Source organism: Prunus avium, chromosome 6, assembly GCF_965620075.1.
Source record: "Prunus avium chromosome 6, drPruAviu1.hap1.1, whole genome shotgun sequence".
NCBI lineage: Eukaryota > Viridiplantae > Streptophyta > Magnoliopsida > Rosales > Rosaceae > Prunus > Prunus avium.
In genome coordinates, this window is record NC_142289.1 from 10,311,724 (window position 1) to 10,372,671 (window position 60,948).

Sequence of the window (60,948 nt, forward strand, 5' to 3'; positions counted from 1 at the left end):
GGCCTCAAAATTAAATTGATGGTTGTTCAAATGAAAGAAAGGAGTGTGAATCAAAATAAGTGGAGGTATAAGGCTTTGTGGTCTATTTGGTCACATAAAAAAAAATGAAAATCTTAAGCATGAGGATTCAAAGTCTTGTAATCAACTGTCTTATGCTCTTACATTGTGAGTTCCTTGAACTTTGTTGTATCCATATCCTTCATTTCTCACTCACCTTACACCCTTAGCCCCATTACAACCTATAGTAAAGACCTAAATTGATCCTAAATGTCATATGGTTGAATTGCACACATCTTTCAAATTTTAAGTGTTTGGCACCCTTCTTGAGATCATAGTCATGCATGTTTTTCATCCTTCTATTGTGAGTTAAGTCCCTTATGGTTTAACTCTATTCTCATATTTATTATTGAGTGATGCATTGTAAACCTCTTCCGAGTGATTCATTTGTGAGAGGACAACTTTGGTGAGATTTGAAGTTACATTTGTGCTTAGTATGATTTTCGAAGTTGTGTGAAAACTGAAATTGGAGAATGAGTTGAATTTGGCCATCACACTACTACACTTTGAGCATGTTGTGTTTTGAACTTTGCTAACTTGCGAATGATGTCTAAACTGAGCTTTTTTTGTGAAAACTTTTAAGTCATTTGCATGAGTCGCTCTCTCTTTGGAAAGTGTTCGGAAAGATTGTTTCAAGTCTTGTTTTAGTTTTTGTTTTGCTCGAGGACTAGCAAAAGATAAGTTTGGGAAGTTTGTTGGGTTCATTTTTACACATGATTTATCATGTTATTCACCCATTATTTTGAGTTAGTTCTTGACATTTTCTAGCTTTTTACTTCTTTTTTTTGTGTTTTAATAGATTTTACATTGATTAGAATGAAAATGAACTAAAAGTGCATTATTGGTTATAGATTCTGTTTTTGTTCATTTTCGTAGGTCAACTTCTTGGTCTTGGATCAGCATGCTCCGGTACTCGGATGAGGTGAAGATCTTCATGAAACTTGTTCCAATGGATGTTGACTACAACATATCCAAATTTGAGCTCCATTAGACAAGTATAACCTATCCAACTGATCCAGCATGTTACCACAGCTCTGAAAATCTGCTTTGGGCCAGTTTTACCTCCACTCATCTTATTTCTACTTGTTACCATGTCATTTGGTAACAATAAATTACTTTAGTTAAGTGGGATTTTATGAGACAAAGAGCATATGGGTGAAGACAAAACCACATCATGGCAAGGGGACAAGGAAGAGACAAAGGTTAAAGTGCCATGATTCGGAAGAGAGAGAGGGATGAAGAATGATGGGAGGCATCTTGCATCAGCCTTGGAACGGGGGAATGGAATTGGCAGAGCACTTGCAAAGTAAGAGAACAGGTTTTTGGAGCTAGAAGAGGAAGAAGGGAGGAGATTTTCACCATTGAAGACTTCAAGCTTTCATCACTTCCAAAATCTGTAAACTCTTTCTAGTTTTGTTTTGAATTTGTAGTTGAATTAAGTATGAGCAACTAAACTTCATAGCTAGGGCTTAGGTTGAAGCCCTAAACATGATTACTCTATTGTTTTGATGCTTGAGTGTATGAATCTCTAGATTTTGTTGATGAATTCCATTTCACTTTTATAATCTATCATTGATGTATGTTTTTCTTTGATTGATCACCTTTGAAAGCATGCTTCTTGAGGTTGTTGGGATTGTGTGAATTCTTCATATTTTCCTAAGTAACAAATGGATGAAGTAAGAACCATCCATGTGAATTGGTTTCTTGAATGCCTAATGTAAACATCATGCTATTAGGATTCTTGTGATGTTCATATTCTCTTTGAACTTAATGGGTTTTCCTTGTAATTGAATCGAAGTACTAAGCACACCTAGGTTCGGTTATGGGGAGGGCACGAGTATTGTAGCACTAACCCTGCACTCAATTATTTTAGAGAGAATCATGCATCTTGAGCCACTAAACCCGGTCTTGATTGTGAACATCTTCATCAACACGTTTAGAGTTCATCACTTGAGTATTCACGAACTTGAGTAGGATTGTTTAGGGTGGATTCCGAAACCCTAGTGTTTGTTACTTTGTACTTTCATGCTTTGATAACTCATCTCTGCATTCTCATTTAAATTTAAAGTTCATTTACTTTCAAGCATTAGAATTAGGTCACTCAATTCAACTCAAACCCCCCGCCCCCCAATGTGTGTGTGTGTGTTTGAAACATTGTGTTTCTTCTTCACTGAATTTTGTTTGTTTCCGTAATTGTTTTTGACTTTTGGTCAGCGTTGTATTCTTCCATTTTCTGTGCTGAATCCAACTGTATAAAGAACGTGAAATTTGGACAAACGGTTGGAAAGTTATAGGTAAAAAACGGGACAGAGGTAGGAGCTGAAAAACAGAGAAACGAATCTGTCCAAATGGTGATAAACAGGTGATACAATGGTGATAACAGGGTGATAGAAAGTGCTGTTTGTGTTTTTTTCTTTGGTTTCTTGTCTTGTTTTTTTTTTTTTTTTTTTTACCTTTCTTTACTCATTCTTAGCTTCCAATTTGTATTGTGCATCTGTGTTGTGTTAAATAAGTGTTCTTTACATACTCAAATTAGAACTTGTAGGAAGCCGACAGTTCTTCGTGGGATCGACCCCATACTTACATAATCTATACTTCAATAGATTCGTGCACTTGCGGGTATTTTTAATTGGTTGTTTGCACATTAATTTGTGTCAGTTATTAATACAACAGGTACCCAAGCCACTTCAGGGGCTTTTATTGTCTCTTTCTAGACAAACATCTCTTATAAGATGAATTATGTGAGAATTTGGATCATAACTTCCAATGGAGAGTTATTGCACAGTAGAGCGTGGATAATCTCCATTCAGGGAGTTGGAACATTTAGAACCCATATATTTGTCACACTACAAGCATGCCACAGATTAATAAACACATTGTTGCGTCGATTCAGCTGCACCAAAATGGATTCAGCTGCATCCTCAACTTGTGATACTCGCAAGTGCACAAGCCGTTCGGTAGTATAGCATATGTAAGTGCGAGGTCGATTCCACAGGGATTGGTGATTGAATAATCCAATTCAGTTTTCCTACACAAAATAGAAAAACAAGAAAGAAAATAAATAAAACAAGAAAGAAAGAAAAGAAAATAACTCAAGCAGATAAGTTCCCAAGTTCAATTTAGATTAATGGATTGATTCTAGCTAAAGTATGATTAAGTCATGGTGTTTGGTTCTAACCTTATATTCCTAATTCCCTAATTTGATCATCTGTTGTCTAACCTAAACTAAGCATTAGGAATCCATTAAGCATAGAAGAACATTTTAAACAACCAAGTATGTATCTAATCCATGTTGTCGAATGTCCATACATACTCTTCCTATTCATAGTTCAATTCAAATTAAAACATGGTGTCTACTCTTAATTCAAACCAAGATAGCTAACATGCAAGCCTAAATGGTGATCAATCATTCAAACTAGCATATTAACTTATAAGCATAATGAATAAGAACAAAAACCATAATTGAAACTTGGAAACTAATCAAACTTGAAATTAAAGAAAAGAATTTACATAACAATGAAAAGTAAAGTGGACTAAGAAAAACTTAAGGAGAATTTCATGTTGCTTCGATTCAGCTGCACCAAAATGGTTTCAACTGCATCCTCAACTTGTGATACTCGCAAGTGCACGAGCCGTTTGGTAGTATAGCATATGTAAGTGCGAGGTCGATCCCACGAGGATTGGTGATTGAATGATCCAATTTGTTTCCCCTACACAAAATAGAAATGAAAAAAAGAAAATAAATAAAACAAGAAAGAATGAAATAACTCAAGCAAATAAGCTCCCAAGTTCAATTAGATTAACGGATTGATTCTAGCTAAAGTATGATTAAGCCATGGTGTTTGGTCATAACCTTGTGTTCCTAATTCCCTAATTTGATCATTTGTTGTCTAACCTAAAACTAAGCATTAGGAACCCATTAAGCATAGAAGAACAATTTAAACAACCAAGCATGTATCTAATCCCTGTTGTCGAATGTCCATACATACTCTTCCTATCCATAGTTCAATTCGAATTAAAGCATGGTGTCTACTCTTAATTCAAACCAAGATAGCTAACATGCAAGCCTAAATGGTGATCAATCATTCAAACTAGCATATTAACTTATAAGCATAATGAATAAGAACAAAAACCATAATTGAAACTTGGAAACTAATTAAACTTGAATACTTAAGAAAGAATGTACATTACAAATAAAAGTAAAGTAGAACTAAGAAAACTTGAAGGAAAATTTAGTAAACTCATTTTGTTACAACAATTGACAACTTGAAAGGAAACTAAGAGAATTTGAGGGAGAGAAGGGAAGGGAGCTCTAGAGAAGTGCTTGAGAGCTCCCCCCCTTGGGGTGTGTTTTGAAGCTTGAAGGCTTCTCTATTTATAGGGCTAAGAGGGAGGAACATCATGATGAACTCCCACACCATCCTTCATCTTTTGCTGCACCTCAAGCATCTTCACATGGGTTCAAAGGTGATCAGTTGTGGCTGCCTTTGCTGCCAACCCATGTGGTTGCCTTTTGGTTGCCAACCCATGTGGTTGCTTTTTGGTTGCTGAAAAACGAGTTTTCTGAACCAGTCTTGGTGTAGGAAGGCCAGAGGTTTCAAAACGTATCCAATGGTGCTCAAATTTGGATATGTTATACTAGACACCCATTGGAACAACTTCTATGAAGAAAGTATTCCCATCGGAGGAGTAGAAGTGTGCGTTTTGGGCCTTGCAAGTTGGCAGCCGAACAGAGACTGGAATTGACTTCATTTCATTTCTTTGCTTTACATGCATGCACATGCTTTCTCTATAATAACTCCAGCATGTACCAACTTGATCCTTTAGAATTTCATAGCTGGAATGCCTCCCCACTTCACTCATTATGTTGGATCCAAAGTCAGTTGCAGCATGGGTGAGGCACATGGCTTAAAGGAGGAGACAAGGCTCAAAGCTGGCAGCTGCAAATCCTCCTCAGCATGGTTCAGTGTTGGACGGCCTAAGGACTCCACATATGTTCAATTGGGCTGAATTTTGGATATGTTATACTAGACACCCAATTGAACAACTTCTATGAAGAATGTCTCCTCATCCGAGTTGTGCAGATTGCTGAAATGAGACCTGCAAGGTGACTTACGAAACTGGACAGACAAGAAGTGTGGCCCAACTTTGGTTTTGTCTTTAAGCTCTTGCTCTTTGCCAATCAGCCCTTAACATGCATGGATTGCATCAAATGTGATCTCTTGCTATCTTAACCTACAAAACACACAAATAGAGGTAAGTGACTCAAAATAAAGAGAAACTAAGCAAAATCACTAAGTAAAGAAGGCAAGCAAGTGTACGAAATTATGGACTTATCAAAACAGAAAACGGATTAAAAGCACAAGTTTAACTCAATAACATAACCAAATCATAAGCTAGAATGGTACAAAATGATATACAATTATGAACCGATCATTTCAACACAAAGATTCCATTACAACAATTGAAAACTAGAAAGAGAAACTAAGAGAATTTGAAGGAGAGAAGGGAGGGGAGCTCTAGAGAAGTGTTTGAGAGCTCCCCCCCTTGGGGGTGTGTTTTTGAAGCTTGAAGACTTCTCTATTTATAGGGCTAAGAGGGAGGAACATCATGATGAATTCCAACACCACCATTCCTCTTTTAATACAACTCATAACTCTCACTTCATCTTGTCTATGTTAGTGTGGTTGGAATCAATTTCATCCCATACTTCTTTTGCTGCTCTTGAAGCTTTCTTCACATGGGTTTTCAAAGGTGTTCAATTGTGGCTGCTTTTTGCTGCCAACCCATGTGGTTTTCTTTTGGTTGCTGAAAAGAAATGATTCTTCTGAACCAGGCTTGGTGTAGGAAGGCATGAGGTTTCAATATGTATCCAATGGTGCTCAAATTTGGATATGTCATAAAAGACACCCATTGGAACAACTTTTATGAAGAATGTATTCCCATATGAGCAGTACAAGTGTACATTTTGGGCCTTGCAAGTTGAATGCCGAAAATAGACTGGAATTGACTTCATTGCAGTCAGCTTGTGGGCTTATTTTGGGCTTGATCTTCCCTCCTACAAAATCTGGAAAAATCTGGATCTTCAAACCCTTTGAAATATCTTTCCAAGCATATGCAGCCCAACTCAAGAAAAAATCGAAAAGACCTTCAAATGTCATTTTTGGCCCAGTAACGCAGATACTGCCGAATTTGACCTTAAGCTGCCAAAACTTGCATAACTTTCTCTAGAAGACTCAGAATCATGAACTGTAAAATTCTCTAGAAACTAGACTTCCGCATATTTCCAATGATATATGGCTCATCATCTGGTTCTTCTTGAGCAAGTACAGTCCAATTCGTGAAGTTGACTGATCTGCAGACACCGATGAGCTAACTTGTCTCCAAAATGCATTTAATGAGTCTCAAGCTTATTACACTGAAACAAACACAAAACTTATTAAAAGTACAAGTTTAACTCAAAAACATAACTAAATCATAAGTTAGAAGGATACAAAATGATATGTAATTATGCACCGATCACACATGTCAATTAATTATCCTTTTGGGACTTTAAATCATATAATTTGATACGCATTAGGCGTGCACTGTATTAATATTGACATGTTAATGGATTGTCCTTCCAGGACTTCAATTCATATCATTTGCTACGCAACAGGCGTGCATCATATTGATCATTGCTATACTCATGTTATGTTTTTATGGGACTTTAATCTACACAGTGTATTATTAATGTATCAAACTTACAATATGTGAAATTTGCATTAATAATTCATGAATACATATCAGAATCATACAAGCTATTCTTTTGGAATGGTCATAATACAAGTCGTTCTTCTAGAACGATCTATAATGCAAGTCATTCTTTTGGAATGATCCTTTGCATGGCACTCTTCTGGAACGGCCTTATCTCCCCATTTGGTTACCATTCAAGATGGCGTAGCGTACAAAATATCAAAATAAGAGTACAAGCATGAAATAACACAAGTATTTCTTACATCTTTTGGTGGGAAAAACTTTGCTCAAATATCGTTCAAGCTCGCATCTGCTCAGCAAATATAATGTAATGCTTGATGATCTAGTTATATCCTGCAAGAGCAAAAATCACAATTCTTTTGTCTCTGTCAAAAAAATAACCCTCAGTGTTAGGTTCACTACATGGATTTGTTCTTCAGATGATTGTTTTAAAGAAACAAAATCCCTTATGAACAAAGAGTTATAAAAAGAAAGAAAAGATACAAAGAATTGTGTTATTGATTGCAAAGTAGGTAAGCAATCAGGGAAGGAAACTAGTGAGGTAACATACAACAAACTCTCATTTCTCCTAGCTTAGGAGAACTTCAGGAGATTAGAGCATGTGGTTGTCCTTACACTCCCCTGATCTAGCCGAAATGTGATCAGGGATAGTCTCGCTTCCTGAATGGATGATGAGAGATAGTCTCGCTTCTCAAGCATATCGAGCACTCACTGATAGGAAAAACAAGTGGACATTGCATCACTAGATATGGAGAAACTGGAGAAAGCTAGATGTATTTTGCAAAGAAAATTTTGTTAGTAACATATTTATACACAAATTAGAGGAATAGTTTAATCCGGTGAATCTCAAATTAACTACAGAAATTTGTGAGGTTCTCAAGATACTTTTGAAAAGTGACTCCGGGAAATCCGTAAAAGCAAGATCGAGTTTGACAAAAATAGTCATTGAAACCCTTAAAGTGCCGACAGACATTAATGGAGGCCGCGTGAAGTTTTGAAATCTGGAAAAGAAAAGGAGAATGGGGATCCGAGAAAATATTGGGATTCTGGAAATGTTGCCACATTTCCGTCTATAGATATTACCTTTGTAAGGCCTGATTGGAGTAACTGCGTTTCAACCCAACTTCCTTCCATTTTCTGAAAATTCTGCTTTTCTAAGACTTTCCTCGAAACCTTTTAAAAATGGCTTCCTCTTCTTCTTGCCCAAAACATTTCGATTTAAATGTTGCTCCCAAAACAACTCATGACGCCAAAGTCTGGCGTCCATCTTTGTATCCCAAAATCGTCATCTCACTGTTAATGACTCTGTGATGACGAATGATACGACTGCTAGCATAGTAGATAAAAATTTCCTTACTCTTACAGATGAAATACTATTAACAGGAAGGTTTGACGAAGAGGCTATTAACGACTCAATGGCTTTTAGCATTTAGAGTGCTGCTTCTGTTTCTAACATGGCTGATCGTTTGCGTGCCAGAGCAAACGAGATTCAAGAGCTGAACACTAAAAATTCGTCTCTTCGAAGAATGCTTCATAAGTCTCAGCAAGAGGTTGAAAACCTTAAAAGGGAAAATAAAGCCTTGTTGAAACTGGTGAGTTCATACTCCAGTAATACGCAGATAAGGCTTGACATGCTGCAGATTTCCAATGAAAAGATTCTGGAAGACCAAGAGAGGCTCATGGCTAAGCTCAAGAGGCGCCGTTCTCTTTCTCTAGAGGCTTCCAGATCATAATGGAATTTTGTAGATTTTACAGAGCATGCTCCTTCCTTGCAGGTGAAAAGAATCTATCTATTGTATGCTCCTTTCCTGTTAGAATAATTGGGCAAATTCTTAAACTTGAACATGTGGTTTTCACGTTTGTTCAAAATGACGGTTTGGAACCTTGTGCCTTATAAGTTTAAATAACCACATCAAATCTCTCAAATTATATATTTCAATGCATGTGTGCCCGGAACTTCTGGCCTAGGTTAAACGCAACCTTATAATTTAATTGCCATTTTCAACTGGGCATGAAATATAAATTGAGTAAAAGCCATGATAATATTGCAATATATAGTAGTGAAGAGCATTAACTACATACCTAAAACTTCAAGTTCGGGATTTCTCGTATATTGGGATCCATAGGCTTCCAGCTCAGATCATATAATTTAATAAAATATGTGGGGAGCCTCAATTCATCTTTTGAGGTTTTATCTTGATATTATAAATTTCGTGGTGTATCCTTAACAACCGGAATTCGCAAAATATATTTCTTCCTTGAGGTGTCGATTGTATCATAATCGAGCTTTATTAAATTCTTCATTTTTTTATGCCAAAGAAATATGTGGTGTACCACAATCTGCAATAATACCTCAAGGGTTGTCCATTTAATTGTTGGGACTTCAGGTTCTCAATACTGTTAGATTTTGAACTTCAGGCCAAAATTACATATTTTCATGGTATGGACATTCAATACTCTTAGATTTTGAACTTCATGCCAAAATCACATATTCTCATGGTGTGGACATTTTTATGCGTACATGCATTTGCCAGTACAATTACTATTCATGTGTAATATATTATTAACTGATACGATACTGTTGAGAAATCACGCTCTTCTTGCGCAAAGCGGGGTTCGAACCCCTCCCTTTCCCAGCCACCTATTGAGCCTTATCCAACCCACTGCAGATGAGTTTGTGAATATAGCTACGACGTATAATATTTATAAGGTCTTTTGTCTGCAAGCTAATATTATCTAGGATAAATTTCCATATTAAAAAAATTCCCTAAAAATAAATTTAGGCATATGTTTAATGTTATTTATTATTTTATTATGGAGTTGTACTATTATTCACTATTGAGTTTTAATATTATTCATTATATGTGATATTAAGTTTGAACTTTAATATGAATTCTTTATATGCAGTACTAAGTTATTCATACATTTTATTTTTGTTTTTTTTGTCAAGCTCATATATCTTGTCATATATATCAAGTGTAATATATTGTAGTAAATTATTATAACTAAAAAATTATGGTGTGTTTAATTTTCTTTCACTAATTACTATATATTTTCTAAAGTCACAGTGTTTGTCAGGTCCCTACATAATCAATTTAAATCACTCAAACCCACCATGCCATGCACTTCCTTCTAATTTTTTGTGATAAAATAATAGATAATTGACTAAGTAAACATTCTCTAAAGTTTCAATAAAAATTTCCAAGTTTTTCTCACAATTTTCTTGATTTTTATTCAATTTTTATCGATATCAATATTTCCTCGATATTTCCATCGATATATCCATATTTTTTTACCACCGATATTTCCAAAACTCTCGATTTTTAGATCTTAATTATGAATCATGATCAACACCAAGATGCAATAAAATAATATAATATTATTATACTAATATATATAATTAGAAAAGTAGAGAAAATCCTTAGTGCTAGTCTACTAAAGGATATCACGTCTGTCCCCCACACAAAATTGCTTTTCACCTGAAACCAATACATGCTTTCCACCACACCTTTGAATGGTTAGTAATATAAATAATAGTGCAGCATATAAAATTATACTTGAGAGCTTTTCGTGCTGATAACATGTTGTAAAATGAACGGTATATGTGAGAATATTGAGTTGCACGTAAAGTAAATGAGACACAATATTTAACGAAGTTCGACTATGCCTACGTCCTCAAAGAGTAGCAGTAGTAACTTTTCCACTATGTAAAATAATAGGGCTACAACTTTAGTGTTTACAATCTCACCGACTCACTGATTTTTCTCTCTACTCTCTCCTATCACTCTTCCTCTTTCTCCCTTCCCTGTCGGGGCTTTCTTTTTTTCTCACTTCCTTCTCTATTGATGGAGGTGTCTATTTCTAGGCCAAAATATTGGCTATTCACTCACAAGGCTTTGGCTTCACTCGAATGTTTGGCAGACAAGCATCATCATTTTTCTTCAATCAATTAGGTAGTGGGCTCTACCATTTTGGGCTCCGTTCTTGACTTTACAACAATGAATAGAATTTTCCAAGTGTAATTTTTCAAACAATTTGTGTTTCTCGTGCTAAATTATTTCGGTCATTAAGTGCGAATTTTTTTGTTATCATCTTAACAAAAATTATTTTTCTTGAGAAAAACAAAAGAAATAATAATAAATAAATAAACCGCTACCAAATATGGACATTTTATTTAATGTTCGGCTAAATTATTTATGGGAGCATTTTTGCTCACCACTTTAACCCAAGGTGCCTCACCACTTTTCTAAACATTTGACACGTGTCTATTGACATAACCATAGTTTCATAAATACAAAATAAAGAGTTACACTATGTTTATGTCAATAAACACGTGTCAAGGATTGAGAAGGGTGGTGAGGATACACCTTAGGTTAAAGTGATGAGCAAAAATATCTCAGTAATCATTGTATGGTACTTGAATATGGTCACCCTTCCTAAACAAGAAAATGATCAGGCCTTAACAGATACGCTGCACTTTTTCCCTCTACAAAACAAGATGAGTTCTTACAAGTCTGAAAAAAAAATGAAAGCAATTAAAACACAAAGCAAAGTGGTTACAAGCTTGATAATCAGCACGGCATGATCATTTCATAAACATATGTACACAGCACTAGAACTACATTCCGTCAGTCCAAGTTCAGAACATACGTATTTAACAAAATGCTTTCATATCCCTTCTTCCTCCTCCCACCCTCTCCAAAACCCCCCATCTTTTTCGCATACAGTCAGTAACCCAAAAAGAAATCAACTGCCATGTTTTCACCTACAGATTCCCTAGGTGTAACTACATAGAGGGAAAGAAGGGAGGGGAAAAAAAAATTACACACGGGAAGCGAAGGACTGGGAATTAAAAATTTACAACAAGGCTATAGAAGGTTGGAGGGGTGGCCTTTGGGGTCAGGGTTATGGAAACCGAAAGAAAATTGGCCTTGTAGAAGTATATCGAGAAACCGTGTACTTTCAACTGAGCACATCAGGGCCTTGTTTTAATCGGCCATATCCAAACCTTGAGCTATACCGCTGTGGCCTATAAATCTACTTGGCTGCTACTCATACCATCAGGAGGACCGCTGTACAGATGTTGCCTCAAAAGGACTACTACTCCATTCATCCTGTGTGAAAGGCTAATGCAACTCAGAAAAATAGGAAATATGGCAATGCAGTTGAAAAGAGAGATACTATATAAGTTTTGCAGCACCTAGGAAAGCTGATAGAGTAGGATTTGATCGATACGAGATGGGTAACCATCACATCTATAAGTTCTTTCGGAGGTCTAAACCCATACTTTTTTTTTAATAAGAAACACAACAGGCCCCAGAACTATAGAAGAAAGAATATAATTGCTGCCAGTATGAGATGTGCAAATACCTTCTCTGCTTGTCAAAATCCACACTGAAAGATGAAGCTGGTATACAGATTTGACTATCTGGTGAAGCTTGAGTTCCCCCTCACTGGATATGATTTTTGCAAATCTTGAGAATGCTTATCAAGAGTGCCAAACCGTGAACTTGACCTGCCACCAAACCAGTGCTCACTACTTGTCCTCATACTCATACAGGCTGAAGGGGAATGGTCATGAGACAATAAGTAATAGGAGCTATGGTGCTCCTCCCTGGAAAAGGAATGAGCCAAATCCAAATGCCCCTGGGGCAATGACATCGAACCAAAGTCTTGAGACTGCTGAAAGGTGCAAGACGATCTAGAATACGACTGACCCATGCAACGACAATGGCCAAAAGAAGAATATTTGCTGGAGGCCAAATCAGGTGACTGCTCCCTTGAAGAAAGGCCAAGATGGGGTGTTGTCGTCCAGTCTTCTATAGTTATTCCCTTCTTAGATGCAAGGTCCATGATCTGTCTCTCATCAAGTCCTAACCCCATAAGCAAGTCCCACATGTTTCTCAGTGCTTCTCGTTGGTTGTTAATCACTTGATCCCTCATTGCCATTTCAAACTGAAGCTCAGTATTGGCCATTCCCTACAGTAATTAAAGTAAAACTGTTACGCCCAACAAGTTCTTAAAGCCATATATGTAACTCTGAGAAATTGAAAATTTTGATTTGGCAATACCAATGCCAGTCATAGGAGTTACCAGTTATCCTAAGGAAATTCTGTCATCAGTATTTGATAAACATTTATCTCAAGAGAACGTAACATGTACAAATATGCTCTTGCTTGAGTTTCAAAACTTTCCATATTCAACTAAAAAGAATCACTTCCTAATTTACATTTTTAAGTCCAGTATAAGTGTATCCAATCGGGCTTTACAATCAACTCACCAAGAGCCTGTATTGACTAAGAATACGCAAGTACGTCTTATTGCCATTGTTACTAATGGCCTCCTCAATCATATTTTGGAGTTGACATCGATGCTTCTCATTTGCTTCAATTTCCTACAAAATGTTAAGTTGGTAATAAGATCAAAAGCTGACAAAGTTGTATTGTTTGTAATTTAACTACAAATGAGATATTACCATATGGTAATTGACACCAGCTTCATCATTCTCACGGATGTTATCCAAAATTACTTGCCGCCTTGTTCTCATAACCTCTAAAACTTCCCCATCTTTTCCAATAGCCTGTGACACAGAAAAGTACTCAAGCATTAGTTTATATTATCCAAAAAAATTATCTGAACATTCTCAATAATCATATTCAGTTCCCCAATAAAGTAAATAAATGTAAGAATAGAAGACATAATTTCATTTCCAGATCTGTTTGAAGCTACCAGACCTCTTAACAAAGCAAGAAGAGATTAGGGAGGGAAAAGAAAATTTAGTCCTGTAACAAAGTTTCTCTCAGGAAGGCCAGGAAGGCCATGGATTTTCTTTGGGGAAGTTTGGAAAAGTCTGAACAACTAAGTGAAATGGATTGTAGGTCCTACAAGACACAATGTGCAACACACAATATTTATTCATAAAGCAACATCAAAAGTGGGATGCTCTAACCTGTTCTTTTGCTATAGCATCATCAAGATGTTGGAGTTCAAGGCGGTTACGAAGGTTGGTTTCCTCAAGCTCAAATGATGCCTTCTGTAGGTTTATCCTTTCCTGAACATTTTCACTGGTTTCATGGCTCAAAATATTCAACCATGAAAGTTCATCATCTGCAGCTTTTTCAACAGGTTTGACACTTAGCTGTGATTCCTTTTCAGCCAGTTCTTTTTTCAATCGGCAAACCTCAATCTGCAATCTAAAATTTGTTATCTTTCAAAAAGAAAATTGAAGTTATAAATAAAATCCTAAAGGTAAACTATTAACCACTCACCTGAAGACTGTCAATCATTTGTTGGTAGTCTGATACATGTGTATCAATAGTGCCGATGTTTTTCTGAGATCGAAACATAACTATTCTCAAAAATTTATTGCATATATAACAGTACAAGCCTTGCCAGTGGTAGGCATGACAACAAAAGAACATTTCTGCACAAACTAATGCTGAGGAAACCAATAAATTAATGCACAGAAACCCATAGAAAATACAAAATTGGCAATTAATGAAAAACAAAACATGTAGCATAGACAAATCAATCAACAAACAACCATATGCTCCTATGCAACAAAAGTGGAAAGCCGACACGCAATGTCACTTTCAAAAATTCTTTAACAGCTGACTACCAAATGAGATCATGAGTCCATCACAGAATGAGAACTGAATTTCAATCGTCTGCAATGCCCAGATGGACTATTTCTTAAAGGCAAAAAGCACACAAAACCACGCACAAGTTCCAAAATCATGTTTTGATGAATGTGTGTAGATGATTACTTGAGACTCTCACCTGGATGTGTGTCTTTATTTCCTTTGCCCGATCAGCATATTTCAAGGTATTCACAGTGTGATGATACTGACTGTCCACAGGGGATACAGTAGCAACCATAACCGTTTGAGAATTACCACTCAAACCGTCTTTGAGTATTCGTGTCAATTTGCTGCAAAACTAATTAAATTAAGTACAGTAGCAGGGAGGCTAACTACAGTAGCAGGGAGGACTTCAGGATAACAATTACAATCAGATACCTATTGCGGTAAGGAACATAAGCAAGACCCTTCTTTTGCTGTTTCCCTAGTGCATTTATGCAGTTTGCCAAGGCGAGAAGTGAACGGTTAATATTTGCTCCATCCCTTAATTTTTGGCCTCCACTGTTTGTTTCTGAAGCTCGTTCACTGCCAGCTAGATCCACAAGTGCAAGTTTTCCTCGCATTACTTGATTCCGGTACTTATTTTTCTGTTTTCTTTTTACTTTTATTTCCAGCACTGCATGTGACCTGGTTAATGGGGAAACAACTTTGTATGAGTAATAACATTACACCTTAGTATTTAAATTTAGTCTGGGGTTGATGAGTTCAGTAGAACTACTAAAAAAGATCGCAACTATCCAAAGCATACTTAGAAACTCCAAATAACAACAATGATAATGGTATGATTATAGCACACAAATAAATTTGACCTACCGAGAAGATGTTGCATTAGCCTCTGTGCTTTCAGTTTTCCGTCGGCTATTCCCCAAGTTTAAGAGTTCAAGAATCTTATCAGCTGATTGTACCTGAATTTGTAAGAAAAATCATATAGGATGAGTAAAAACCCATCCCATACTACATACTTGTTCATCCAATGCAAGAATGCTTCTCAAATTAGTGCTATAAAGTGATTCAAAAGAACTACCAAATTTTTTTTTAACAAAATTGCATTAAAAAAAAAAATTAAAAAAAAAGAAAAAAAGAAGAAAAAAAAACAGCTTGACAATTATCCACAGATAGTCAGACCAGATACAACTACATGGCCAAGTGTGAACCTTGATACACCTCAGCCCAGCAACAATTACTCCTTGCTCGGGGTCCTCTCTGAGTTCCAAATGGCCTGATGACTTTTCAAGCAAATCGTAGATGACCTAAATTTTGTGAAAATAAAATATTAAATAATTTTATAAGAGAACAAACGGGCATTGCTAATAATTAAGTATCTTAATAAACTGCATGTTCCACCTCATTGTAGACTTCAAGATAGGAACAGGTAACTTCAAATTCATCAGAGCTCTTGTCCCTTTTGATTAGATCAAAGATTGTATGCAAACTGAGTACCATGAGTCCTGGATCATCTTGTGTCCCGACCATTGTATATGTTTTACCACTGAAAAAGTATAGAGAAAATTGTAAGACATTATTGAGGATATTAAGTAATGGACAATCCAAATCACAAAAACTGGTGAGATCATGAGCTGAATATAATGCAAGCTGAATTTGACTTATTATGGTTCTTTTGAGCTTGCACTTCTAGACATTGACCGCAGAAATCAGATACATACTCCCAATTAATAATTTTGTCAAGGTGGAGGACTGAGTTGCATAAATGCATTGCCTCAGCTGGTACAGATACAAGTCAATCAAAACCTTATGAGAGGTGAAAAATAAAAAAAAACAAGAATATATCATTTTATTACCTTCCGGTAGAACCATAAGCAAACACGGTAGCATTGAGACCATTAACGACACCAGAGATGACAGACAATATGCATTTTGTGTAGACATCCTGGATATATGAAACAGTTAAGACAACCAGAAAACATCAACTATACCAAATCAAGAGTTTCCTTTACAGCCTGTACTACTTTCAAGCAGATAAGTAAACTGGAATAAATCTTGAGAAATAAAAGAGCATAATTACAGACACCAATAAGTTTAAAGATTCAATGTACCAAATTAGTACAGCCAGGATCAAATGCATGATCAAAACAATATTTCTTTTCCTTTGTTCGATTCTGTATGCGCTCGAGGTAGTCCTTTGACAGATCAGGATCCAACACAAGCACCTCCTGCAATTAAAAACTCAAACATCAAATCACTACACCGTTAATACTCCACAAATGCTAAAAAACTTGTAAGTCAAAAAGAGTTCTGAACCACCACCACAAACCTTATTGTCAATTACTCGAACAATGTCGCGGCCACGTTCTCTCTCCCTAAACGGCCTGCATTTCACAGCAACCTGTAGAAAAATGCAAGCATCAAGTTTCCAAAACAAGACTGTAAAGCTGTGAACTTTAAACACCCAAAAAGAAGAAAAAAAAACTACGAACCGTGAGTGTTGTAGTTTGCTTTGTAGCCGGAGCTCTAATGCTCGGCATGTTTGTAACAACATCGATTTCTAAACCAGCACAGCTTTTGCTACCCTAACCCTAAAAACAGAAGCCCTCGAAATCAAAGAGAAGGAGAAACCAGTTGAAACAGATCAAAGGCGCTGCATTTCAGAGTCTTCGTCTTCCAAAAATACAACACACGAAATTTCTCGAAGCTTCAAAATCGCATTGCTAGTTCACTACAGATTTCGTAAAAAAATGCCTCTACATTTCAAGAAACGACATTTTCTTCGGAAACCGAAGAACGAATCAAGAAACGAGAAAACGCGGAACGATTCAACGACGCGTTTCGGCGTTCGAGAGGCCGAGAGAGAAAAAGACAAGATCTTTGTGAACCGACTGGAGAAAGGGAAAAGAATCGGTGCTCTCCGGCGTATCGTACCCAGGCAGCAGATATGTAACGTAGTGTAATAATGAGCCAACTGGTTACTGGGCAAGCCAATTAAGGCGGGTAATGAGGAGAGAGATGGGACTGGAGGAGAGAGTGGAGCTAGACGAAAGAAAGATGGAAATGGGTGGAACAGTGAGATGGAGGGTCGTGGACTGATCGTGACCGTTGGTTTGTTTAGAGAGGGATAGGATGGGGATTGTGGGATTTGTGTGGGGATGTTTTGGGGAGAAGGGAGCATTTGGGTGGTGATGTTGTTGAGAGTGTTTGGTTGGTCTTCAACTTTTTTGGGGACAATGATTTTTTATGATTGGAAAAAGTGGGTTTTTTAAACAACCTTTTTTGGGGTTTGGACAAAACGCAAAAGTGGAAAGGGAAGGCATGTGAAGGGGATGGTAATCTTGGCTTGAGTTGCATGCACGTGTGTGGGAAATGTTTGTGTTGTGAATGGAACTTCTTAGATTGACTGTGGTTTTGCCCTCTTTCTTTTTTGGTGTCTTTTACAAATAGGGAGGATAATTTCGAATGATTAGAATCTTTTAAACGGAAAAGTATAATCACTTTGCGTAATGGAGAGTTTTCAACTTTGAAATGTCTTTTCAAGGTCTAAAAGAGGTTTTTATGTAGTGAGATTAATACAACAAAGCAATCACCACAAACACACTTTAAGCGAGTAATGGAGGTAATTTGCTCCCATTTATGACCACTTTTAATTACAAACTCAATACTACAAGAAATAAGGTAATGGGTTTAAATAGCATACGTGGGTTAGATCAGTTGGTCAGCTTGCCCCCTTGCACCAAATTCGAATCCCTCTCTATAGATTAGATTAATTTAGAGTGAAAAAAAAAATATTAGTTTCAATAAAAATATCACTTTTATAGGAAAATACTTGGCTTCTTACATACGAAGACTAATCATAGTTTGACATATGTGCATACATATGTCATTTTATAATTTTAGTGAGAGGGGAAAGTTTCAATAAAATATGAAGGGGGTGAAATATTGATTTTTGAAAGACAATATTGACCAAATATTTTAAGTTGCAAATAAAATGTTTTGAATATAAATAATAGTTTAAACTACAAGGGGTAGGGGGCTTTCTCACACACACACACACTACCAAGGTATCATAGGACTTCGAACCTAAGACCACTTGTCTTTACATCAAGCTCTTTTTCACTAAACTTAGGCCCAGTTTGGGATTGCTCTCACTTTTAAAAAAAGTTGCTTATGCTGTGCTTTGAAAATAATTAGTTGTAAAGTAAAGCAGCTCCATGTTTGGTAAACAATATTTTTAAAGTGCTGTTAGTACAAAAAGCAGTGTGAAAAATGTTTGGTAAATTTTAATATAAAATTGTTGTAACTGTGAATAATGACTAAAATAGACATGATGTTAAAAGTGTTATATACTAATCAAGTGGTGGTAGTGGTAGTGATGGAGTGGAGGTGGTGATGGTGGTGGCAGTGGTAGCATGGTGGTGGTGGTGGTGGATTTGGAGGTTTTGGAGGAGGTGGTGGAGGTGGTGAAGGAGGTGGTGGTTGTGGTGGTGGTGGCGGAGGATGAGGAGGAGGAGGATGTGGTGGTGGCGGCAGTGGCGGTGGTTGTGGAGGTTGTGAATGTGGTGGTGTAAGTGGTGGAGTTGGATGTGGAAGTGGAGGTGGTGTCATTTTTTTAAAATGAATGATGGTATTTTGGGAATTAAAAAAATTCATTAAATGTTCATCTCTTCTTCTTTTGAAAGCGGCTTTGAAAAGCAACTTAGAGCTTGCTTTTAAAAGCTGCTGTCAAAAGGCCATTGCTTTTAAAATAATCGGGATATTTTCTTTTTACCAAACACCTTAAACTGCTTAACTTTTAAGTGAAGCAGGTTTGTAGCGAAAAAAAGCAATCCCAAACAGGGCCTTAGACCTCGTTGGCACAAAAAAATTGTTTACATAAAATGCACAAGAAAATTTATGTAAAAGAAAATTAGCATATTTAATATTATCACAATTTAATAAAAGAAGTATCAGGAAAAAAAAATCAAACACATTATCAACATTTATAGTAGGCAAATCATACCAAATAGTCGCTCAACTTCGACCATTACCTCATTTTGGGCTTTGAATTTTATAGCAATAATTTTAGCCCTTATATTTTGAGGCATGTGTTTTGTTGTAAGGAAAAATCCTATTCTTCGTTAGAGCACTTCTACCCATTTTTTATGGCAACAGGTAAGGACAAGTAAGGGTGGTTACTGTTCACATAAATAGTGTCTACCTAGCTTTTTTTTTTTTTTTTTTTTGGGTCCCCGTTTTTTCCTATCCCACCTATTGCCATGGCAACCCAATAACAATCACTATTCACATAAGATTAATTTTATTTATACGTATGAGATTAATGAAATTTTTTTCAATTTTTTTTCAATTTTTTTCTTCGTTGACGTTGGTGCCTTTATGCAACAGCTCAGGCTACTCTTGCCTTTGGGCTTGCCCAATCTTAATGGAGCCCACCACCTGCCCCGGGTAATTGCTTGGTGGGATGGGTTTTTGCAACTGAGGAATGACATAGATGGAAATGCTCTTAGAAATCTCACGCCTTACATGTGACCACTAAACAAGGTCATTTTCATCACTCCAAATCATTCACAAAACAATTTACCTTCACAACTCTAATTTTGGGAGAAAGAGAGGGGGAAGGGTTAAGGGTTAATTGGCATGTGTAATGACCTAGAGAAACCGAATGTCATTGGTTTAGTAGATGTGCAAGGTATGCGATCACTTCTGTAACAAAGGTTAGAACTTATAATTTATAATTTTTTTTCTTTATTAATAGACGAGGTGACATCGAAACTTAAGAACTCTTCTAATATTAAAATTTATCATTAGACATCTAACGAGTTCTAGCCCAATGAAAAATAGTCTTTACTTGCATATCAATAATTTTATATTTGAGATCTCATGATATCTTAGTAGTGTGTGTAAGAAACCCTTAACTAGTCGGTAGAATTTTATCCTTACTCTAAAAAGTCCAGACAAAAAACAAACATGACTCACTAAGCTTTGTTTTTGTTTGTTGAACTCGAGTGGGTTTCCGAGAAGCCAAACTTCATTAAAGTAATAGGGTTTGTTTTTTAGGTACTGGGTTTGGCATCAGACATAAATAAATGAGTGATAAGATTGGGTGGGTTTACTTGTCAAATGATCCAAACTCCAAACGTTCCACGTCCAAGCAAATTTCATTTTTTATTTTTGGGCTTCTAGACTGCGATTTTTTATTATAAATATTTTATTTTTCTTTATTCTTTCTTCTTCTTCACGCTGTGAATGCATGAAGAATGTGTAATTTAAGCATTTTTAATTTTAATTTTGCTTCAAGTGTAGATTAAGTATTTGATTATTATAGGTACAACTGTACAAAAGGCGTTGGGTAATACAAGAATGTCGAAGAGTTTAAATATTGATCAGTATTTCATTAGGTGTGCGAGGATCCAATTAAACTAAAAATTGATGTCCTAATGTGTCCAGAACAAGCCCAGCTGGATCTGCTGTGCCGTGCCTGAGAGGTGCAGCAGCAGGACATAATAAGAAGCTCCATATTCTTCTTTTTCGTTTCTTTTAGCCCTATACTTTTTCTTTAGGAACTAAATTTATATCTCAAGGAAAGTAAGGGGCTTGTAATTCGAGTAGTTCAGAACAATTATTCATGCACCTGAAGTACTGAGTTCGAATCCCCTCCCTAAATAGCGCTTGTATCAAAAAAATTATATATCAACGAAACAAAATATGCAAAAATAGTTTATTAAATTCTTTTAGATAACACTATTTTGTTATTGCTGACCAATAATACTATGACATATGCGATAACACTTTCATGTGGCATAACATTATTAATCGAGGATAGCAAAACAGTGTTGTCTCTATTGCAACTAAGTTTTTCTCGTACTATTTTAATTGTTTTAATGACATATTTACCATTATTGTTTCGTAATAAATGGAAACGTTGAGCAAATACAGGTAATAACAGCAGCTGGACAAATATTTTGGTATTGATGACATATTTACCATTATTGTTTCGTAATAAATGGAAACGTTGAGCAAATACAGGTAATAACAGCAGCTGGACAAATATTTTGGTATTGATGGCAGATTATGATGGTGATTTGTTTGGGCCTAAATTATGCGCGCTAGCCCATTTAGTATTGGGCTTTCTACTAGACAGTGTATGGGCCTTATTTGTCAAAAATGGAGAATAGCCCATACTATTCAAAGTAATTTCTTCAAATTGGAACTTAATTACCACCAATGGTAATTAAATTCACAAGTTGAAAATTGATTGGTTTAAATATTTACCCGGTTTATAGTTAAGGCTAGAAAGGCAAAAGCAAATTGACAACCTTAGGCTAGAAAGGCAAAAGCAGTTCTCTTCTTCTTCTTTTTTTTCCTTTTTTTTTTTGTTTATTGTTTTTTTTTTAAGCAGTAGCTATTTGTTTCCAAAATACAGACTGTTGTTTTTTGCTAGGACCCGGATGGTTTCATTAGCAGGATAGTTGAACCTTGATTCACTACAAAGTTGCAAAAAAAGGGGCATGAGGCATTTAGGGAATCAGTCGACAGAGAAGCCAAAAATAATCAACATAACTGGTTGCTGGGTTTTGTTTTTTGCGACGTTGAGAAACTAAAAGAATAATTACTTCCTAAGCACTTATCTTTTAAGTGATCACTGGAGTAATACTTTCCAGTTGTGATTCTTCAAATATCCAGGGATCATCATCATGCATTCTCCTATAAACATAAGGTATTGGGACTGGAAAGAGGACCTCCAATCAAACAACCAAAAAACACACAGCCAATCAATCAAACAACCAAACAAACCAAATCAAACAAAGCAATCAGTCAAACTAATAAACACTAAAGATCATACGATCTAGAGAGTCTTCAAGACCAAAAGAAAACAAGCAATCTTTTCTTTGAAGAAGTTTAGTTCAGAAGAAATACAGGTAATCAAGCTTGTAGAGTCAATCCAGCTCAAGAAAGAAGCTCATTTAGAAGAAAAATAGATTTCTCTCGTTGCAAATGCAATTCAGATCAACAGAATCAAGCAGAACTCAGATTTCTGTCGTTACAAATCCGGTTCACTAACCAGAACAAGTACTAAAGTGCAATTCCAGACCAATCATTGTCAATCCAGACGTTGTCAGTCCAGCCATTGTCAGTTCAACCACTTTCAATACAGGAATTGTCAATCCAACCACTTTTAATCCGGTCCAGTCTAGAAAACCTCAGTCCAGTCCAAATAGAAACAGTTTTATCAACAAACAGAACATGTGCAAATTCACAGTTCCGCCTAATTTTCAAGCCTATCTACGACTCAATCTGATTAACAACTCTGCCAATAAAGTCATTGGTATCGATTCCCAACTGATCCACATTAGTTGAAGGTATTGACGTGCAATGCATCATGCAATGCATTTCCTTCTTCTTTTTTTTTTTTTGGTTATAAACTAATAGATAATTGACTAAATAAACATCCTCCAAAGTTTTAATAAAAATTTCCAAGTTTTTCTTACAATTTCCGTAGTTTTTATTTAATTTTTATCAATATCGTTAACATCCCGATATTTCCATCGGCATTTCCGTGTTTTTGGACTACTGATATTCTCAATACCATCAATATTTTAGACCTTGTTGGTGACTACAAGCTCTAGTCACTAAAAATGCATTTTTCAGTGACTTTAGTAATGGATAATGCTCTAAACTATCGATAACCAAAAATTGGGAAAAAACAATTTTTTTTAAAAAAGATCACAGTATCTATGTAAAGTGTATAGCCGGTCGGCTATACTATTTTTAAAAGAAAGTTTTAAAAAAAATAGATATTTATAAAAATACCCAATCCTAGACATGTATTTATAAAAATACCCAAGCACTATTTAAACATAGAAACATACCCAAAATGGGTTTTGGGTATGTGTGTAATGATGGGTTTTGGGTATGTTTATAAATGGGTTTTGAGTGTGTGTAATGATGAGTTTTGGGTATGTTTATAAAGGGTTTTGGGTGTTGGGTATTTTTATAATTTCAGCCCCCATTTTGGGTATTTTAGTGAAACTCCCAAAAAAAAAAGGACCCCGTTAAAGCCGAGCGGCTATACTCTTTTTTTTTTTAAATGCCGAGTATAGCCGAACGGCTATACTCTCTTTTTTTTTAAAATGCCGAGTATAGCCGAACGGCTATACCCCTTTTTTTTTTTTAAATGCCGAGTATAGCCGAACGGCTACACTATTTCTTGAAGAAAAAATAAAGGTTCCCACCTAGCGCTAGCGCCCAATTAGTGATTGTGTCAAAACAGTGTAGCCGTGCGGCTACACGTATTTTTGACAATGAAAAAAGGGTAGTACAGCAAAGCGGCTATACCCTCTAAGCATATTATATTTAAGGGTCATTATATAATAGGCCCCTGCAACTCTAATAGTCTATACAAAAATTCATCTACATATTAACTTCCAACCAAAACCCAATTTTGAAAACGGATGCCATGAAGGATAAATGTTGCCCATTTCTTATTACTTATTTACAAAACCCTGCCATTTTTGTTATCCAGCGATTTTTCCTAAACAATCCCTAATATCTAGTCTTTCCATTATTATGGTGTTGCTGGACTCAACAAATCAAAACATTGTCATAATACATATAATATATGTTCGTTCATAAATAATATGTATATATAGCTGTACATATAAACCATAATTACATATAATGTAGGTATATTAAAATTAATGTAGGTATATTGGATGTTGTATAATGTAGGTAATTTACCTATACATATTTTCGTAGTAGGTATATTATTCAAATGGTAGGTATATTGGATGACATATAATACCTAAATCCTAATCGTAAGTACATTAAAATTAATGTAGGTATATTGGGTGTCGTATAATGTAGGTATATTGGAATATATAATTATGTACACTTTTTATAAATTAAAAACAGGTACACTATTCATACTAGGTAAATTATATTTTTCATAAAACAAACAATAAAAAGATTATTAGTTATTTTTCATAGAACAAGTAATAGGTACATTATTTTTTCAACATAATTAGTATGTACAATATTATTCATAAACAATTATAAAGTAGATTATTAGTCATGTATAATTCATAAAAAGAAAATAACATAAACATTTGTATTAAACAAACCGATTACCTAAATCTGTATTTATTGTTAAATTTAAAATAAATGTTTCCAAATTAATTTCTACATCCATTACAACCATTTAGAGATCTTTCCAAATTCAACGCCTGTCATTATATACAATCCAATTAAAAACTGTTTCCATATTGATTCCTACATTAATATACAAAATGCAATAATGGCTTAGTTTGGGGTATTTTTGGAATCTGAAAAGTACATTAAATCAGATTTTATGCTTAATTAGGTAACTTGCTGAGTTGGATCCTAGTCATGGGTTTTTACTTATACAAATTGGGTGTTATTTATAGGAACAAAAAGTGAAGGGTTGTAGTTACAGCAAATTGAATTTGAAGGATGTAAGCCAAATGTACTATATATTTAAAAGGCGTATAGCCGCGCAGCTATACTATTTATTTAAAAAAATTATAAAAAAAGACCCTTCTATTTACATTAGTTTATACTTTATAGATATTAATTTGCTAGTTTCGATATATATACTTTATAGATTTAAATGTCTTAATATATATTATTTTTATTCGATACTATGCGAAAATTATATGTATAATATCTGAATTTTGTGTGTATTATTGAAAATTTTATAAAAAACCAAGTGTATTAAACAAGAAAAATATGTATATATGTGTATAATACGAGTATTAAACGTGAAAATGCTAAATTCTTTATATAGTTAATAATTCTGGAAAAGTAAAAACTCAAAAGGGGACAATAGAGCAATGGATAATGCTCTAAACTATCGATAAAGAAATTTTTTTTTAAAGATCACAGTATCTATGTAACAAGTATAGCCGCCCGGCTATATTATTTTTAAGGCTATACTTTTTTTTATTTTTGAAATCCTTTTAAAAAAATAAAAAAAGGAGGACCCACCTAGCGCTAGAGATTTGGCGCCACATGTCAAAACCGTATAGCTGTGCGGCGATACTATTTTTTATAATAAAAAGGGTAGTATAGCCGTTCGGCTATAATATTTTTGAAAAAATATATATAAAAAAAGACCCTAGTAAAGCCGGTCGACGATACTCTTTTTTTAAAAAAAAAAATCCCCGTGGCTATACTATTTCTTAAATAAATTAAAAAATAAAAATAAAAGTAAAAAATAAAAAATAAAAAGAGGACTGCCCAGCGCTAACGCCCAACTAGCGGTTCGGCGTCACATGTCAAAACAGTATAGCCGTTCGGCTATACGATTTTTTATAATAAAATAAGGTAGCATAGCCACCCGGCTATACCCTCTAAGTATATTATATTTAAAACGAGTATAGCTGCATGGCGATACTCTTTACACAGATACTGTGATCTTTTTTTAAATAGTAGAGTCACATCACCTCTCAGTTGTGACAATGCTGCAGCACCTCTCCATTGTGATAATGCCCTCACATTTCCTTTGTCATTCTCATCTTTCTTAGCTTGTATGACAGGTTGTTCTGCTCTCTTTTCCCCCATCCCAGACGAACCCATAGGTTTAGTGGTTTCGACTGGGACGACATTCCTTTCAGTAGTAAGTACACATCAATAATAGGGTCTAGTTACTATGATATATAATTCATCCATATATCACAAGATAGAAATAAAAGATTGAGTAACATTCGGAGAAAACTTAACTTGAACTGTCAAAAAATACCAATAGGCACCAATGTATGCAAAAGCACGAAATGTAACGTAAAGAAGAAATGAATTACCTGTAGAGCTCTGCAAAAATAGCTTGCAGCTTGTAAGATCCATAACTGTCACCTACCTTTTCCCCATTTAGATAGAAATGGAATGCTGGCTGCAGAAAAAATGCACACAACAGCAAAGTAAATTTCTATTTTCAGATGAAAGCAAGGCTGAATTATATTTGCTCAGTTTAATCAAACTGCTCCTGCCAGCTAAGTATAGTATGTTTAGCTATGTATTATAAACTATCAATTAGCATATGGTAAGAAATTCATCACAAATTTTTTAATTGTATTCTAAAAGCGAAGGTTAAATACATGAGTAATTAGATCAATCAGCAAAGTACCGGCATTTACATTAAAATTTTTAAATTAAAACAAAAGGATAGAATTATTAACCAAGGTGGTTGGTGTGAGTGGTTCGGCACTCTCATTCCTTAAGAGAGGTCAGGGGTTCGATCCCTGCTCTTGTACGGAGTCACCACTTTGGCCAGCACTTTACCCCTTACGGGCCGACCCGGTGTGAGCGGGGATTAGTCTGGGTTGTGGTTAAGACTTAAAGGTGCCACCCATAGTTGGGGCCCATCCAGGACCACCTCGTGGTTCATACCAAAAAAAAAAGAGGATAGAATCATTTACCTTCCCGTCAGCTCCGAAAATGTTCCATATTTTCTCCATGTCAGTCTGTAGAGGCAAACGATGGGAGGACTACTAATTTAGATGCATAACAAGATATAATACAATAACTCTTCTATACACAGCTGCATGACGAATGATAATTACAATGTGGAGAAAATTAACACACTAGGAAGCAGTTAACACATAGATAATGAAAATAAATTTGTTTTATGAGGTAAACCGTTTATGTTTTACCCAGAACTCATATCGATCAGGTAAGCATTCAAGCAGAGATTTACCCTATCGATCACAAAAAAACCAAAATTTATTCATCTTTTAACATTTGTTGTTCTAAAATGATTACAATGCCATACCACAGGAGTACCGCGATAACATTATATATGGTTACATAAGGGAATCTCTCCCTCACCCTACGAGGGAGAGATTCCCTCATGTAATATAATATAGGAACCAATATAGAAACAAATTTTAATTGGATTGTAACTAATGACACACGTTTAATTTGGAAATATCTCCAAATGGATGTAGGAATTAATTTAGAAACTTTTTTAAAAATATAACAATAAATTCAGATTTAACATACCTAATCGGTTTATCTATATCTATATCTATATATATAAAGCAAAAGGCAGAGAATGGTGAAACATTCAAAATACCAGAAAATGTGCCCTTGGTTAATGCAAATATTAAGAATTGAAATTATTAATTAAATGAGGATAATATAGTAAATTCATACATTTTCATATTTTAAAAAATTTAAATTAAAAGAAAGATCAGATAATGGATCTTATTTTTATGGAACACAACTACTCATTATTATTTTTAATTCTAAAATAAAATAAAATAAATTTTAAAAAAAAGCCTCTCGCAGGCGCGGAAGCACGTGCAGAGAGGCTAGTTTAATAATAAAAAAACTTTATTAAATAAAAAAATGTTTTTTTTATTTACTTATGAAGTATACGTGATTCATTATCTATTATATTATTACTTTATAAATATAATAGTATACATACAATTTTATATTGAAAAAATTATGTACCTTTACTTCTTTTACCAAAAATAATGTACCTAGTATGAATTTACTTATTATTCAAATAATATACTCAAATTTTATAAATGCATTTTGGATATAATTTACCTAATAATTTCCTATTATGCAATAATATAACTTTTAATTTACCTATTACGGGTATATTGTAGGTATATTTAAAGCCAACACATTTATAGGTATATTGTGAAAATAATTTATCTACCCGTATTGGATATATACAAGATATATAGGTAAATTTTTAGGTACATTATATTAACTAGCCCCTTGGCTTGGTTTTCTGTTTTCTTTTTTATTTTATTTTTAGAATTAAGAAAAGATAACATGGGTAGTTATGTTCCATAAAAGTAGGACCTATTATCTGATTTTTTTTTAATATAAAAAAAAATGTGAATTTACAATATTATCCTCATTTAATTAATAATTTCAATTCTTAAGGTTTGAATTAACCAAGGGCATTTTCTGATATTTTGAATGTTTCACCATTCTCTGCCTTTTACTTTATATATATAGATTAGATCAATTTATATAATAGTAAACACCAATTTAAAAAAAAAAGATGATTAAGTGATTCACTATCCTTGTTGCACACACAAAGCTTTGACTAATGGTATGATCTATACTAAAAAGCACATAAAAAGAAAAAGTGATAAACCGAACATCTTGTTTCAGGCATTCACTGCAAATCAACAACGGTTTTCTAATACAATAGCTATAGAATATTGGGTTCTACCGTCCTCATTACGATGAAATTTCATCATTTTCGAGTACCTGTAGCCCATTTTTTCAATTGACTCACTTGTCTAATTTATTTCTTTTGATTATAAAAGACGTCAACAGAGGAGATGATTCGAACTTTAACCTTAATAACCCCATGCTATTTTTCACAAGCACACCTTTTCTCTCTTGATAAGACCAGATTTGAAATGAACTCATCAATATTATTGCTTGAACTTCCACCTTCATCCACTGCCTTTCTAGCCAATTCTTTCCACTCAAGGGCTTTCCTTTGCATTTCTTTCCCTCTCTCTTCCTCCATTATTTCACTTATGCAATGCTCTACTTCTTCCTGCCTAACCACCCCTTTCTCATCAGCCAAAGCCTTGACCCCAATTTTCCACACATCCATAATAAACTTGGCATTTGTGCTTTGGTCAGTCCATTGTGGCAATGCCACAACTGGCACCCCCAAACTGAAGGCCTCCAGAGTAGAATTCCAACCACAGTGTGATATGAAGCACCCAACAGCCTCATTTGCCAAAACCTCCAGCTGGGGGCACCATGAAACCACCAAACCCTTCTCTGATGTCTCCTCCACAAACCCTTTAGGGAGCTTTGCTGCTTCTGCTTCTCTAACCACCCACAAAAACTTGCTTTTGCTCCTCCTCAAACCCCAAGCCAGTTCCTCCATTTGCTCAACTCCAAGTTGCGCCGCGCTGCCAAACGCGACGTAAGCAACCGACCCTTTTGGCTGCTCATTTAGCCATTTCATGCAGGCATCATTGTTGGTGTTGAAGAGGCTGACACCATATTGTTTGTCATCCTCAAGTCTCTTGTCCAAGTAATGGGATGGTATGGTTGGTCCAATGGTCTTCAATGGAAGAAACGTAGCCATCCAATCCACCACCTGTGCAAATTTTAAGCAAAATATATAAATTAAATGAAACATCAAAATCATACCTAAACTTAGCACCCAAAAATCATATCAAAGCCAAAATTAATCATAACTAAAAAACAGCTTTCTCATGTTCTTACTTGCTCTTCCAACTCATAAAATGTGTTGCATAGAACCCAGTCAGCTTTTTCAACATTTGGAAATTGACCCACAAGCATTTTATAGACAGCAGGGTAAGTCCCCAATTCATACACATATAGGATGGCATGTCAGAAGGGACAAGTGGAGGCAACCCAGGAAGCAAAATTTGAGACTGACTAAGAGGAAGTTTGAGTTCACCTTTGTAGACATGGTACAAAATGTTGTTAACAGCACAAGACTGAGTGAAGAAAATAGCCCCAAATATACCAAACTTGTTGGCAACATCTAAAGGCCAATGCAGGAATGCATCATAAACAATGCAATCAACTGGGCACCCTGAACTTGAAAGCTTCACAAGGAGCTGAGCTAGAGTTTGTGAACCCACTTGACAAAGGCTCTCCAAATAGGCCTCTACACTTTGAGCATGTTTAATTCCACCCTGGTCATAACCATCTGAAATGGTCTCTAGGGCATTAATTGTAACTACCAGATCCTGATGATTTTTCCATAATTGTGTTGTAGTCAAAAATGGTAGTGACCAGTGTGACTTTGACCCCTTTTTGATGTAAAAGCTTGGAAAATTGGACCATGGGATTAATATGGCCTTGTTGGGTAGGAAAGGGTAAGACCAAACAATGAGCTTTGTAGGCCCTCGGTATTTCCTCCATTGAAGATGAACTTTGTGGAAGATGGGTTTGGTTTGGCCAATTTAGATCTAGATCTGAAGCTAGCCAATTTAGATATAGGTCATCTTCATGCTTTGATTTTTCTACACATTTTCTTGCACATGCACATTGACCTTGTATTAAAGTCATCACTTAAAAAAAAAAGAGAGAAGTACAAGCTAGTTATGACAAGTGCTGTGTTAATTGCCATTATGTTATTCACTAATGTGATCTAAAAATGTGATTCTGAGACATTATCAAAATAGCAATTAGTTTTTAAAACTGACATAAAAAAATAAAAAAATAAAAAATAATTGTTTCTGAAACTTAAGATTCATATTGAAGCCAAAGGAAATTACTAAAACACAGCTTTTCCCATGTACTTACTTGTTTTTCCAACTCATAAAATGTGTTGCAGAGCACCCAATCAGCTTTCTCAACATTGGAGAACTGACCCACAACCATTTTAAAGATGGCAGGGTAAGACCCAAAATCATATACAAAAGATGGCATGTCAAAAAGTTTAAGTGGTGGCAACCCAGGAAGTGAAATTTCAGACTGGTCATCAACAACAGGAAGTTTGAACAATCCTTTGTGGACATGGTACAAAATACTGTCCACAGCACAAGATTGAGTGAAGAAAGAAGCCCCAACAATCCCATATTTCTTGGCAACATCTAAAGACCAAGGCATCATTGAATCATAAACAATACAATCCACTGGGTATTCTGAGCTTAAAAGCTTCTCAATGAGCTGAGCCAGAGTTTGTGAACCCACTTGCCAGAAGCGCTCTAAGTAGGCCTCTACACTCTGTGCATGGGCGCTCCCTCCTTCGTCATGCCCATCTGAAATGGTCTCTAGGGGAATATAACTGCATCCTGATGTTTTTTGCATTAATTTGTTGTAGGCAAAAATGGTAGAAACCAATGTGACTTTGACCCCTTTGTGATGTAAAAGCTTAGAAAATTGGAGCATGGGATTGATATGGCCTTGTAGGTTGGGATAGGGGAAGACCAAACAGTGAGCTTTAGAGTCTGATCTCTGCCTTTTCTCCATTGAACTAGTTTGTAGAAGATGGGTTTGGCCAATTTAGCTCTAGATATGGAGGTGGGTTGCAGAGTGGAATTTGTGGTTGGTTCCATTTACATGTACATGTACATCCACAAAAAAAGTCATCGGTTTGTTTTATCCCCTTAGTCTTTGTTATTTGTGCTATCATGTAGTGCATGTGAATGTGGGTGGACGACAAGTATCCATTCATATTATTACACATAAACTGTTATATCACGTCACTATATTCCATAACAACACAATAATTACTCACATCTTTACTATTTGTTGCATATAATCTCATTCACTATTAGAGAGTATTGGGGTGATATTAGTTGTCATCACCAATAAAAGTGATTATTCAAGAAATAGTAAACTCAGCACCAAAAAAATAACCCGTACAAAATCATGCATAAAACATCAAATCCACCTTCAGCCACTACAAACTGGTCCTAATGTTTAATAATCCATGAGAAGGATTTATGTGATCTAAAAATGTAATCCTAGCATTACCAAAATAGCAAATTTTTTTTTTTTGAAACATGAAAATCATATATAAAAAAACCTATAAAGAATGAAAATGACAGAAAAACACAAAACTTTCTCATGTACTTACTTGTTCTTCCAACTCATAAAATGAGTTGCATAGGACCCAATCAGCTTTGTGAATGTTGGAGAACTGACCCACAACCACTTTATAGATACCAGGGTAAGACCCAAAATCATAGACAAAAGATGGCATGTCCGAAAGTTCAAGTGGTGGCAACCCAGGAAGTGAAATTTCCGACTGGTCATCAACAACAGGAAGTTTGAGCGATCCTTTGTGGACATGGTACAAAATATTGTCAACAGCACAAGATTGAGTGAAGAAAGAAGCCCCAGCAATCCCATATTTCTTGGCAACATCTAAAGACCAAGGCACCATTGAATCATAAACAATGCAGTCAACTGGGAAGCCTGAGCTTGAAAGCTTCTCAATGAGCTGGCCTAGAGTTTTAGGTCCTACTTGCCAGAAACGCTCTAAGTAGGCATCGATGCTTTCAGCTTCTTCCCTCCAGCCTTGGTCATAGCCATCTGAAATGGTTTCCAGAGCAATGCAGCTGGATCCTGATGATCCATGCATTAATGTGTTGTGGATAAAAATGGTTGTGACCAGTGTGACTTTGATTCCTTTGTGATGTAAAAGCTTAGAGAATTGGAGCATGGGATTGACGTGGCCTTGGAGGGTTGGAAAGGGCAAGACCAAACAATGAGCCTTGCGGTCTCTCTGTGCTTTCTCCATTGAACTTTTCTCTTTTTTTTTTCTTTGGGTTCTGGATCTGGAGTTTGGTCAATATATAGTCATGTGCAAGGACTAAAATATCAGCAATATCGACGAAATATCGATGATATTATTGATTTTTTTAGGTATAGAACATTTTGGAACATATCCATACACATATCATATAAGTATCGATAATATCATAAAATATCAACGTCGATAATTTCTCTCACACTTCAGCAACATTTGGCCAAAGTATCGATAATATCGAGATGATATCACAAAACCCCCTAAGGCTATAATATCGATAATATCGAGATGATAAAGATAGTGAAAATTTTGAAGAGTTATTTACACTAACACCCCCCTGAGGTTTCTTGTGTTTTCACAAAACCCCCTCAAGTCTCAAAAATTACCTGAACACCTCATGAGATTTTAGTTTGTTTTCACAAAACCCCTTTTCGTTGATTGTTTATCCAAAAATTGATGATTTCATTGAAAAAAAAATTATGCAAATGATAAAATTAACCCCAATGAAGTACATGCAATCTAATCTCAAAGGCCAATTATGGGAGCAAATAAATCCGACAACCAATCAGGAGACGCCACGTGGAAAAGGAGCAAACCCTAAGAATATATTATCCAAATCAATATTCTGATTTAATAATATATTTAATATGAGAGTTACCTATTTAGGTTGAGGGAATAAATTCCATAAATTCCCTCAATCTATTTATTTCCTTCCATAACTTCCCTCAACCCAATTAAGAATAATTCTCCATTATTCCCCCCTTAATTGTAAAATGAATGTTACGAGAAAGGAAAATCTATTTAAGCTAAATGGAGGACACAAATAAGGTAACTCTTCTTCACTCGAAAAAATCCCAAAAATTACTTTCTCTCTCTCTCTCTCTAACCGAAATTAGGTTTAATAATATATTTAGTAGGGAAGTTACCTATTTAAGTTGAAGGAATAAATTCCATAAATTCCCTCAATCAAATTAATCAAGAAATGAATAATTCTCTTTGAGGAGAATTATTCCCTCCTTAAATGAAAAAGAATAGGTTACAAAGATGAGGCTATTTAAACAAGAGGAGGAGACAAAGAAGGTAATTTTGAACTTGTTCCTAACTTGGGAAAACCCTAGAGATTACACACCCACCACTCTTACCTAATCGGCTCCCAAGCCACATATCTCACTAGTAAAAAAAACCCTTTGCGCAACCAAATTTTGCGCTACGAAACACAATTCGTCGCTCAAAGTGACTTTGCGCGACGAAAATTAAACTTCATCGCTCAAAGTCTTACGCGACTACATTTTGCGCAACGAAACACAAATCGTCGCACAAAGTCACTTTGCGCAACGACAAAACATCGTCGCTCAAAGTAACTTTGCGCGACGAAACAATAAAATTCGGTGCACAAAGTCTTGCGCAACGAAGTGTGGTTCGTCTCGTAAAGTCTTTACAAAAATAAAGAAAATAAAAAAATTATTTATAAAAATCTTTGCATGACTTTGCGCAATGAATTTATAAACTTCGTCTCGCAAAGTCTTTACCAAAATTAAAAATAAAAAAATAAAAAAATTATTTTGTTAGAAAAATATAATATTTTAAATGTATTATATTTTAAATTGACGATCAAATTGGTTCATTGTATTCATATAGGGTCAAGGAGTGTAGCTGTAAAAAATCATCAAAATCGAAATTGAAATAACCGTTAAATTATGATTTTTCGTTTATAACCGTCGAAAAGTTTTGTCCTATTACTTGATCTCTGAATGTTTATTTTTTCCAATTTTTGGCGTATATGATCTCGAAGTATAAACAAACAAGTTTGACGGTTGGATCTTTGAAACTAGTTTCGTAGAATGCGTATGCCATCAAAACAATATATTCACTAACAATTAAGAGTTTATTTATACTTTCATTAAATATAACATAAGATTTTGTGGTATCCACTAGTGTAAATATTTTAAATTGACGATCGAATGCAGTCATTGTATTCATATAGGGTCAAGGAGTGTAGCTGTAAAAAAATCATCAAAATCAGAGTTGAAATAACCGTTAAATCTTAATTTTTCGTTTATAACCGTCAAAATGTTTTGTCCCGTTACTTGATCTCTGAAAAAAAAAAAATTCCCGATTTTTGGCGTATATGATCTCGATGTGTAAACAAACAAGTTTGATGGTTGGATCGTTGAAACTAGTTTCATAGAATGTGTATGCCATCAAAACAATATATTCACTAATAATTAAGAATTTATTTATACTTTCATTAAATATAACATAAGATTTTGTGGTATCCACTAGTGTAAATATTTTAAATTGATGATTGAATGCAGTCAATGTATTCATATAGGGTCAAGGAGTGTAGCAGTAAAAAATCATCAAAATCAGAGTTGAAATAACCGTTAAATCTTGATTTTTCTTTTATAACCGTCGAAATGTTTTGTCCCATTACTTGATCTCTTAATGTTTATTTTTTCCGAATTTTGGCGTATATGATCTCGAAGTATAAACAAACAAGTTTGACGGTTGGATCGTTGAGTAGCTTTAAATTTGTTTATTTTGTACGTATAACACTTAAGAAATTGAATAGTATATATATTTATTAGTAGGTTTAAATTTTTTTTTTAAGACTTTGCGCGACCAATATAATAATTCGTCGCGCAAAGTATACTCTAAAAATTTGGCGGGTACCAAAAATGCGAATTTTTTTTAAAATTTTTTTTACGACTTTGCGCGACTAATATATATTAGTTTGTCGCGCAAAGTATACTCTAAAAATTTGGCGAGTACCAAAAATGGGAATTTTTTTTAAAAAAAATTACGACTTTGCGGGACGAATATATAATTCGTCGCGCAAAGTTTTGTGGGACCAATATATAGTCGTTCGTCGCGCAAGTATACCCGAAAAATTTGGGCGGGTACCAAAAATGCGAAATTTTTTTAAAATTTTTTTTCCAACTTTGTGCGACCAATATATAGTAGTTTGTCGCGCAAAGTATACTCTAAAAATTTAGCTAGTACCAAAAATGGGAATTTAAAAAAGAAAAATTACGACTTTGCGGGACCAATATATAGTCGTTCGTCGCGCAAAGTATACCCGAAAAATTTGGGCGGGTACCAAAAATGGGAAGCAGGAATATTGTGGTCGCGCAAAACTTTGAGCGACCAAAATTTCGTCACGCAAAACTTTGAGCGACCAAAATTTCGTCGCGCAAAACCCTAAAAATTTGGGCGCGCACAAAAAATGGGAATTTTTTTTTAAAAAAATTTCGAGACTTTTAAAACCAAAGTGATACGGTTTTTAAAACCAAAATAACTCCTCCACCATTTTCTCAATGTCTTCTACTCTTACCTCTCCTCTCTCTTTCCTTCTCCCCAAATCCTACCCTTTCTCTCACACTCACTCCTCTCACTTAATCTCTCATCTCTCTCTTCACTATCTCTCACTCTCACTCACTCTCTTATCTCTCTTTTCATCATCTCTCACTCTCACTCACTCTTTCATCTCTCTCTCACTATCTTCTCTATTCTCTCACACTCACTTCTCCCTCTCATTCTCACTCACTCAAAATCTTGCCAAAAGGTATATTCTCTCCAAACTTTAATTTTTTTTTTTCATTAATATGTGTTTTTGGAGTTAGTTTTGAGTTTATGCCAATTTTTTGTTATTTTGTTGTTATTTGACAATATTTGTTTTTTTTGTAGGGAATCGTTGAGACTTTGACGGCTAAAGTTGAGGATTTGGATCGTATCGAAACATATCCTCCACCACTACCACCACAATAGGCTTGTAGATTTTATTATTGTACTTTGTTAATTTATGTGTACATTTTGAATATTATATATATATTGGATAATTTGACCACTATTTTTCATATGTAATTTTATTTTGAATATGTCAATTTAAATTAAAGTAATTAAAAAAAAATCATACAATTAAATTAAATTTAAAAAGTAAAAATTTGAAAAATTAATATAATGAAATTGATATAAGAGAAATAATAAAACAAAATGTCAAAAACCTTGGGTGACAAAATATTTCGTCGTGCAAACTATTAAACTAGTTTATTTTAATTAAAAAATTTTTAAAAACAAAAATTAAAAAAAATTGAATATTTCGTCGCGCAAAGATTTGCACGACATTAGGATTCGTCGCGCAAAGTGTATTTGCGCGATGTTAACTTTCGTCGTGCAAAATAATATTATTCGTCGCGCAAAGTAATTAATATTCGTCACGCAAAGTTGATAGTATTCGTCACGCAAAGTTGATAGTATTCGTCGCGCAAAGTAGTTATAATTCGTCGCGCAAAGTATCTTTGAGCGACGTTAGTATTCGTCGCTCAAAGTTGTTATAGTTCGTCGCGCAAAACCTTTCTTTACGATTTTTGCGCGACAGAACTTGCGCGACCAAAATTTCGTCCCGCAAACTTTGCACGACGAAATTGTACTTTGCGCAACAAAATTATTTCGTTGCGCAAAGTGTTTTTTGTAGTAGTGTCTCTCTTGTAGAGAAATATCTCCATCCTTTCAGTATTATCTGCATCTTCCGAGACCATATTACTGACTTAGGCATCAGAGGGCCCTTAGCCACCACCACACCGGTGGTTCTCCATTGGTCACCATTTGTCTTGCAGGGAATCAATATATTATTCAAATCAATATTATGATTTAATAATATATTTAATACGGGAGTTACCTATTTAGGTTGAGGGAATACATTCCATAAATTCCCTCAATCTATTCCTTCCATAACTTCCCTCAACCCAATTAATCAAGAGATGAATAATTCTCCATTATTCCCTCCTTAATTGGAAAATGAATGTTACGAGAAAGGAAAATCTATTTAAGCTAAATGGAGGACACAAATAAGGTAACTCTTCCTCACTAAAAAAAAAATCTCAAAAATTACTCTCTCTCTCTCTCTCTCTCTCTCTCTCTCTCTCTCTTGCCAAAATCGTCCCCTACTCTCATATTTGTGGCTGACCAGCTTAGGCTGTCGCCACCTCTCTTACCTACTCAGCTCCCAAGCCACATATCTCTCCCGTAGATAAATATCTCCATCCTTTCAGTATTATATGCATCTTCCGAGACCATATTACTGACTTAGGCATCAAAGGACCCTTAGCCACCACCACACCATTGGTTCTCCGTTGACCGCCATTTGTCTTGCATGGAATCTAGCATAAGAACGTTCGAGAGAGAAGATTCATCCGCGAATATTCTCCCATGAGGAATTTTCACAAACACCAACTTTGTCATTTGGAGATTTTTTTTGGGTATAAAATCATCAATTTTTGGATGAAAAATCAATGAAAAGGTGTTATGTGAAAACAATTTAAAACCTCAGGGGGTGTTCTTGTAGTTTCTAAAACCTCAAAGAGTTTTGTGAAAAAGCCGAAAACCTCAGGAGGTGATAGTGTAAATAACTCAAATTTGAACCTTATAGGAACTCTATGTGGCACTAAGTCACTCATGTGTCTTACCATGCAATGTAAAAAATGTAAAATATTGTAGTAAATCATTATAAATAAATTATTATAATGTGTTTAATCTTCTTTCATTAATTACTACATATTTTCTACACTCACAATGTTTGTCAGCTCGCTATATAATCAATTTAAATCAGTTAAACCCGTCATGCAATGCATTTCCTTCCAATTTTTTTTTTTGTGATAGAGTAATAGATAATTGACTAAATAAACACCATCCAAAGTTTCAAGAAAAATTTCCAAGTTTTTCTTACAATTTCCGTGGTTTTTATTCAATTTTTATTGATATTGATAATATCCCGATATTTCCATCAAAATTTCTATATTTTTGGACTACTGATATTTTCAAAACCATCGATATTTTAGACCTTAACTCATGTGGTGGTGGAGTGTTTTTGGTTAGCTGTACCAATTTTTCCGAACATTAATAACCCATGGTGTTGATTTCCACATATTTTCTATCTAAATACTTATGAAGGAATCTAGATCCTATGTCCCCAAAATGCTTGTGCCCTCCTCGTCCCCTTGATCTTGCTCCAAATTCTGTCAATGTGCACATTGATAATTTGTCGATACCTTATTGTCGTCAACAAAAAGTACATACGTGTTTTTGATAAATTTTTGTCAATATCAATATCGACAATCTGGCCTTTAATTAAAGACGGGATATCCTGCACATCGATGTGCACAAACGAGTTTTCGATAAATTTTTGCCAATATCAATGTGCACATCGACAATCTGGGCTTTAATTAATGACGGGATATCCTGCACAGAGGATTTTTGTCTCTTATAAATATGAGTTTTTATTTACAGACCCAAAAGGAGCGAAAAAAAATTAAGTTATGTTTAAGCACAATTAAATAGTGAATCATCAAAATGCAGATTACATCCAGTTGTCCAATGAAAAGCATGGCTCTGTCTGCCGTGCAAATCTCACGGCCTGGAGTTCCGGGCCGAGGGGATGTGCGCTAACACGGGGTTTCCTGCTTTTGGGTGCGGTGCGGTTGTGCGCGGGCGTGCCAGCACGGTTTACCGTGCGTTGATGTGTTGATGAGTGTTGGATGGATAAGTGGTGCGCCTGTTTGATCTGTCTTCCTAGTCAAACGATTGTAGCCGAGAGAGGAACTGGTCTCGGCTGTTAGGTTCACAGCCTAAACTACAAGGCCGTTGAGTGATGGTGTTGGTGGTGGGTTTTGGGCGGTGCTCCGGCGCGCTGCTCAGGGAGCGACGGTCGTGTGATATATGGGGTGAGTGAACGAACAACAAGGATGGTGCTCCGGTGCCTTGAAAATCAAGGGTCGTATGATATATTGATGAATGGATTTTGTTTACAATCTACCACTACTCCTAGGAAAGCAAGTAAAGATATTGAAAGTGTATTACAGGAAAAAATAAGTTGCTCCGTGAGAGGCTTGTTTGGTGTTTGAACCTTTTGAATGTAGCTCGAGTCTTGTATTTATAGGAAGAGTCCATGGATGAGTAATCGAGGCTGAATTTACGCATAGTGGAGTCTGATTAGCGCAAGTGGGCAGTCCAATCGACATTTGGGATCGTGAAGTATGGTGGTGTGACCCCAGAAATCCCGGTGAATCTCGGCCGCCGCTCTTGATCGTGGGTTCTGAACCTCTGGCTGTGGAGACGCATTTATGGCCTGGATAGCTGGTGAACCAACATCTCAGGCTGTCAGAATCCTTGTGAGAATGTCCACGTCTAATCACTCTGATCTCAATCACCAAATCCTGACTTCAGTCACTTCCCACCTTCCCTCATGCATTAAATGCCCCCTTGTGGCCAATGGGTTCGCTGCATTAAACAGGCACTACTTCATTAAATGAAGCCTGGGACCCTGCTGTCACGTGATGATTTGCCTTTAATGCCTTGGCCGCAATTTTGTTCGGCCTCGGCCTCGGCCTGCGCTTGAGGCCGAGATGATAATGCCTTATCATTTCTTCCTTTATCTTTGGGAAGGCGAAGTACCCTGGCAAAACGCTGCGTTTCAGCTTCTGCGAACAAGTGCCAGGGCCGAGAGAAAGGGCTCCTTCGGCCAGCTCATGGCCGTGGTTTATCAGGCACAAACAGGCTCAAGAAGTAATATATACAATACAAGAGGGCCAATCACTCATGGGAAACCAAAACTACTTGTTTTCCAACATTTCTGCCACTAAAAAGTCCCACAAGGGCTGCTGGAGCACTCTCAAGGCCTTGAGTTATGTCTTCCAGATATACTATCTTTCCTTCTCTGATGTATGGTAAGACCATGTCCAAGAAATTGGGATACAGATGGAAATAATCGAAAACAACAAAGCCTTCTATACGGATCCGATTGTAGATTAGAGACAGAAGATTGCTAAAGCCTTGTGGCTGGTTGAGATTGTAATGTGAGATCAATCCACACACAGAAATTTGACCATGAGGTCTCATGTTAAGAAGCACAGCATCCAGCATTTTTCCTCCAACATTCTCGAAATAAATGTCAATGCCTTCAGGGAAATGCCTGCATGTGACAATATTTTGATTGATGATTTTGTCTATTCAATTTCTGATATGTATTGTAAACTTCTTCCAAATCCAACATTATATATATATATATATACACGCACACACATATAGTTATATAACTGACCTTTTCAAAGCAGCATCAAGGTCTTGCTCTTCTTTGTAATTAAAAGCCTCATCAAACCCTAGCTTGTTCTTTAGTAGATCGACCTGAAAACATAAAGGGAAAATGTATATATCTATGTATGTGCACTTGGTCCTTTTTTGCTTACAACAAGACTTGTACAAAATTTGGCCCTCCCTATGCTTTAATGCTTACATTATTATTATTTTTCTTTTCTAAACGATAATGCTAACTCACCTTCTCTTTACTTCCAACACTTCCAACAACATAACACCCCATCAACTTTGCAAATTGCCCAACAAGCTGGCCAACTGCACCAGCTGCTGCAAAAATGAACACACGATCTCCTTTCTTAGGTGAACAGACTTCATGAAAGCCGGCAAAGGCAGTCATACCCGGCATACCTAATTTCCAAAATAAAATGATTACAACTAAAGAAAAGAATATTTTGATTGTACAAACTTATGACTCATAGCTTCATGAAATGAGCAACAGCAAACATACCAAGAAGGCCAGTGTAGTAGGACAGGGGCACATCAGTGTGGTGGATTTTAAAGAAGTGTTCTGGTTCTGTGATGAGACTATACTCTTCCCATCCTGTTGTTCCCCAAACCAAGTCACCTTCCTTGAATTCTGGGTGCCCAGAATCCAAAACTTTAGCCACTCCAAACCCGCTTAGTGGCTGCAGGATCGCCAATCAAATTAATACTGCAATAAGTTGTCTTTTGGAAAGAAAAAAAATTGAATTATTTATTTTAAAACTTGGCATTTAATGAGTTTAGTTCTTCACAAGTACTTGAGCAAGATAAGTTGATTGAATTTGAACCCTCTAAAATATTGCAAAGTTCTATTCTGAGTACTATGATTACATGAACTAGAATCAGGGAATAAAAACGTCATGGATACTCCTACTTTTCTAGGGAACCGAACAGAAAATCAAGAAAGCCGAGAGAGAGAGAGAGAGAGAGAGAGAGGGAGAGAGTGCTCACAGAACCAGGAGTGAAGGAAGTGAAGACATTAGAGCCTTGAATTCTATCCATTCGGATCCTCAAATAAGGGTCACATGACAAGTAGAGGTTCTTGAGCAGCACTGCTTTTAAGCCTTGAGGAACCTTGAGCTTTATGGAACTGGTTGTCACGTACATGTCTGACTCTTTGGGATTGCCAGATACATAGTCCTTCAATATCACCTGCTTGTTCCTAACTTCCTCCACGCCACTCGCCATTGCTGAACCAACCAAAGCTCTGTCTATGTCCGCCTCAGTTCCTCTGTTTCTTTGAATAGAATATGCTTATCAAGTTTGCCTTTTCAACAGTTTCTGAATGGTCTTATATGATGACACGTGTATGAATCTATGACCTCCATTGGCCTGGTTTTCACGATAGAGTCAAAGAAGAAACTAGAGCTGTCTAAGAAAGGTCGATGCTCTTGTAATTATTTACTTTGGGTCGTTTTGATTCTGAAATGACGCGCTTCTTTTTTTTTTTTTTTTTATAACTAAAAACATTTATAACAATATTTGACAGAAAAACTTAAAAGTGACTTTGAGCCATTCCAATTGACTTTTCATGAAATACTTGAATTCTAATAGAAGTACTTCTAAAAAAAACATTTATGACCATAAATATTTTCTACATAAGCAATCCTAAACAGGGGCATTGATACCCCTCTTGTTAAAAGAAAAGTGTGTATGCGTCTGCAAAAGTCACTCCTTTCTTTGCACAAATAGAGCCCTCAAGTTCCACAGAAAGGTTGTCATGCATGAGTGGCTACGTCTTTCTTTGTTTATGTATTCGAAATACAGAGACCCACAGAAGATGTGGTAGATGGGATTTGAAATGTATAGAACAAGATTACAAGGCAGTCTTAATCTGCTACATACAAATGATGTCCTAGGAATTTGTTCATCTCACTTGTTTGTTACAGGATGAATGTAGGAAAGAAAAACAATCTTTCATAAACATCAATGCTTCTGTTTTTCTATTGAAATGCTAGAAAACAGCAAATATTTACATCATTGTTGAACACTGTACAGTGGAATGTGCATCTCAAACAACATACACATATATATCCTGAATTTGAAACTCTGTAATGCTCCTGCTTGTTTAGTTTCACTGTACATTTCTTTTTCTCACAACTCACTAGCAATCCAACAAATCTAACTGTGGACAGCAATTTGATTTAGAAGAGTAACATAATAACTTCAGGCAGACAATTTGACAGAGAGGGCTCAATGTGGAAACAGCAAAACGACAGAAACAGTATTACAACTCCCACCTTGAAAGTTCTAGAGACGAATTTTGGTTTTTTTCTTGTTGTTTGGTTTGTAGAGGTTCTGTCATCATACCATCCTCCAGACATTGGGGCTATAAAAGTCATAGTGAATTGGGACAGGAGGTTAATTGCTCAACTGATCAAATTACTGTCCAGCTCTACAATTTACCAACCAAAAAAATTTTCGTGGAAAACTAGGAACACTAATTACACATTTTACCACCTTACATGGTAAAAAAAACATGCAAAAAAAAAAAGGGATCAAATTGGCATTACCTTCGAGAAGCAAAAGCAACTTGAATACACTAAAGTAAACTTATGCTTCACCATAGTCTTGGGCTCCCTCAATTGTGTTCTCTTCAAACAATGGCTTTTTGGTGGCTCTATCAACTGTGGAGACTTCTTCCTTACCATCTTCATTAAACTTGTCTGAATTGCTAATGAAGATCCCTGAAAATGTAATACAAGCTTATTAACATCACCACTATTTAGAAAGATTCTCGCTCACGTAATAATACCAGTTTGAACAAGTTATTATAACTAATTGTCCTTCACTAACCTATGAACCATATTCCTGATGCAAAAAACAGAACAGACGTCACAACAAGAGTTGTTACCCTCCAATTGTTAACATGGTCCTGCATATGAAAAGGACAAAATCCAAAATAGGAAAAAGGAACAAGGTAAGGATGCTAAACCGTCAAGACTTTATATGAAAATTCACCCCAAGGCCGAACAGTGGAGGAACCATAAGTGAACTTTATAACAACTAACATAAAAGAATGATATTACACAGTAGACAAAAACCAATTAGATGATGTAGTTATTCTTGTTATTAAGTGACAACAAGAGGTATGTTTGAAGATGGAAACCATGCGATCTTGCAACATAAATAGCTGCCATTCCTTTTCAGTCTAGAAAAGATAATGTTGAAACAATAGAGTTAGACACAACAAACCCTCCACCCTCATTTGTTAAAACAAATGAGGGGCCCAATTAACTTTATCATCCCCTCTCCATGAAACTGCATTTAAGTCATACTATGTGATTTTAAATTGGTACAGATATTCTTCTCTAAGTGAACAAACAAGCCTCGTTTTCTAAATCTGCTCATCTTTAGCTTCATAAATTCATTTACTATATTTCGATAAAAAAAAATCATTAACTATATGATCTCAATATAATTTTGCTCTAGCATGCACAAGCCGAATCACAAAGTTCACTTTCAGCATCCACACTTCTATTCATGTACCACGATGAAGTTGCAGCACTTTTCTGCCCATTCATTCCAATTTATTGGAATATTCATTTATGTCATATGAGCTATTTTGTTAGAAACCCCAACAGTAACTTCTTTATTATACTGATAATCAATGTCATTCTCTTGCTGCCAGTATAATGTCTGGAGACTGCTTTTCCAAATACCAACAGTATAGTAGAAATTATCATATCAACTAAATATTAGCAGTAATCTCCACTTCCTCAAAATATGATACAGAAGAGAACTTTGAAGGCACACCTGGAGGATTCCAGCAAGAGGTGAGGAAGGAACATCACCAAAGATGTGGATTGAAACAGTTGAGACAGCCATAGACAATGGCCTAAGACTTGGTTTCACGCATCGCAGAGACACATAATTAACCGGAGCCTGCCAAGGAAAAGTGATTAGCAGGCCAAAGAATATATCAATTAATCAGGCAGATTTCATACTATGCAGCAAAAGTATCCAAAAAGGTAATATCAAATTGTAATAGTATGTTATATTAATTATGTATCAGAGAGCACCAATCATCATATCTGCCGAGACCAACTACATATGTCTACGTATGAGTGGGTTTGCATGCCTGCTGGTGCTAATGTACATACTCAAAAGGTAAATTATGGCGTAATGCATACATGCTCATGAGGATTAAAAAAAAGGCAAAATTTCAATTACAAGATCATAGTCATCAGCTACAAATCCACTCCTTATTTTTTTAAGCAGACTATTACACATGAAAGTTTAGCAAGCACAGCACGCAATGAAACCACCAACTTTCAACCCAACTCGTAGAATGTAAGATTACCTGTGTGGCAAACACAAGTAGCTCCCCCATTGAGAAAAGAACTACAAAAAAATACAAGCTCCTTACACAGAAGGCACTGAAGCAAAAGATTGCACCTAGAATTGTTGCTCCAGAGAGAAGCTGTGGAAGAAGCAAAGGGTTTCAACAGTACATTCTGATAAATCTTATTAAAGGCGGCATTTTGGTGTCATACCCCCAGGTCACAAGCAGAACTCACCTTAAAAGCATTATTAATTGTGGCATTCACTGAATCAAGGATGAGCCCTCCAGCTAACGTCCCCAGAATTCCACAAACAATTGTAATACCACCAAACAACAAATCTGGATTACTCTGTCAAAAGTTCCAATGAAGGAGAATACTGTCAGAGTAGTTAAGAATATTTTTTTTATTCAAGAATTTTTAGAATATTATTTTCTTTATGTTAGACTATAGTATTATAATCTGTATTATAATATAACTAGTAAACACATTGCTAAGGTGAAGGGCTGATCACATAAGCATAACCTATTCGGCTATTTTTAATCTCCCTTTCTCTTCTACTTATTCTTCTCTCTATTCACTCTCTAATCCTGCAATACACAATTTAACTATCAATGAGCCAAAGTAAAAGATCACCAATATACCAAAATGCTTGATACTGAAGGTCAAAATTTCAGTTTCCTTATAACAAGTTACGATGACTTGCATTGAAGAAAAGGTAAATGTGTAACCAAACAAAAGGGAAACATTACAAATAAATAAAATAAAATAAAAAAGAATAAGCAAAGAGCTATACCATACGATAAATGCTATAACCAGCCTTTGGCCCCCAGTATGAGTAGGCTCCAATGACAAAGTTGTATGACACATAACCTGCCAGTCAATTATATTGTGAACGAAATAATTATAAAAACACCTGTAAATATAATAAATAGTAACCTTAGTAAGCATTCCATGAGAAATTTCTCCAATTAAATTAGTAAGGCAATAAGATTGCAAAAACTAACACAGATAGATATGTGAAAACATAATCAAGATCAATAAGACGTAAGGATCATTGAATTGATATTTCATTTATTTACATTCAGATAAAGATCTGAAAAACTTGAACAGACAACTAGAGATTAAGGAAATACCTAAAATATTAACAACATAAACTTTATCACGCAAAAGTTCTTTCATATCTTTTGAGAATCTTGAGAGTTGGTTCAAAGATTTGGATGCAGGGCTTGACCTGAAATACACAGAAGGAAGAACAATCTAACAATATTAGAAAAATCATTTAAGGATGTTAGATGTGTACTACAGAAGGAAGAACAATCTAACACTATTGATTCTATCAAGCTGAAATTTTGAAAAGTTCAAATTTTTTATTTTGGGTTGATTAGGGGGCTAATGCTAAAAAGATACACAACAGCAGACTACAAACGAACCAAGCAAGGTCCAACGACATCAGCCAAAAGGAAAAAGAGAACAATGCTCTTGTCACATCTTCCTAATGTGCCCATATCTGAAATTGCAAAGGCATTTAAAATGCAAGTACACCTGGTAATGTTCAGCAAGTTTTCCCAGTTGAAATAGAACAGATTGTTAACACTTCTGTGGTGGGCTAATAATAGAAAAACATATGATAGTTTATGATGGTGTAAGATCAAGTGACTTACACCCAAGTTGTTATTTTCTTTTACATTTAATTCCTTTCTTGCCCATTAAACTATTATTACATACACAACTTGTGTGCGTGTTTCTCTTTTTAAAACCATTGGGAATTTAATATTTCTCATTAGTTAGGAAGAACAGTGCAGATAAACAGGTAACCAGGGAAAAAGCTCATGAAAAAGATGGATGCAATCACAACTTGCCTAGAAGCTTTATCAGAGGAAACTATCACGCAACTCTTTATGTTTGAGTCATCTGAACCTGCGGTTAGAAGCTTATCAGAATTTCACAAAATAAACTATTTAAAAAACATACAGAGTTGGAGAACAAATAAGATTTTGAAAATTTTCAAAGAATCGGCAAGCACTGGATGAAAATCTAAAATTCACAGTATGTCATTACACATAAGTATAAACAGAATTATGCAACCTTAGAATGGGAACATTAGAAAAGAGGTTGTACTCTGTAAAGCTGGCATAAGGTTTTATTGTTAAGTTGAGTTTCTGTATAACAGTACCACAACAGAAATGCCCCAATACTACCATTGATAGTCATTACATTAACCATCTTAGATCCATCCAAAGTTCCTGTCTTATACAGTTGCATTTTAGGAAAAGCTACAATGTAGCTGATTATATAAATCCAACATTAATATTGAAGCTGATTCTGTTGCTCACAAATACATAGCATAGATATTGCGCAGTATCCTACAAAGGGATTTGCATCCTACACGGCCATATAGGTAAACTTTTATAAATCACCCTAAACTACTAGTAAATGACAACACAGTAGCTGTTCTTGACCCACTATGAAGGCCACTCTTGAACTAAAAGATAAACAGTATGATATTTTCTTTTTCAAAAATGTAAATCGACTTTGCAGAACAATAATAGAACATGAAATACCTTCAATTAAAGGACTAGTTGTTTCATTAGGTTCCAAAAACTTTCTTGATTCAACAGGAGCAAAACCTAAAGTTACCAGTTGCGTTAAAGGTTAAAAAAATTGAGAACATAAGCTTCTTTATCTCAGATGATGCATCATAGATTCACAACAAAACAGACAAAAAAATGCACCTTTCAACTGCAATGGATTCATCGCAAAAGCCAAGACAGCAAATGGAAGCATACAAAATGCCTCTCCCCAGAATGCATATCGCCAACTGAAATTGTCTCCCACCTAAACATTGAGCCAAAGCAAAACATCATTATGCTGAGATATCTCCCACAATATAAAATCACCACAATACACAAGGATGCTACCAATAGAGAAATAAAATTACCTTAACTGATAAAAAATGATAGTACACCAAAACAAGCTCACTGTATTAGCTTCTAAATTATGGTTACAATAAAATTTGTAAAAGCACCAACACCACTAATAAATACACTGGTAAAAGACCATTTCTGAAATAATACTTGCTAAGTTAAAAATAAAATTAGGTTTATATATGAACAGCAATTCAGAAACTACTCCATGCAGGATAACTTCCACAAGATATATTTGGTTTGTATGGTAGACTGAACGCTTTTCCATGCCCATAGCCAAGAACACATTTTGAAATTTCACAAATTGCAGTGAAAATCAGTTGCCTTTACATGGCACTCAGAAGTGTGAACTAGCCATTATCTTAGTACAAGGAAAGAAACCTCAAGTTAAAACACAGGGATAACTCAAGTTAAAATACAGGGATACATGGAAATTTCAGGAGTGAAGGGACTTCAAGAGCAGAAATTATTGCATGGCATTTCTTGCAAGGAACAACATAAGTTACCCGATTTTTTTCATTGGTTTTGTACATTGGGAGGAAGAGAGAGTAAAGGAGAGGCCAGCAGTCCTCTAGATGTGTAAACAGACGTCCATATAATTACAAACCATAGAATATTAAACTGATTTCATCATCGATGTCATGGATAACCAACGTTATTATGTGAGGTGATTGGACCAAGTGCTTTTGATCAAAGAATGCTCGCCCTTGAGCAACATTCATAACAGTCGACTCTTTCAAAAAGGTTATAAAGGCAAATGAAATTGCTACTATGAAGGTAAACTGACAAACTGACATCGGTTTTCAAAAAATATGTTTGCAAATTGCACCTGTATCTAAAAACTGATGAAAACTCAACCAACAGACTTTATATATTTGATGAAAAAAAAATATAGCTTTCCAAATGTAAAAACTTACAAATCCTCCATAAACATAGCCCACAGCAATTCCAGTTGGTATACACATGTAAAACATTGCAAGCCATGCTGTTTTCTGGACCCAAAGTTAACAAATATTCAGCATAATTATGAAAATAATCGAGAAGATATATTAAGTTTTGCCTTCCTGGGAAACATTAAATTTTCTGATCATAAAAAATAATAGAGAGGGGATAAACAGGACCAAACCTGGGGTGCAGGAGCATGGTCATCAATGAACGGCGCTGCAAGACTTATGAAAGATGCCTCACCAACTCCAACCAGCCTAGAATGGTAAAGCCCAATTATTAACTCACAATTGAGTACAGAAGATGATAATAGTGAAGACAACAGAACGAAGACAAAATTCTAAAAGTGGAGAATACCAGAAAGATTGTTACACTCACATACGACATATTGCAATGGTCCAAAAATCAATTGAACTACCACACCCGGCTGTGGCAAATGTCCAAACAGATAATCCAACTCCAATCAGCCTAAAAGGATTGTGGCTGCAAAGGCAACAATGCATATGAACTTATAAATCAAATCGGGCAGAGATTATCACAATTGAAGTGATGACCAAGTTGGTAACTCATGCATTACTGCAAGTGTTCACCTCTTTGCCAAGGACGCAAAGATGGGTGACGCCATAAGAAGACCAACCATAAATGCAGATGAAAGAACACCATCTTGAAAATTGCTCAATTTAAAATCTCCCCTGTAAGAAAATACTATCGTAAGCCAAATACAGCCGATAAATGTGAGGAATTGTGACTGTCTGTCAATTACAGCCAATAAATGTGAAAGCATATGCAATTAGATAACTACCAGCATGAACCCTAAAAAATTCATGGGTCTTAAACACCGATCATAAATGAATTTAGCTTCTTGATAAATAAATACTATATAATTGCATATCACACACCATAGGCACCAGATACACGGTAGCATGCAAGATCAATATTAAACCAATTAAGGCCCCAAAACTCATAAAACAATCATTAAAATTCTTACTGAATTCCGCTACCCGCGCTGCAAATTCCGCTATCATCACAAATCCCAATACTACCATTGACACCATTGCTCGCTATTGCTCCTCGATCGACATAATTTATCATGTTAATTGTACAGAGCATTACGAGCAACCTGTAAAGAAAATATTCAATCACATTTCACGAGCAACATGTTGTTACATTTAAATTCAGCATGAAATTTCAAAACTTTACTAGCTGAATTGCATTTTTTAGGCCCAAGTGCCTACCCAGATCAACAAAATGAAGAAACCCCGAGAAATTTGAATTGAAATTGCCTTTTGAGGGAAATTGAGTTGGAAAGTTTTTACCTTTTGGGGGAGAACCATGATGGGTTTGGAGCTGAGACTGAGATTGGGCTCGTCGTCATCTGTGGGTTGAAGGGGTTGGACGATTGGGTTGGCTTTGCAGGTGGTTGGTGTTGTTGTTGTTGTTGTTGTTGTTGTTGTTCTGATTGCGCCATGCTGACATGAAATATCTCATCAGAGAGGAGAAGGACAGAGAGAGAGCTTACTTGTTCTTGATTGTTACGCAAGCAAAAGACCAGACCCTCTGCCTCTGTCTGGCCCCTCTCTCTGCCCGTCTCTTCTCTCTAAAGGAGGATTTTCCTTTTTCCTTTGCGTTTTACTCTTTTGCTTTTACCATTTATTTTTGGCATAAATGTCAAAATGGTCCATGCGTTTTACCCATTCGGCTAATTTAGTCACTGTTTTTTCAATTTGGTTAATTTAGCACATGTATTTACATCTGTTAGCCAATATAGGACAACCTGTCAAATAAACGTTAAAATAAACATGAAAATAGCACGCGAGTGAGCATAAAAGTATTTTAACACAAACCAAAACCCTCGAGACTCTATTTCTTGGCACCAATGACAACTGCCGTAGTCTGGGTTCATGAAGATGGCAAGAAGACGGATCAAATCTGATAAAGGCTCAATCAACCCAGGTGAGTATTTTGGAGTTTGGACCCTCTGCTTGTTTTGCTTTAGTGTAAAGTTCGTTTCAGCGACTCGTTGTTGGTACACATGTCTTGGAAATCTCTTTAACCAAAGAAAAAAGGACGAAGCATGTACCTTCTAGCGATAAAAGTAATGGACACTCCCCTTCACATGCTTTGCCTTCAAGAATTTCTCTACATATACCACGTGTAGAGTTTAATGTTCAAATATTAATGGCATATAATGTGGATGAATTTGATTCACCACGTCATCATCTCACGAGATGCGTTAGATGCACACAACAATTTCTCTACATATACCACTTTCTTCGTTTTTCTTTTATATATTTCTAAGTTATATATATTAATTCTCATTTTACTTTCTCTAGTTCATTGAAATTTTTTTCGTCTCAGTTGCATACATAAAATTGATTTTCCTATAGCTTTCATACCTACCGTTAGTCTTTGCATTAACAAGTACTTGGTTCCACTGACTCGAAAAGAACCGACTTAAAATTTCCCAAAAATAAACAACACTTGAAAGTTTTCAACCAAAAAAAAAATGGAAATCTAGACTCGCCCAAACAGCTGTCGACAGATGCAGTAGTACCAATTCCCACTAACTAATTTAGTAAACAGTAACAAAAAGAAAACTAATTTATTAAACTGCACTAGAGGTTATAGAGATGTAAAACAAGCCCCTTTCAACTTATTCTGTGCTAAAATTAGCTTATTACACAAAAAATGTGGTGGCTTCTTTTAACTCTTATAACAGAGCATTTCACCCCACACTAATGACAAGGTTGGCCTAACGGATCTATTGTTAGATCCATGTAGTCTTAGTAAATCAATAGATACAGAAACTGAACTTTTGCAAATACCTATTCGGTTTAGAAACTGTACATCTCTACAACCTACATACAGCAATACGCATGTGCTGTATACACATATTTACATGCACTTTTACAAAAGCTTCACAAATTATTTATGGCTGTATAAGCAGAAGCATGGATGTCACAGCACTCAGCATCCCATGAGAAGTCCATTTCCATGGCATCCATTATCTTTCTCTTCCACTTCAACGGGTTGTTTCTCTTCACATAGACAGGAGAACAGATTTAAAGAACATTAGCACCTTTTTAGTAATTTCCTATAAGTGGAGAAGAGAATCTGAAAATTTAATGAGCTTGTAAAGAATTACATACAATTTCATCCAGGGCTTGGCTTATAGACATATTTCCAAAAGTAGAGCTAATAAAACGTGAGAAGTTAGTGGTCTCATAGTCGTGTTCCACAAAGTTCCTGTTAGAAGAAATCGCCAACAGAGACATATATAAATATACTTTAATTGAAAGAATGGTACAAGCAAAAGCATCTCCAATGATAGTTCTCATGTGGAAGAAGAAACATTACCTGAACCCATCATCATTGGAGTTTACTGCAATTGGAGCGGCCCCATACTTTAAAGCCTTTAGCTACATAAAGGAGTACATGGACATCAGACAAAGAAAACTACTTCCTTGTACCACTTCCCAGGAAAATGATAAAGAATTACAATTAAAAGTAAAAAGAAAACAAGCAGGGAAACAAAACAAAAAGAGAGAACTAACTGGAACTTGGAGGACAGGATCATGAAAAGATTGGCATAAGATAATATCAGATCCAGCGAATATCAAATGTGATTGCTTTTCATCATGTCCATCTATGAATCGAACATTTTTATCCTGCACCCATACGGTAACACAAAACATATATGATAAGTTGCATAGGTTGAGGTAATGTGAGAATGATGATAAATAAAAAAATTTGTTCTCTCACTTTTTTTTCCCTTACGAATTGCATTTTGTTTTGCCAGAGATATTTTTTAAGAAAGATTCCCCATTGGATAAATAACGACCTAAAGGGTTATACTTACAAAAATTATATTAAAAAAAAGGAGCCTCATACTTATATAACTATGGATTGCATTTGGCTTGAACATAATGGGGTCTGCTGAAACTTGTCTTAAGACGGAAAAGATCAAAACAAAAAAGCAAGATTCTATAATGCTTTGCCACAAATGTGACTACTAACACAATGTCAAGGAACTCAATTAACAAGAGGCTAAGCAATCTGTACCTTCAGTGGTTCATGCACCAATCCCAGCTTGTTTACAATTGATATTTTGCTAATCCCTTTAATGATGAACTGTAGGAAGACACTTAACAATCACGTCCAGGAGATATAATCAGGAAGAACAAGAAACTTACAGAGCAGATGCTATAGAGCCCTCACAACCAAGCACATTAACCATTACTTCTTTTCCAATTCATTTTGAAATTACCCTTGGCATATCCACTGGTAAGGGCATTTAGCAAGTCCCAGCCACTGAGCCATACATTTTTCTGATGAGAAAAGTAAAAAAGGGGGGAAGTAACTACCTGCACATCAATCCTCCTAGCTTTCAGAAATACTGCCCTCAGGTTCTCCAGATCAACATCTGATACTTCAGAAAAGATGCATCCGACCTGATAAACATTTTTCATAATTTGTTGACTCTCCATTAAAAATCAGGAAGCAAGTGTAAAACCATGCATAGCAATTAAGTAAAAGAAAGATAAAACGAAAATAAAGTTTAGTTATTAAGAAGACAAGGCTTCCCAGAAAAAGAAGTCCCAGACCCTAGATTAATTTCGAAAATTAAGGTTAACTCGTAAGTCGTAACCAAAATTTGGAAATACAAGAAGGGGTTACAAATCAAATATGATGCGATTGGAACTCTGAAGACATCCAATTCTCAAATAAGTTACTCCTCCCCAAATAAATAGATTCACAAGACATCCAATACTACCGGACATGACTTTTCCAAATCCAAATATTATATAATCTTCATAACAATTAACAATCAACATAAAAGAACACAAGATGAAAAAGGGCATAGATCTTATCTATGAATTCCAGTTTTGTCATTGTTTTCACCCACATAACAACTTGGTTACCTAAGCAACGAAACATCGTGTAACACACCAAGTGCAAGTTACCAAAAACCTAAGTGTTCAGTGCTCATAAACCCAGGTGCGCACATACAAGAATAGGAGAAGCATGCTCAGATAACCCAAGGTGCTGCTGCAATGCAGCTTTGCAGACTGCTTTCCCTTTCATATCCTTCACACTATACTGTTGGGGAAGAAAGTTGTCTGTAGACGGATCCCAAGTGGAGTTGTCAAATCCACAAGGAGCAATAACCACTTTGTTTCTGCAAGCAAATTAAAACAGAAGGTAAAAATGCTTTCAGCACAAGAAACCTAAAAAGAAAAATCTGCAAGAATGTTTGATTGATCTACTTACTTGTGAATGTTTAAGGTATGATCCAACCCATGACTCGGACTATGAATAACCCTGCCTTTTGAACGTATGGATGACATAATGACAACTTTATTGGAGTAAACAACTCCACCCTGCAAATTTATAGAAAATAAAGCTTTGAGGTATGGTGGACATGTAAAGGAAACTAGAGCTTCCAATAAGGGACTTCGAAGTGCAGGTAATAATATTGAATAACAAATGAACAGGGTTGCGAAACCAGGACATCATGTCAATCTTTTTCTTTTTTTTGGGTTTCTCCACGCTTCTATGGAAGCAGAAATTTCTGGGAATACAATGCAAAAGCAAAACACAAAAGAATTATAGCTCGTGGGTTGTGAGCTGTTCAACAATAATAAGAACTTATTAACTTAGCCTTTATTCACAATTGTACAAAATAAATCACATCATAACCAAGGAAATATCCATCCAGTTGTCTGTTAAACAATAGATCATTCATAATGTCACTAGATCAAAGCTGGTAATACATTCTTATTTCAAGTCAAATTTGGGAAGGGAAACAATTCTCAATCCCATATTGTTGCATTGTCAAAATTGGAAAAAAAAAAAAAAAAAAAAGGCAGAAAGTGTATCTCACACATTCCATTTAAGGAAAAGTAGTGCCTTTAGTTTCACAAGACTATAGATGCTGCAACTGAAAAATATCTATCCAACTGTATATATCATGCCTCAGTTCCATTGTGTCTAGGCCTGTCATATCACAAAACATTATCAAGAGAAGAGAGAATTGGCTATGGTATATACCTTCAAAACATTAACCAGATGTGCCTTGGTAGTATCTTGCAAACGATCAGGACGGTGAAGTCTAGCAGGATCAAGTCCACATAACGCTAGTTTCTCCGGATGCTCAAGACACTGAAGTATTGAAACACAGAGCTTAATAAATTGGATCCATGGGAGTATGTAAAGTAAGAAAGGAAAACATACAGCTACTTGCCTGTGAATTGAGGTCGTGGCATGTCAATAGAACTCTTGTACCTTCAAGTCCCTATATACATGAGCAAAAACAATCACACAGTGGAAATGGTTTCAAACCAAAAATAAATAAATAAATGTTCTTCTCTTCCCTGCAAGAACCAGAAGTGGGTGAGAAATAAAAAGAGATGCAATATGTGTTAAACATATTGCCTGTCCCATGTGATGGAAAACTAAAGTAGCCGGTGCCATCAGTGGTGTGATGGAAATGTATGGTATTTAGCTCGGGTCTTCCATGTTGTCCAAATAAAGTCTTGCCTTTCTACATCCTTTACTAATTTCTTTAAGCAAGGTGCCAGTTGTTCAATACAGAACAGATATGTTACTATGTAAGCAAGCTGTTAGATTCATACCATCTTTCCAACCACAACATGTTTTCCAAAATTCACTCTCAGAGACTTTGGCCACGATTTATATCCATAGAGTTAAGATGCTTCCTTGTCCGATAATTATTAAGTAGCTGAACTAAGTCACTAGTTAAGTACAAGCATCTCAACCCTTGAATTAAATATGGACGGCTGAGATACATGATGGGTTGTGTGCACTTAGCTACTTATTAGATCACTGCTATACAGACAAACACACATTGTAAAATTTGTATATACATATATTATTCCAAGTTGCATTAATGCTCATCAAAATAAGTTAATTACTCATAACTTTATTATGTGAAATGAAACAGAAAGGTCAATACTGAAGGGTTTGGTAGTAAAACAGAACTACTGCATGCCAATTTAAAAATATTTAGAAAAGGCAGTTCCAAAGCTGTACCTGTTTAACAATAATATCCCAGAAAAGTGGCCCAATAATAGCAGTCTCCCAGTTGTGGATATGTATCACATCAGGTTGCTTTCCAGATTTTACAATATAATCCAATGACGCACGGGAGAAATAGGTAAACCTGAATGCATCAAATATACCATCATAGAAGAATTGGTGACGGCAAAGTTAGATACTATATTAGAATTAATGTCCTAACTTTATAGATGCAATTAAAAAATTTAGACTTTCACTTGTATAAAGAGAGTCACGTACCCATGTGAATTTAAGTTCTTTGACGGTTCAAAAAGGCCATAGTTACAGTACTCAATTTTAGTTTTATATGAGCATTTCAGTTCAAAATAACCCACTTTAAGTTCGGATATCTTTATTACTTGAAGTTTAAGAAAAGGCTGGTCTTATGAATCTGTTCTTTAAATAAAGTTTCCTCCTCTAAGAATCTCTCCACATAAGGAAATTGTTAATCTGACCTCTGTGGTTCATACTTCAAGCTAAGTTTCATACTCAAATTTTGAACTTTTAAAAACCAGAAGGCATGCATGACATCAAAAGACAACCCAAAGAAAAACCACAGCGGTAAAGAATATGAGTGAAAAAATTCTACTGACCTTTCAAAGTCATCTGAATAGCCATATACCCTCTCACGGTTGAAAAAGGATGAGTAGTATAGTGGTTGAATTAAAGTAACTCCAATACCATAGACAACACTGTATAATGAGTAGATAAAGTAAGAAAAATACAGAATTTTCAACAAATAGACTATAACAACGCAGATCCTTATGCAATAAAAGAGCTAATCAGAAGTTAACAATTGAGTTCATTGGATCTACATACACGCGCACACAGATATTCAAGACCTGTGCACAGTCGCAGTCAATCAATGTAGGACTCGTATATCATAATTATCCACCTTTTATCCTACCATCCTCACCAAGCGAGGGTTCAATCACAAAATCAAAAACTTAGCCATGATAGGCTCATGATCAGCCCTACCATTGCCAGTCCATGGGAAGTATTAATGAGCCTGGTCAGCTCTGACATCATATGTTAGAACTCAATTCATAAGCCAAACAGGTTAGCCAAATGTTGACAGTTGTATTCCTTGAACCCAAGAGCTTCTCAATGCAAGATGTGGGACTTATCACATAGGCACCGAGCAAAATGTAGTTTCCAGATCATTTCTTAATTGCCAAAATGGATTCGCAAAAGCAAACATAAATGTAGCATACAAAGAAACAACTCAAGCTTACCCAGTCCAAATTCTGTTGCCATGCAACTGACCATTAAAATATGAATAACACTCTGCCTCAATTTCCTGTAGCCCTTGAACTTCATCTAAATCCAAGCTTGAATACCTAATTACAAGGTAAATTCATCAAGGAGATAGAAATTTTCAAGTTTTCCAGAAATGTTTGATTAAAAAGATTATAGGAACTCATATACAAAATAAAGTCCTTCCTATCATATAATGATGCTCTCTTGTGTACCAAAAGACATTCTTCAAATTTTCTTTCATAGAAACCAGACATTTTGATCCTTCTTTCTTTGCTCAACAAGTAAAGTGATAAAAAAGAAAAAAAGTCCTGCACCATCAAAAGTCCTAAAAAGTCTGTATGATTGCAGAATATGAAAATGTAATTTCAAGGAAGAAAAAAAATTCACATTTGTCATATTCTGCAATTCTACAAACTACCTATTTCCATGACCTCACAATCTAATGAAATGTGCGACAAGTATAGAGTGTCAGATCCCATCAGAAACAGACCTAAGTGAACATACAGGGTGTAACTATCTCTTCCATCAGCATTACTATATCTCACCCGGCTTCCTCTGTCTCCTTAGGTCATAAGAAATGCAGTAGGTAATGAAACTAGGCAAGAGCTGCCTAGGAGGTTTCCTGGGCTACACTAGAAATGTTATAGTCGTAGTGTTAATCTTCTCTTCTAGTTATCATCTTATGATCATCCACCTATACTCATTGGAGCATTATTTGTCCTAGCGTTCTCTAAAATATAAAATGCTATTTAGATCTCTCATCAATCAAATCCATTGGTAAGCACTCTGAGCAAAATAAATAAATAAAATTACAAAGGAGGTCCCATAATTACTTTGGAAGTATCACCTCCACCAAATGCCCCTTCCTTTGTAGTGCACAAGACAAACCTGTCACATATGAAGCCAAAGATCCAACAGAGACCAGTGGTGCCATTTCCGTGCATACATGTACAATGTGAAATCCATTCCTGAATTTTGAAAAAAAGAATAAATACAAAATAACATCCTTGTTGGAAACTTGGAAAAGGTAAAGGAGCGCCAAAAAAGAACAAAGAGAAATACAACAAAAGCATGGATGTAATAATTACAAAGGTGGTACAATTCATGATTTTAGAAAAGATACACAACTGAGCATTTCCCAATTAATCCCGAAAACCCCGATCAGGAAGTGATAAAGAAAAGCATAACATAACATGATTCAGTAAATCCATACTTTTACACAATAACATAGTTTGTTACATTATTTTACAAGTGTTCCAAATAAAAAGAAAAGTCGTTTGTCAAATCTGGTTACCACTTTTACCTTGGGTTTCTCTCAGAGAAATGACGGAGTTCTGCTAAAATCTCAGCATCACTCTTCTGCAGGGTGTCGTTAAATACTTCAGCTACGCTAACTTTGTGATCCATGACCAGCCTTCTCAAATTAGATGCCTCTGCAGTGGTAACCATTCCCATGAGGACCATTGAGTCTATCCGAAGGAGTATCTCCCAAAACATTGATAGCCTATCTGGTTTACAGGACATCAATAAAAAGACATTATTAAACTTTAACCTTCATGAACTCTAGACTTGTTTCTTCTGCAAAGAATATGATCATAGAACATTGTCCTTCTATCTTTCCTACTCAAGTAAAAATACGAAGATATCATTGCAAAATGGTACATAAGCCTGCCCAAATTACACTTTTGGTTTCTGTAGTTTATGCTCAATCGCACATTGATTCTTATAATTCCAGTTTCAATAAATGTACATTTATAGTTTTTTAATTTTTTAAATGCGTTCCAACTTTACATTCTGTCAAATTGGTTAATGAAGATTTTCAAAAAAAAAAAAAGCAAATGTACCTTCAGCATGACCCAACTTCACATTTTAGCCAATTTGAATTTTCTGCCTTGATAAATCAGAACAAAAATTCAGATCTTCCATCAACCAATATGACAGAAACGTAAATTTAGAACATAATGCGAAGGTTACCAAATTAAGAAGGCAAATTCGTTAAAATTACAACTACAGGTACTAAAGTGAAATCAGGCCTACGATAGGAACCAAAAGTATAATTTTGGGCCTTCCAAATAAGAAAGGGGTATAAATCAAGTGAGTAAGGGCTGAAGGTACCTTGAGGTTTTGCAACAGCAGTCTGCTTTTCCAGCTCCAATTGCTCTATCCTATCAACCAACAGTTGTTTCTCTATGTTGATTTTGTTAAGATCTTCTACCGCCTTAAGACGATGTTGGTTCAAGTGTAGAATATCTGGATGTCATTTTCAAAGAATGAAAGAAAAAACCCAAAACTATATTAGAAATTTAGAAATGAAAACACATAAAAAGGCACAAATTAGATGAATTGCATTGAGGACTTTGGACTTACTCTTCTGAGCTTCTCTGAAGAGTCGCCAAATTTCGGACTGTTTCGGTTCCTCAGCATTGGATGACTTGCACTTTGCGTAATGCAGACAACAAAATCATCAGCAGCACAAAAACTAAGGACTTTAAACACAACCATTGAAAAGACTAATTCGTAGTACCTACCTCCTGAGGCTGAGAGCTTTGTAAGCTGAAATTGATGTAGTTTAGAGTCAATTATATCAAAGTGATTGAGACAAATGAAGTAGAAAAATCAAACTCACAAAAAATTAAAAAGCTCACTTCACTTCTGAGGAAGAGGATGAGGACCCATTAATGGTGGAGCAGCAAACAACTGGAATCCGAGGTTTTGGGTGGGGTGGTTGCCAAGGGACGATCACACTACTCATCAGCGCCTTCATTCTTCTAACCTCTTTGAGCGTTTGTTTTGAGAATTTGAGGAAAGAGAACTTTTTGTAATGTAGTAATTTTGACTTAATTAGCTTTGAAATTGAGAAGAAAATATATTTAAGTATTGCATACCGCTATCTCAACGTAACTGTCTAACTGTACGCTTCTTTTATATTTTTAGCTTTCTTCTTATTTTTTATTTATTAATGAGATTTTTTATTTAAACCCCGCACTTCTCTTTGTTCACCCCAATATTTAAATCATTAAGCTGTAAGTTTTATTATTGTATGACATTATTCCATGTAAGGTGAACCTTTTTAAGCGTCAAATTGTTCTGGATCCACTTTGTTTTAGATGCTCTCAACAGCCTGAAACTGTTATACATGCTCTTTGGTTTTGTCGATTGTCAAGGGAGGTTTGGCAGCATTCGCCTATTCATGACTTGACTATTCCCCTACAGGTTGGTACTTTTAAGGAGTTATACCAATATATTACCTCAGTTTTGACTAATGACGAGTTAGTCTTCTTTGTTTTTTTGAGTTGGGGATTATGGAGCTCTCGTAATGATTTTTTACATTCTGGCCGAAGTACTTCACATCTTTGTCTTTTGGCTCGCACTCGAAAGCTTGTTTTGGAGTATCAATGGGCTATTATTTTATTACCATCTCGTGTTCCAGCAAATAATCATACGCGGCATTGGTCTCCACCTACTGGTAATTTTGTGAAGATAAATGTTGATGGTGCTGTCAATTTGCTGTTTGGATTTAGGGGTTTGGGAGTTGTGATACGGGATAATATGGGTGATTTAATGATGGCTGGCTATAAAGGTCTTCATGGCATGTTTTCTCCTAAAGCTACTGAACTTTATGCAGCAATTTTGGGATTACAGATTGCACGTCAACTGGGACATCTTTCTGTCATTTTGGAAATGGA

At 35.6% G+C, this 60,948-nt stretch overlaps 5 protein-coding genes, 1 long non-coding RNA gene and 2 pseudogenes across 11 annotated transcripts; 1 reads left to right on the plus strand and 7 right to left on the minus strand.

Moving 5' to 3' along the window:
• Positions 1-11,262: 11,262 nt before the first annotated feature.
• On the minus strand, positions 11,263-17,614 carry LOC110769788 (P-loop containing nucleoside triphosphate hydrolases superfamily protein). Of its 2 annotated transcripts, none has more exons than XM_088255554.1 (15): positions 16,889-17,614; positions 16,726-16,797; positions 16,508-16,624; positions 16,253-16,341; positions 15,798-15,942; positions 15,608-15,703; positions 15,267-15,358; positions 14,832-15,080; positions 14,593-14,743; positions 14,082-14,144; positions 13,763-13,999; positions 13,289-13,393; positions 13,094-13,207; positions 12,184-12,792; positions 11,263-11,939 (listed from the first exon to the last, which is right to left on the minus strand). In XM_088255554.1, the coding sequence occupies exons 1-14, from the start codon at positions 16,934-16,936 to the stop codon at positions 12,238-12,240; spliced, it is 2,133 nt and encodes a 710-aa protein (XP_088111680.1). In that variant the 5' UTR covers positions 16,937-17,614; the 3' UTR covers positions 11,263-11,939; positions 12,184-12,237. The 2 variants fall into 2 exon arrangements, with proteins under 2 accessions (XP_088111680.1, XP_021829517.1); XM_021973825.2 differs by having other exon boundaries at positions 11,263-11,927; positions 16,889-17,613.
• A 10,853-nt stretch (positions 17,615-28,467) lies between these two features.
• Positions 28,468-31,473, minus strand: LOC110769791 (mogroside I-E synthase-like). Its single transcript, XM_021973830.2, has 2 exons — positions 30,687-31,473; positions 28,468-29,505 (listed from the first exon to the last, which is right to left on the minus strand). Exons 1-2 carry the CDS (start codon positions 31,353-31,355, stop codon positions 28,756-28,758), a joined length of 1,419 nt encoding a protein of 472 aa, XP_021829522.2. The 5' UTR covers positions 31,356-31,473; the 3' UTR covers positions 28,468-28,755.
• LOC148293624 (UDP-glycosyltransferase 74F2-like) lies at positions 29,622-30,553 on the minus strand (annotated as a pseudogene).
• Positions 31,474-31,953: 480 nt separating the features above from the next.
• Positions 31,954-32,631, minus strand: LOC148293625 (UDP-glycosyltransferase 74F2 pseudogene; annotated as a pseudogene).
• A 6,255-nt stretch (positions 32,632-38,886) lies between these two features.
• Positions 38,887-40,266, plus strand: LOC148293626 (uncharacterized). The gene is made up of 2 exons (XR_015836407.1): positions 38,887-39,024; positions 40,192-40,266. It is a non-coding gene; the product is annotated as an uncharacterized LOC148293626 (long non-coding RNA).
• Positions 38,944-42,114, minus strand: LOC110744686 (2-alkenal reductase (NADP(+)-dependent)). 2 transcript variants are annotated; one of them, XM_088254317.1, is made up of 6 exons: positions 41,722-42,114; positions 41,237-41,414; positions 40,970-41,136; positions 40,736-40,818; positions 40,192-40,606; positions 38,944-39,024 (listed from the first exon to the last, which is right to left on the minus strand). In XM_088254317.1, exons 1-5 carry the CDS (start codon positions 41,956-41,958, stop codon positions 40,228-40,230), a joined length of 1,044 nt encoding a protein of 347 aa, XP_088110443.1. In that variant the 5' UTR covers positions 41,959-42,114; the 3' UTR covers positions 38,944-39,024; positions 40,192-40,227. The 2 variants fall into 2 exon arrangements, with proteins under 2 accessions (XP_088110443.1, XP_021800366.2); XM_021944674.2 differs by having other exon boundaries at positions 38,944-40,606.
• Positions 42,115-42,667: 553 nt separating this feature from the next.
• On the minus strand, positions 42,668-50,541 carry LOC110744687 (putative sphingolipid transporter spinster homolog 2). 4 transcript variants are annotated; one of them, XM_088254315.1, is made up of 17 exons: positions 50,242-50,541; positions 49,914-50,045; positions 49,516-49,617; positions 49,304-49,408; positions 49,107-49,182; positions 48,898-48,972; positions 47,789-47,891; positions 47,618-47,683; positions 46,916-46,973; positions 46,190-46,287; positions 45,850-45,926; positions 45,291-45,404; positions 45,074-45,193; positions 44,527-44,655; positions 43,567-43,645; positions 43,284-43,457; positions 42,668-43,099 (listed from the first exon to the last, which is right to left on the minus strand). In XM_088254315.1, exons 1-16 carry the CDS (start codon positions 50,391-50,393, stop codon positions 43,324-43,326), a joined length of 1,620 nt encoding a protein of 539 aa, XP_088110441.1. In that variant the 5' UTR covers positions 50,394-50,541; the 3' UTR covers positions 42,668-43,099; positions 43,284-43,323. The 4 variants fall into 4 exon arrangements, with proteins under 4 accessions (XP_088110441.1, XP_088110440.1, XP_088110439.1 ...); XM_088254314.1 differs by having other exon boundaries at positions 42,668-43,165; XM_088254313.1 differs by having other exon boundaries at positions 42,668-43,457.
• Positions 50,542-51,508: 967 nt separating this feature from the next.
• Positions 51,509-60,110, minus strand: LOC110763883 (UDP-Glycosyltransferase superfamily protein). Its single transcript, XM_088255393.1, has 19 exons — positions 59,908-60,110; positions 59,791-59,815; positions 59,630-59,699; positions 59,378-59,512; positions 58,566-58,770; positions 58,096-58,230; positions 57,238-57,342; positions 56,596-56,694; positions 55,979-56,108; positions 55,170-55,220; positions 54,977-55,087; positions 54,197-54,306; positions 53,936-54,104; positions 53,290-53,376; positions 52,988-53,056; positions 52,480-52,593; positions 52,283-52,344; positions 52,075-52,171; positions 51,509-51,963 (listed from the first exon to the last, which is right to left on the minus strand). Exons 1-19 carry the CDS (start codon positions 60,024-60,026, stop codon positions 51,844-51,846), a joined length of 2,013 nt encoding a protein of 670 aa, XP_088111519.1. The 5' UTR covers positions 60,027-60,110; the 3' UTR covers positions 51,509-51,843.
• Between the last annotated feature and the right edge of the window lie 838 nt (positions 60,111-60,948).

What these genes read in the sequence shown, in the direction of transcription:
- LOC110769791 (XM_021973830.2), bottom strand. Translation starts at nt 31,355, where the DNA reads ATGGAGAAAAGGCAGAGATCAGACTCTAAAGCTCACTGTTTGGTCTTC. An exon ending in TTTATGAGTTGGAAAAACAA is followed by an intron (nt 29,506 to 30,686) that starts GTAAGTACATGG and finishes AAATTTGCACAG; the next exon opens with GTGGTGGATTGGATGGCTAC.
- LOC110744686 (XM_088254317.1), bottom strand. Translation starts at nt 41,958, where the DNA reads ATGGCGAGTGGCGTGGAGGAAGTTAGGAACAAGCAGGTGATATTGAAG. An exon ending in CTACTACACTGGCCTTCTTG is followed by an intron (nt 41,137 to 41,236) that starts GTATGTTTGCTG and finishes TTTGGAAATTAG; the next exon opens with GTATGCCGGGTATGACTGCC. An exon ending in GTGTTGGAAGTAAAGAGAAG is followed by an intron (nt 40,819 to 40,969) that starts GTGAGTTAGCAT and finishes TTATGTTTTCAG; the next exon opens with GTCGATCTACTAAAGAACAA.
- LOC110763883 (XM_088255393.1), bottom strand. Translation starts at nt 60,026, where the DNA reads ATGAAGGCGCTGATGAGTAGTGTGATCGTCCCTTGGCAACCACCCCAC. An exon ending in TTCTCTGAGAGAAACCCAAG is followed by an intron (nt 58,231 to 58,565) that starts GTAAAAGTGGTA and finishes TTCAAAATTCAG; the next exon opens with GAATGGATTTCACATTGTAC. An exon ending in GTGGAGGTGATACTTCCAAA is followed by an intron (nt 57,343 to 58,095) that starts GTAATTATGGGA and finishes CCTTGTAATTAG; the next exon opens with GTATTCAAGCTTGGATTTAG.
- LOC110744687 (XM_088254315.1), bottom strand. Translation starts at nt 50,393, where the DNA reads ATGGCGCAATCAGAACAACAACAACAACAACAACAACAACAACACCAA. An exon ending in ACCATGCTCCTGCACCCCAG is followed by an intron (nt 48,973 to 49,106) that starts GTTTGGTCCTGT and finishes CTTTGGGTCCAG; the next exon opens with AAAACAGCATGGCTTGCAAT. An exon ending in GTTATAGCATTTATCGTATG is followed by an intron (nt 45,405 to 45,849) that starts GTATAGCTCTTT and finishes AACTTTTGACAG; the next exon opens with AGTAATCCAGATTTGTTGTT.
- LOC110769788 (XM_088255554.1), bottom strand. Translation starts at nt 16,936, where the DNA reads ATGCCGAGCATTAGAGCTCCGGCTACAAAGCAAACTACAACACTCACG. An exon ending in GCTTATGGTTCTACCGGAAG is followed by an intron (nt 15,943 to 16,252) that starts GTAATAAAATGA and finishes ATACTTTTTCAG; the next exon opens with TGGTAAAACATATACAATGG. An exon ending in CTGGTGTCAATTACCATATG is followed by an intron (nt 13,208 to 13,288) that starts GTAATATCTCAT and finishes AACATTTTGTAG; the next exon opens with GAAATTGAAGCAAATGAGAA.